The 72089-nt window shown below is 29.4% G+C and overlaps 5 protein-coding genes across 6 annotated transcripts in view; 1 reads left to right on the top strand and 4 right to left on the bottom strand.

The window, feature by feature from the left end:
- The first annotated feature begins 16447 nt into the window (after positions 1–16447).
- LOC136075976 (uncharacterized) lies at positions 16448–17749 on the top strand. The gene is made up of 3 exons (XM_065789430.1): positions 16448–16826; positions 16892–17017; positions 17178–17749. Exons 1-3 carry the CDS (start codon positions 16448–16450, stop codon positions 17747–17749), a joined length of 1077 nt encoding a protein of 358 aa, XP_065645502.1.
- Positions 17750–43043: 25294 nt separating this feature from the next.
- Positions 43044–44450, bottom strand: LOC136076852 (uncharacterized). Its single transcript, XM_065790458.1, has 2 exons — positions 43709–44450; positions 43044–43639 (listed from the first exon to the last, which is right to left on the bottom strand). The coding sequence occupies exons 1-2, from the start codon at positions 44430–44432 to the stop codon at positions 43110–43112; spliced, it is 1254 nt and encodes a 417-aa protein (XP_065646530.1). The 5' UTR covers positions 44433–44450; the 3' UTR covers positions 43044–43109.
- LOC136075977 (uncharacterized) lies at positions 44441–45638 on the bottom strand. The gene is made up of 2 exons (XM_065789431.1): positions 45523–45638; positions 44441–45165 (listed from the first exon to the last, which is right to left on the bottom strand). The coding sequence occupies exon 2, from the start codon at positions 45158–45160 to the stop codon at positions 44441–44443; it is 720 nt and encodes a 239-aa protein (XP_065645503.1). The 5' UTR covers positions 45161–45165; positions 45523–45638.
- Positions 45639–59994: 14356 nt separating this feature from the next.
- On the bottom strand, positions 59995–64572 carry LOC136075978 (zinc finger BED domain-containing protein 4-like). The gene is made up of 4 exons (XM_065789432.1): positions 64548–64572; positions 64317–64451; positions 64138–64208; positions 59995–61350 (listed from the first exon to the last, which is right to left on the bottom strand). The coding sequence occupies exons 1-4, from the start codon at positions 64570–64572 to the stop codon at positions 59995–59997; spliced, it is 1587 nt and encodes a 528-aa protein (XP_065645504.1).
- Positions 64573–66338: 1766 nt separating this feature from the next.
- LOC136076853 (disintegrin and metalloproteinase domain-containing protein unc-71-like) overlaps positions 66339–72089 on the bottom strand; it is a 162500-nt gene continuing 156749 nt past the window's right edge. Inside the window, exons 30-31 of one of the 2 annotated variants that reach the window (XM_065790460.1) lie at positions 67042–67345; positions 66339–66750 (exon numbers count right to left, since the gene is read on the bottom strand). In XM_065790460.1, coding sequence (XP_065646532.1) covers positions 66576–66750; positions 67042–67345 — 479 coding nt within the window. In that variant the 3' untranslated portion in view covers positions 66339–66575. The remainder of the gene's footprint in view (positions 66751–67041; positions 67346–72089) is intronic. The other variant, XM_065790459.1, reaches the window with a different exon arrangement.

A 72089-nucleotide genomic window follows, 5' to 3' on the forward strand; every position in this document is an offset into this window, starting at 1 on the left:
CCTTTTATTAGATTTGGATTTAAACTCTCCAACTTCATTTAACCCCCTTTCCTCACATTCCCTTATAAGAAAGTCTGGAGAGCACAATTAAGTTTGTTGTCAGTATAATTCTTCCTTTAATAAGGTACTAAATATATATATATATGTATAGATATATATAGATATGTATATATATGTATATATATATATATATATATATATTTATATACATATATATAAATATATATATATACATATATATATATAAACATCATAAAATGATAGTGATTGCTTGCAAAATTGTTGGAAGAAAATTATAAAAATGTAACGAAATATTAGGAACTACAAGTTTTTTTTCTTGCCCTAGCTATCAACTCCAGCTAAATCTTATAGTTTTGCCGGGGCTGCAAAAACTCTAATTTTTAGCCAGGGCGGTGGCCTCGCTCACCGATAACAAGTCATGGAAACCTACTGATCGTGCAACACTATTGAGTTTAACAGCAGATGTACCAATGTTTTTAGAACTATTAGTATCTTGTTTTGAAAAGCTACAGGCTCATTCTTTTTTTGCTCACTCTCAATTACAGTACCTTAACTAACTAAAACAAAATATGGATCAATCAAACATTATCATTATTGGCAACTCTGCTGAACACTATGCTTTTTGTGGTCCAAGACGAAATACAAAGCTATCATTAGAACACCCAACAATGTTCTTTACATCCATTAGTTTAATAATATAAAGATGATAAAGGTGTACTGAAAAGTCTTTTTCACTGTTTTATATTTGACGACATTACTCATGATGTAACTTATGCGTAAACAATATTCCAACAAACCATACCAATTTTAAAAACTTTTTCTAGCTGTCTAAATTACATTTATTCACTGATGGTTGCGCAAGACAGTACAAAATTTGTAAAAGCTTTCACTATCCATGCCAACTAGAAAGCGATTTGCCCTTAATGTTGAATGGAACTCTTTTGCCATGATCCACAGAAAGTAAACCATGCGATGGGATTGGCGATACTGTAAAAAGGTTAACACTGCAAGAAAGTTTAAAACGACCATACAGAAACCAAATTGTCACATCAGAAGCTATGAATTTTGTATTGTGATATTTAAGGTTGTTAACTTTATTTACATAAAGGGATTAGACTTACAATTGCAATGTGAAGAGCAAAAAGAATGATGCACTGGTGTTCACTCTACCTGGTACTCATAGCTTTTACCAGTTTATACATCTTGGAGATAATATATAATTATTATTATATAATGAGTGTCGGTACTACACCTCTTCAGATTATTATATAATTAGTGTCAATACTACACCTCTTTGCCCCAACTCAGTTGGGGCAAAGAAGTGTAGTACCGACACTAATTATATAATAATCTGTTGCACAAGCATGCTCTAATTTCAGTAGAAACTGTATTTGAAAATTTGAAATAGAAGAAGTACAAGTAAAATGGCAACAATGTTGTGAACTATTACGAACACACTCAAAATAACTTACACCTTATCTAATCTTTTATATTTAAGTAACTTTTGAAGTTATGATAACTTATTTTTATTTCATTTACAAATATTTTTTGGGAATTTCTTCAAAAAATTATACATCTTTGAAATTAAAATTCTATATGTTTCAGTATTTTTTTCCGATTAGATATTTTGTGCCTAATAAGATCATAAGCAGCTAAAAATATTACCAGCAAAAAAAAATATATATATATTTGACGAGGGTGTTTTGAAATATTGGGCCCCAAAGTGGGTTTATTGAAACTAGTTGTTTGATTAACTTTTAAGCATGTTCCTTTAATATTTCAGAATTTTAAGTACATTTATTGAATTCAGCATCAAAATTTTTTTTTTTTCAAATTTTTGCTATTTTTATTTCTTTATGAATTTTATGATAACCGGATGATTATGGGAAACCAGGGTAATGTTAAAGCTGCAGTATCTTATCAACCGCTCAACATTTTTAGCTTAAATTTGCACACAATATTTTTTTATAACTAGGAATGTGTAAAAACGTAACTCAAAAAGAAGACACATCGTTCAATGGACTGGGCGATTTGATGTGGAATTACCTTACTTTGTTTTCAACAACAGCTACCCAAGATACATCATTAGTGCCATCATTCTTTTAGGCTGAGGAGGCTGTCTGTGATAATATTAGCAATGTCATTACTTATGTATCATGTGTTGATATGCATGCGTGATTGGGTAGTTATCAGCCAATCAAAACAGTAAAACCATGGTTATATATACCATCGCATGCGTGGCTGTGAATTACTATATGCATTTGACTATGGCGACAACATCACCTGGAAAACGTGCTAAAAAACAACTTTTAATGGAAGACGAACTGTCTGAATGTGCGATTGTCGCACGTTTACAAATGCCTAAGACAACTGTTCACGACGTCATTCAGCACATCAATTCAACAGGCACCCGCGCTGCAGGAAGATCCAGTGGCAGAACGTGATGTACCCATCAAAAACTGACACTATAATCCGCCATGCAGCCACAAAACACCCACTGGCATCATCTTCACAAATTCTCAATGAACTGCCTCCTGATGCAAATGTGAGCTCTCGCAACGTTCGGCGACGTCTTGTGGACAAATTCAGTATTCGATCCTATCGCGCTGCATTAAAACCACGACTTCTCAGAAAAATATTCGTGACCGCCTCAAATTTTGTAAAGTACATAAAAATTAGACCGTGGCAATGTGGCGACGTGTCACGTTCTCAGACGAATTGCAGGTGAAATAATTTGCCATGCATAAAGTGAATGTTCGACGGCCACCAAACACACGCTACAATGTCCGTCATGTTGCTCCAGCGGTAAAGCATTGCCCTACAATTTTGATTTGGTAGCAATTACTGCCAGAGTTCGAGTGGGAATCCATTTCATGCTGCCAGGTGAAACTATCAAAGCTGTTAATTATTTGCAAATAATAAAGGAAAATGTTCCTATTTGGCTCAAAACTCGCAACTGTGACATCTTTATGCATGACGGCGCGCCATGTCATCAGGCAAAGATCGTCAAGACATGGTTTCAAGAGAACTCCATCAATGTTCTTGCTCTGTGGCCTGGCTCGTCATCAGATTTAAACCCAATTGAAAATTGCTGGTCAAAATTGAAAGCTGAAGTGGCAAACGCAAACTAGACGTCGGCGACAATTTTGAAGGAGGCTATACTGGAGGCGTGGTCCCAAAAAAAAAGGCCTGATTACTGTAACTCTCTCGTTGCCTCTCTGCCTCGAAGAATAGAAGGTGTCCTCAAAGCCGGACGAAGGCATTCGAGGTACTAGAAACTCTTTTCTGATGTGAACAACTTGTTGCTTTCTTCGAAAGTGTGTCATTGACTTAGGTGAATGTTGTTTGCTGCGTTTAATTCAATCATATTATTATTAAATTGAAGTAGTATTACGTTTCTGTCTAAAAACTTTAGTGATTGGATCTTTTTAACAAGCACTGTAATTGACAATGGCGCAGAAAACGTCCAGCAAAAAAATTGTGATTTTTCTAAATCTGCATAAACTGTCGGAAAGCAGATCACATGTTTTCAATCATCAACATTTTATCTTATTAAGCAAAATAAACAGAAGGTTATACAAAAATGGATGTGTTATTCCCCAGTGAAAGGATTAGTATATTGCATCCATTATGAGGTACTCGGCTTAGGACATTAATCTAACATTTTTTTTCTGTTTATATAGATTGAAAATATTAAGAGTGTGATTTCACCCATCACAAAAATTCTAAACGGGATAGTGAGACTGGGGAAGCAATTTTAGAAACACAGAAAAAACTTGTATCTTTATTTTTATCTGCTCGAAGGATGAAATAATTATTCGGAAAATGTACTATGAAGAGTAATTGAGATAATAAAATTTTAAGCATTCAGAGGACTTTCTTTAAGGCGTTCTATAGGGAAGTTTGGTTTCACTAAAAATGGTAATTATGTTGAATTTTTGGAATTGCTTTTTCTCAGTTTTGTGAATTCCTTAAAAATTATATTAAACAATACGGTAACAAAGGTGAAGGCTCGATTTGATACCTCGGAAAAAATGTTTGTGAAGAATTTATAAAAACTAAAGGGAAATCAAAGTTGAGCATAATTATTTCAGTGTTAAAGAAAGATAAGTTTTTCTATATATCATTACATTTATCCCCTGATATTGATCACATTGATCAATTAACTATTACCGTGAGATTTTTTGAAAGCAGCAATGTTTGGGAAATATTTTTGACATTCATTCCTATCCAGCAACACCATTGCACATACTTAGCCAATGTACTCTTTCATTTGTTAGATAGTCATGATTTAGACATCGGATTTGCATTGGACAGTAATATGACAATTGCTCCAATATGAAAGGAAAAAATAAAGGTCTGAAAACCTCCACTTTAGAAAAGAATCCATTAGCCCTATTCGTGCGATGTCATGGACATTCTTCAGTTTTAGTTGAACACTCCACTATTGAATTCTGCTTCCCAGAGGTAAACTTTTTTATGTTAGTTCAAAACTTTATCCATTCCTTTTGGCAGTTTCAAAAAGTTGGAATCAGTTGAAATTACTTTTGACATTGAAATCACTAAGCAATACTAGATAGAGTGCTTATGCTTAGGCACTAAATGCAATACTAAATGGATTTTAAAATATAACTGTTGTTTTAAATAATTCTGATTCTGATGAAAAACCTATAATAAAAGTAGGTGCAATTTCAATAAAGGATCATCTACTGACCTTGGAAACCGGTATCCTTATTTGTTTTTGGGATTCTGATTTGGAAAGATTTAACAAATGCATTAAATGTCTTCAAAAATTGTACCTTGGCTTAAAAAGCCGCTGCATTCTAAAAACTCTAAATGAATTTACTTCAAAACATCCATCAAAAAAAGAAATAAAAGAAGTAGAAAATACGATGACGGAGTTGGAGATGCCACTTATGAAATGTTTGATGAAGACTAGCATTTTAAAGTCAATGTGTCTCTTGTATTTGATGATAAATTAAAAGCACAACTAAAAAACAGAAAAAATGTTTATAATGAAACAATTTTTTACCTATAATGTGTCAGTCTGAGTAAAAAATGTGTTGATTGAATTACAGATGCTTAAATTAATTGAAAAGTTGAATTTACCATCAGTTTTTCCTAATATGGAATCTATCCTCCAAATATATTTATTGATTCAAATTGTTCAGGTAAAAGAAGTTTTTCTGTGCTAAAAAGAGTAAAAAGTGTTATCTAGAAGTTCAATGCAGTAAGAGAGGCAGCAAGCATCATCGATGAATATGCACACTCAAAACTACAAAAGTTACAAAAGAAAAATAAATTCTTTGCGAGTCGGATACGATATTGACACAATCGAGGAAAGACAAGTGCTGTATTGTTTAACACGCAGCTTCAAAAAAAAGGGAAGAAATGTTCATCAGTTTCTACACAAAAATACCTATAAAATTTTTTCTTTCTAAGGATTTAGCAGCAAATGATGTAAGACTAATGATCAGTGCCTAATATAACCTCTGGAGCTACTTTACATGTAATTCCAATAGATATCGAAAATATACTATTAGAAGTACACCGTCAGTTTGATATATTTACTGTTTAAACAGAAACATTGAAAGAGTCTTGCAACTTTGCAGGTTGCTAATTCAAAATTATTCTCTCACATTCAAAGACACTATGGCTCTCATTACCACCATGTATAGATAGAATACTTGTAATGTTTATGTCTTTAAAGTCTTATTTTTAAGGCGGAGAAAACTCTCCACTTGCATTTTTTTAACTCTGAATCCTTAGAATTTTGGTTGCTTTTTCTTCAACTCCAATTTCATTTATCTTGTGAGACCGTAAAAAAAAAATGGAAATGATATAAGTGCGTAAGTATCAAATAAGTTTTTGAAGTTAATAGCTAATTATAAAAATAGACTTGAATGAAGATTCATACCATTTATATCAGATAATCTTTTAAAAAAATAAAGGAATATGAAGTACCTTATGTTAAAGGAAATATTTTAATATGACGAATTTAATGAAGTTTACATATATTTCCTAAATTGAACTAAACCGTTGCCTATTCCTGTCGTTAGCGATTTTTGACTCTTAATGCTTTCTTGAAACTTTCTTAGATATAGATCTAGAAGACTGGTACGCCAAGTCTGTTCCAATAATATCGTGGTGGAAAACCATTTTAGAGGGTATAAACAATTCCAATTTAGTCATTAAATTTCTGTTTATGAAAACGCTTGCTGCATTTGTATATACTGACCAGGAACTCAGAAGTGAACGTTTGTTTAACGTAGTAGGTCAATACTCGACTGAAGACATAAGCCAATTAAAAACTTCAAAAAAATTTGTTTTTTAAAGCAATAAAATTTTAAAGAGTATGCCGAAATTAGTTTTATGTAAAATATTTTAGGATTTTTTGATGTGTTTCGATTATTGGAAAAAATATACTTTGACTGAAATTGTCTCAGTAAACACAAGTCGTGTTTAATGTGTATAAAATTATGTGTTTTAATTTGTATTTTCTAAAACGTCTAAAATACATTTCAGTTGTTTAATTATTTCATTTCAATTGTTTGATTAATGCCCTAAGCCGAGTACCTCATAATGGATGCAATATACTAATCCTTTCACTGGGGAATAACACATCCATTTTTGTATAACCTTCTGTTTATTTTGCTTAATAAGATAAAATGTTGATGATTGAAAACATGTGATCTGCTTTCCGACAGTTTATGCAGATTTAGAAAAATCACAATTTTTTTGCTGGACGTTTTCTGCGCCATTGTCAATTACAGTGCTTGTTAAAAAGATCCAATCACTAAAGTTTTTAGACAGAAACGTAATACTACTTCAATTTAATAATAATATGATTGAATTAAACGCAGCAAACAACATTCACCTAAGTCAATGACACACTTTCGAAGAAAGCAACAAGTTGTTCACATCAGAAAAGAGTTTCTAGTACCTCGAATGCCTTCGTCCGGCTTTGAGGACACCTTCTATTCTTCGAGGCAGAGAGGCAACGAGAGAGTTACAGTAATCAGGCCTTTTTTTTTGGGACCACGCCTCCAGTATAGCCTCCTTCAAAATTGTCGCCGACGTCTAGTTTGCGTTTGCCACTTCAGCTTTCAATTTTGACCAGCAATTTTCAATTGGGTTTAAATCTGATGACGAGCCAGGCCACAGAGCAAGAACATTGATGGAGTTCTCTTGAAACCATGTCTTGACGATCTTTGCCTGATGACATGGCGCGCCGTCATGCATAAAGATGTCACAGTTGCGAGTTTTGAGCCAAATAGGAACATTTTCCTTTATTATTTGCAAATAATTAACAGCTTTGATAGTTTCACCTGGCAGCATGAAATGGATTCCCACTCGAACTCTGGCAGTAATTGCTACCAAATCAAAATTGTAGGGCAATGCTTTACCGCTGGAGCAACATGACGGACATTGTAGCGTGTGTTTGGTGGCCGTCGAACATTCACTTTATGCATGGCAAATTATTTCACCTGCAATTCGTCTGAGAACGTGACACGTCGCCACATTGCCACGGTCTAATTTTTATGTACTTTACAAAATTTGAGGCGGTCACGAATATTTTTCTGAGAAGTCGTGGTTTTAATGCAGCGCGATAGGATCGAATACTGAATTTGTCCACAAGACGTCGCCGAACGTTGCGAGAGCTCACATTTGCATCAGGAGGCAGTTCATTGAGAATTTGTGAAGATGATGCCAGTGGGTGTTTTGTGGCTGCATGGCGGATTATAGTGTCAGTTTTTGATGGGTACATCACGTTCTGCCACTGGATCTTCCTGCAGCGCGGGTGCCTGTTGAATTGATGTGCTGAATGACGTCGTGAACAGTTGTCTTAGGCATTTGTAAACGTGCGACAATCGCACATTCAGACAGTTCGTCTTCCATTAAAAGTTGTTTTTTAGCACGTTTTCCAGGTGATGTTGTCGCCATAGTCAAATGCATATAGTAATTCACAGCCACGCATGCGATGGTATATATAACCATGGTTTTACTGTTTTGATTGGCTGATAACTACCCAATCACGCATGCATATCAACACATGATACATAAGTAATGACATTGCTAATATTATCACAGACAGCCTCCTCAGCCTAAAAGAATGATGGCACTAATGATGTATCTTGGGTAGCTGTTGTTGAAAACAAAGTAAGGTAATTCCACATCAAATCGCCCAGTCCATTGAACGATGTGTCTTCTTTTTGAGTTACGTTTTTACACATTCCTAGTTATAAAAAAATATTGTGTGCAAATTTAAGCTAAAAATGTTGAGCGGTTGATAAGATACTGCAGCTTTAACATTACCCTGGTTTCCCATAATCATCCGGTTATCATAAAATTCATAAATAAATAAAAATAGCAAAAATTTGAAAAAAAAAAAAATTTTGATGCTGAATTCAATAAATGTACTTAAAATTCTGAAATATTAAAGGAACATGCTTAAAAGTTAATCAAACAACTAGTTTCAATAAACCCACTTTGGGGCCCAATATTTCAAAACACCCTCGTCAAATATATATATATTTTTTTTTGCTGGTAATATTTTTAGCTGCTTATGATCTTATTAGGCACAAAATATCTAATCGGAAAAAAATACTGAAACATATAGAATTTTAATTTCAAAGATGTATAATTTTTTGAAGAAATTCCCAAAAAATATTTGTAAATGAAATAAAAATAAGTTATCATAACTTCAAAAGTTACTTAAATATAAAAGATTAGATAAGGTGTAAGTTATTTTGAGTGTGTTCGTAATAGTTCACAACATTGTTGCCATTTTACTTGTACTTCTTCTATTTCAAATTTTCAAATACAGTTTCTACTGAAATTAGAGCATGCTTGTGCAACAGATTATTATATAATTAGTGTCGGTACTACACTTCTTTGCCCCAACTGAGTTGGGGCAAAGAGGTGTAGTATTGACACTAATTATATAATAATCTGAAGAGGTGTAGTACCGACACTCATTATATAATAATAATTATATATTATCTCCAAGATGTATAAACTGGTAAAAGCTATGAGTACCAGGTAGAGTGAACACCAGTGCATCATTCTTTTTGCTCTTCACATTGCAATTGTAAGTCTAATCCCTTTATGTAAATAAAGTTAACAACCTTAAATATCACAATACAAAATTCATAGCTTCTGATGTGACAATTTGGTTTCTGTATGGTCGTTTTAAACTTTCTTGCAGTGTTAACCTTTTTACAGTATCGCCAATCCCATCGCATGGTTTACTTTCTGTGGATCATGGCAAAAGAGTTCCATTCAACATTAAGGGCAAATCGCTTTCTAGTTGGCATGGATAGTGAAAGCTTTTACAAATTTTGTACTGTCTTGCGCAACCATCAGTGAATAAATGTAATTTAGACAGCTAGAAAAAGTTTTTAAAATTGGTATGGTTTGTTGGAATATTGTTTACGCATAAGTTACATCATGAGTAATGTCGTCAAATATAAAACAGTGAAAAAGACTTTTCAGTACACCTTTATCATCTTTATATTATTAAACTAATGGATGTAAAGAACATTGTTGGGTGTTCTAATGATAGCTTTGTATTTCGTCTTGGACCACAAAAGCATAGTGTTCAGCAGAGTTGCCAATAATGATAATGTTTGATTGATCCATATTTTGTTTTAGTTAGTTAAGGTACTGTAATTGAGAGTGAGCAAAAAAAGAATGAGCCTGTAGCTTTTCAAAACAAGATACTAATAGTTCTAAAAACATTGGTACATCTGCTGTTAAACTCAATAGTGTTGCACGATCAGTAGGTTTCCATGACTTGTTATCGGTGAGCGAGGCCACCGCCCTGGCTAAAAATTAGAGTTTTTGCAGCCCCGGCAAAACTATAAGATTTAGCTGGAGTTGATAGCTAGGGCAAGAAAAAAAACTTGTAGTTCCTAATATTTCGTTACATTTTTATAATTTTCTTCCAACAATTTTGCAAGCAATCACTATCATTTTATGAGAACCTTTACAATAGAGAATAAGTTAAAATACTAGTAAACGGATAAATGACGGCCCAAAAAGTTGTATATCCTATAAAAAAGGAAACATGAAGATGCGTAAGAGTTACAAAGTTTTTTGATGTACAAGGAAAAAAAACTGGAATAATAAATGTTTTCATAACATAAAGTCACAGATACAGTAAAAGGATGCAACTTGCCGAATTAATAGCAAGAATGAGATTAGGTATATTCTTATACAGATACTCCTTTTAGCATTGACCATAATTGTTTTTATAGAAAAAGGAATTAAATGCAACCATGCATCAATGGGATGGAGGTTCAAGCTTGACGGATAAAGCAGGTCTAGTTACATTTACGATGTGCTTTTAGACTTTTAGACTTTGTCCTAGAGTAAGAGGGTTGTTATATGTCAATATAGGAACACTAACAATATTGCAATATTTTTTTGCAGTAAATAAATGAGTTTTGTTTTCTAACTAAATATATGGATTTTAAGTCCAGAATTTAAATTCATTAGCCAATGTAAGCCTTAGGCTGTTAAAGAAAAGAGATTAGATTTAAAATCGGCTGCTTGTTGTAAGCAAATGAAAAGTGACGATTTTTTTGTCAAGACATGAATATAAAGTTGAGTCGTCAGCAAAAAGAGCCACTCTAGATTTTATGAAGACTTCGTAGAGCTGGTAAGTACGCCATCATTAAATTTGATAAAATTTATTGCAGAGATTTTTAAAAATAAACAGCTGTTTTAAGCGAGCGCATTTTCTAAGTTTTTATTTTCTAAAAAATCATTATGGCTTATGAAACAATAGACTTTGAAAAGCTGCGTTTTAATATTTTTAAAATAGCTAATAAATTTTTACCACATAATCATTATGATGACTTTAGCTTTTTAAACGAAAAATACTCCTGTTCTGCATATTTTGACATACAAAATTTTAAATTTGAACTAAAAACCACTATAAATAACTTTACGGTAATACACATAAACATCAGAAGTTTACTTATTAATATAGACAAATTAAAAAACTTTCTCCTTGAATGCAAATATGCTTTCAGTACGATCTGCCTTACAGAGACTTGGTGCTCTGACGAAGCAGCAGAAACAAACTCTGACCTCCAAATTCCAAACTATAAATTATTTTTTAAAGCAAGATTAGTTTTCAAAAGAGGAGGAGAAATTGTGAATTATATAAGGAATGATCTTAACATTAAGATAAGAAATGGCCTTTCAAATTCTGATGGCAATAGTGAGGTCTTCACAATGGAAGTTATAAACACTGCCTCAAAGAACTTTCTAGTTTCTACGTGCTACAGACCACCTGATGGTGATACTTGTAAATTTTCAAATTATATGAAACATATAATTACAAAAACTAGAGAACAGAAAAAGTTATTCATAATCGGCGATATAAACATAAATATTTTAATGTACAACAAGCATGCTATTACTAAAAACTTTTTTGACGACATGTTTCAATTATTATTTTTCCCATTATCAACAAACCTACGAGGGTAACTTCCAAATCTATTACTGCTATTGGCAATATTTTAACAAACTCAATACAAGATCCTTCTTTAAAATCAGGAATAATAAAAACAGATATTTCAGATCACTTTCCAATATGCTTCTCTCTGTCACAAAATTCAACAAAAATTAATAATTCAAATATCTTATGTGATAAAAGAATTATCGATGAAACGTCTACTCAAAAATTTAAGGAATTGCTATCGGCAACAAATTGGCAAACTGTCTAACAAGAATGTGACCAAGGAAACACAAACTATGCGTACATTAACTTTATAAATTTACTTATCCTACAATATAATAAAAGTTTTCCAATTCAAGAAAAAAAAATATTTAAAAATATTTAAAATACAAAAAAAATATTTAAATTGCTCATGGATAACAAAAAAAATAAGAAAATCCTCAAAACTAAAACAAAAACTATGCGTAAAATACTTAAAAATTAGAAGCGAAGCAAATCTATCCCTTTACAAGCATTACAAAACCTTTTTGAAGCAATATAATACAAAAATCTATTTGACAAAATACAAAAACCTATTTGAAAAAAAGAAAAAAACACACAAAATTTCATACTATTCTAATCAAATACAAAAATTTAATGATGACTTAAAAAAGACATGGGACATTATGAAGGAGATTATTGGTAAATTTAAAAGTAAATTTAATGTTAACGAAATGCCTTCTAGAGTAATAATTAATGAATGTGAATCAAACAACAAGCGAGATATTTCCAATAAATTTAACAAATACTTTGCCAACATTGGTGCTGATCTTGTATCGAAAATTCAATGCCCAAATAATACATTTAAAAGTTACTTAACAGGCTCACACTGCTCTTAAATTTTAATGAAATAAATCAACACGAACTTGAAATAGCTATTAAATCACTTAAAATTAAGTCCCCAGGAATCGATGATATCTCTTTCAAAGTAGTGTCAGATGTTTTTGAGGAGATACATAATCCAATTTACCAAATATTTAGTTCATCAATTTCAACAGGCATTGTACCTGATAAATTAAAAATTTCTAAAACTATACCAATCTATAAATCAGGAGAAACCAATTCTTTAAACAATTATAGACCAATCTCTATCCTTTTGGTATTCTCAAAACTTCTAGAGCGAATAATCTATAATAAATTAAACGAATATTTAAAAACTAACAAATTTATCAATAAAGGTCAATATGGTTTTCAAAAGCTACACTCAACTGAGCATGCAATCTTTGACTTCTCAAATAGGATAAGTATATCATTTTTAAAAAAAAATTTACATTATGGATCTTTATTGATTTGTCAAAGGCATTTGACACCGTCAACCATGAGATTTTACTAACAAAAATGAAAAACTATGGTATAAAAAATCAAGCTTTAAATTGGTTTAAAAACTACCTTAATAACAGACAACAGTGTGTTATTAGAGATAGAAAAAGCAACTCAAATTTACTAAAAACAAAATGTGGTGTACCCCAAGGTTCCATTCTTGCTCCTCTTTTGTTTCTTATTTATATAAACGATCTTCCAAACGCCTCTAATATCTTTAAAACTATAATATTTGCCGACGATACAAACTTATTTTACTCGTCAAAGACAATCGAAGACTTCTATGAAAATACAAATGCTGAACTAAAAAAAGTTAACATATGGTTTAAATCAAATAAAATATCCCTCAATATTGAAAAAATATACTATTTCACTCTAATCAATATAGCATATACTATTTCACTCTAATCAACAAATTAAAAAAATACCCTTGAACCTACCAAACATAGAAACCAAAATATAGAAAATATAACCATCAAAAGAGCTCTGAATACAAAGTTTTTAGGAGTTCTAATTGATGAACACATCTCCTGGAAACCCCACATAAACTACATAAACAAAAAAAAATCAAAGAACATAGGTTTACTTGACAAGGCAAGACCATTTTTGTCACAAAAAAGTCTCAAACTTATCTACTTCTCATTCATACATAGTTATCTCATGTATGCCAATATAGCATGGGGCAGTACCCACATATCTAAATTACAACCATTTTACTTACGTCAAAAACACGCTTCAAGACTAGTATACAACTAAAGCAAATATACTCATGCTCAACCCTTACTGGAACAAATGAACGCGCTAAATATACTCGAAATAAATATTTTTCAAAATATACTTTTCATGTTTAAATATAAAGTCTGGTTCCAGAACATTTTACAGCACATTTTTTTTAAAACAATAAAAATAAATGCAATACAAGAGCAACAGGCAACTTTAAGATACCTTTTGAAACAACAAAACTCTCAAAACTCTCAATTACATATCGTGGTCCCTATTTATTTAACAAATTAGTTTCCAGAAACGAATCACTATTAAACTTGAACAACGAACACTCTCTGAAAAAAAAGCTAAAATCTAAAATAATCAAATTAAACAACTGTAAGAATTTTTTTTAAATTTGAATAAATAAAAAATAAATGTAACTTAACTTTATTACAAATCGATAATAAAAATAATATTAATAACAAGGAATATATGTAACACGTATATATATACCACGTATGCAACTGATTTTTTATGTGTATTACACGTCTAAGAAGTAGGTACTCGATGACAAGACTGACTTAAGTCTTCTGCGAGCTTTCTATGACTACAAATAAGTAGTTCTTTGTATCAATCTTACACAAATTTTGTTTTTATCATATTTATACACTAACATTGTCTTGTATGGTGATAAACGTGGTAAATTAACTTATAGTGAAACATCTAAACTCTCCTCCAAAAAATCAGCAGATTATTTTTAATTATTGTATTTTTTATTTTAATTGGAGTAATATAGTGATATATTTCTCGGATTATTTTTACTTATACGTTATTATATTGTTGTAATTGGTATTTATTTTATTCATGTCTCGGAGTTGTAAGCAAGTATATTTTTATTTACCTCATATATTTTGAACTATATAATTATGATTTAAATTTGTATATCTTTACTGCCAATCAGTGATTGGTAACTTGTAATTACTTTGTAGTTGTAAAATAAAACATGCATAAAAAAAATATATATATATATATCAGGCAACCAAAAAAGTTCATGCCGGTTTAACCACTAAGCGAACTAGGTGGCCGCCTAGGGCAGCAAGTTTTTTAGAGCGGCACTAAAATTATCTACATAAAAAATAAATATATTAAAAAGGTATTGCTAAAATCTTTTTAAATCTCTTTGAATTAAATTTAGGAGATTTGAAAAAGTGCTTTTTTAAATCGCGTCAAATAAAACAAAAGAATCAACTTTGATACTTTTGTTTCATTTGACGCGATTTCCTTTTTCTTTTTTTACTTCTTACGCAGAACGAAATTTTGTAGCAATTAATACAATGCAAAGTATATTTATATAAAATTTTAGCTCGTTCAACTTTATTGAGAAAATTGATTTTGCTGGCGTGTTTATTCAGAAATAATAAGAAACCAATTTTAATTAAATATTCTATGATAGCAATTACGAAGTAGTGTAGTAACGAAGTAGTATAGTAACAAATTACCTGATTTATATCGTGTTTTATACTAATAGAGTGTTATTATTTATATTTATGGAGCTTTAAAAGTTTTAAAATGTATCATTAAAATTTTTATAAAGAAGGAAAAATAATATTTTAATTTAAAGACATTAAAAATGCACGAGGTGATCATTTTTATTATTTTTAGCATTTTCCTTTGTTATTTCAATCCGCGATAGCAGTAAGAAAAAAATTTCTGGTGCGCAATATCGTAAACGGCGGGCTTCAAATGATGGGTTTATAACAAAACAGGCTGGTTCTTTGTTAAAGTATCTATGTTCACCGCAGAGAAATGAAAATGGCATGAATGGTAGATGAATTAAAAAATCAAGTTGAAGCAGACAGGGAAGCCGATGAGACGACAGTATCAGAAGAGTTTGAATTACATAACGTAATACACGTAGCACACAAACAATCTGAAGTGCATAAAAATAATAAATTTTCTTGTCTATACGCTAACTATAGCGATCTGGCTATTTAGATCGTATTTGATGATGCGACCACTTTTGATAGAACATGGACCAAAACAAGTGGATCAGTTTTACTTTCCTAAAGACAGTATGCAAAAAAAATTTTCAAAAAACCATCACAACTGCCGGCTTGTCAATGGAGATAAAGTTCGCAGACATTGGCTGCAGTATTCTGCAAGTAATGACTCTGTGTATTGCTTCTGCTGAAAACTGTTTAACAGTAGCACAACAACTGCGTCATCTCTTTTTTCAAATGGTTTACATGATTGGATAAACATGTCCGCAATTCTGTCAGGGCATAAGAAAAGCAGTGAACATCAAGCGAATTTTAGGTCATGGAAAGAGTTTGAGCTGCCACTGCCAAGCAATAAAACAACTGATGCCGAACATTTGCGTCTTGTTAAAAAAGAAGAACAATATTGGCAGCAAATCTTGAAACGGCTTATAGTTTTAGTTAGAGTTCTTGGTATGCAAAATCTTGCTTTTTGTGGAACACATGAGAAACTAAACACTGCTGATAACGGAAACTTTCTGAAATTTGTAGAACTTTTAGCTTTGTATGACCCACTTATGGATGAGCATCTTCGAAAGATTAAAGACAATGAAACACATGTACATTGCCTAGACAAAGACATACAAAATGAATTGATTCATCTTTTATCTAATGCAATCAAACAAAAAATTTTAACATCTGCTCGTGAGTCTTTTTCAATAATTATTGATTGCACACCTGATGCGGGTCATGTTGAACAAATGACTATGATCATTCGCTTTTTGGATGTGATTTCAAATCGAGAAAATGGCATTGCAGCAACAGCATCTATAAGGGAACATTTCTTAGATTTTGTGCCTCTAAAGGAGACAACTGGTGCTGTTAAACTGAAACTATCATTAAGCAGTTAGGCAAGATGTCTTTATCTATTAAAAACTTACGCAATCAAGGATATGACAATGGCAGAAATATGAGGACAAAAAATAAGGGTGTCCAACGAAGAATTTTAGATGTCAATCCCCGAGCTTTGTTTATTCCTTGCTGTGCACATACATTGAATTTTGCTGTTAATGATGCTGTTAAATGTTGCTTACGTGTATATGTAATCTTTTCTGTATCAACTCGTCGCTGGGAAGTTTTAACACGACATGTTTCTAATCTCTCTGTTAAACCACTGAGTGAAACAAGGTGGGAAAGCCGAATTGGTGCTTTAAAACCTCTCCGTTATCAACTTGGTGATATCTACGATGCTCTGGCAGAGATTGCGAACGACACAAATTTAACAGGAGCATCTGGTAATTCAATACGGATAGATCCACGGTTTATTACAAACGCTATTTCTAGTTTTAAATTTTTTAAGTCGTTTCTCTGGTTGTGTGGTACAACGTGTTATTTGAGATTAATATAACTAGTAAGCAACTTCAGCCAAAAGAAGTAGATATGCATGGCGCCATAAACTATCCTAATAAAAATAAAGAAGTTTCTTGTAAATCACAAAAATGAAATGGAGTTTAAAAAAATACTAGTAGATGCAGTTGAAATTGCTGTCAGTTTAGAGATAGCTGCACTTTTTGAACCCAAATCAAGCCGTATCAGGAGAAAAAATAAACAATTTACAAATGAAGGAGATGACAAACCTATTTAAGATCCAAAAGAAAAATTAAAAATAAACTTTTACTTTGCTATTCTTGACAAAGCAATACAATTGGTTGAAGAAAGATTTACTCTTATACAAACAATAAGTTTGTTGTTTGGTTTTCTCTATGATGTTCACAGTTTAAAGAGTGTAACAAGCAAAGAAGTTATGGAACATTGCTTGAATCCTGAGAAAGCTATGCAACATGTAAGCTCCAAAGATATCGATGCAGTTGATCTATGTAGTGAACTGAAATCAATTTCAAGACGAATTGTAAGGTGTAAAGTGTCATTAGATTTACAAAATTTTATATTAAACAATAATCTAACAGATTGTGTCCCCAACACTGTTATAGTTTTAAGAATCCTATTGACACTTCTAGCCTCTGTGGCTAGTGGTGAGCGAAGCTTCTCAAAACTCAAACTGATAAAAATATTTTTGAGAACGTTTATGCAGCAAGAAAGACTTGCTGGATTAGCTACTCTGTCAACATATAGTGAACATGATATTGCTAAAAACATTAGCCAGACGAAACTTGTTTCTACATTTGCAAAAACAAAAGCGCGAAAAGTAAAGTTTTAAAATTCTTTATTAATATATTATAAAGTTACATGAATATACGCTTCTTTATGATTATGGATGTATGTATTCTTCCAAATTTATATGCAAAATGTAATTAAAATAACTTAAGCATTCCATTGTGAAAGTAAGTTGGGAAGGGGTACGGGCGCAGTGTGTCAGATTCGCCTAGGGTGCCAAATACTTTAACGCCGGCCCTGTTTATATATATATATATATATATATATATATATATATATATATATATATATATATATATATACAAATATATAAATATATATATTTATATATATGTATATATATAAATATACATATATATATATATATATATATATATATATATATATATATTTCAATATGTATAAATATATATATATATATATATATATATATATAATTATGTATAAGTATATATATATATATATATATATATATATATATATATATTTACATATATGTATATGTATATATATATACATATATATACATATACATATATGTAAAAATATATATATTTTTATGTATATATAAATACATATATATATATATATATATATATTATATATATATATATATATATATATATATATATGCATATATATTTTTTTTAAATATGTATATATATATATATATATATATATATATATATGTATATATATATATATATAAACTTATATATATATATATATATATATATATATATATATATTTTTATTTACAAATATGTATATATATATATATATATATATATATATATATATATATATATATATATATATATATATATAGTGTTGTCACTGTACTAAAATATCAGTATTTAGTACCAATACCTGTCAAAATACTTGGTAATTGTTACCAAATTCGGTACCTTATTAAAGAAAGAATTAAACTGACCACAAACTAAATTATGCTCTCGAGTCTTAATTATAAGGGAAAGGAGGGGAGGGGGACAAATGGAGGGGGAGAGTTTAAACCCAGATCTAATAAACGGGGGAGGGATTTTATCATTTAAATAGGGTTTTTTATGCTGATGTAAATTTTATGCAGTGGCGAGAAATAAATCATAAGGTCATTTTTAACAAATCGCGATTTTAAAAGCATGTTTTATTTTTGTCATTGACTAAATAATAGGGTATATCATACTTTTGCATGTTTTAATTTTCATTCAGTATGTCACTTTTCCTATGTATTCATAAACTCTGAGTTGAATGGTATGATTTATTTTGGTGAAAAAACAAGTCTAGCTACTGGGAAAACGTTTTTTAATTTTTAAAAAAATTGTGTTTTTTTACTAAATGATGACTGTTTATGTTATAAATGTACATAATAATTATTTAAAATATTGTTTAACCTTATGCCTAATTTTTATAATATGCTTTGAGTTTTTAACAAAATTATTTTGTGTATAAGTATCAGTTAATATTCAAATATACTTTGAAAATATTATAATTACCATTTTAGATTTTATTTCAAATTAATTGCTATACTTGCTGTATTTATATCTTCCAGATTCATAATATATTAAAAAAAGAAAAATGGCATTATCAGTTAGCAAGAAAACCAGAAAATCGATTAACACCAAACCAAGTGAGTATCTTGGAGGTCCTAAAAAGTTTCTCCAAACTGAATTTCCAACATTACGTGATTGTTTGCAGCGATGTCTAGATCTGCAGCGAAACACAATACTAGTCTGTGAAAAAAATCCGCGTAACATATCAATGCAAGAAATTTTTTCTAATGTTGCTAATGAAGTTGCAGAACGGTGGCTTATTTCCAACACAGAATTTAAAGAACCCATAGTTTGTGGAACTAAAGCAATAGCACTAAGAATTAATAGAAGTTGGTCTGCATTCTCTAAGATAGCTCGACACAAATCTCAAAAGGCAAACAAAAAATGCTGGGAACCTAAACTTGATAAACTTTTAGATATTGCTTTTTGCAAATGCAGAATCGTTTACTGCAGTGATAATGATGCCCCTTGCAACGAATCTTGTGATGACGGTGCTCATTGCTTTTGCAAATGTGACTTAAATTTAAGAATTCCTAAAAAAGAACTTATTTGGATAAAAACCCAGCGAGAAAAACAAGGCAGTGTTTCATGTATGCAAGAATTTGGTCTTGATCTTAAAGAGACTGCCAAACTTAGGCTAAAATGCTTACGCAAGTCAACTGATCAAGCAAGACTCACGCGACAACGTGAAGAAGCTTCAAAGTATAAGTTAGAATCATCAGTCTCTATTTATCCAACCGATGTTAGATTTGATGATGAAAGTACGGGTGTTACAATAGAAATTAATAATAATTCCAATGATGTGATAGTCAGTGATAGCGATAAAGTCAGTGATAGCGAAGAGGACTCGACAATTGAAAATCAAGAGAGTTATGTTAAACTAAACTACCTTGATATTAGTAATGCTGTCGTTGCCTCTATCAGATTTGGTGTATCATCGACTGCTACTGCTGCTATCATTAATGGTCTACTGAAAGGTATTATGAAGGCAGGGAAACTTGTTGAAAATAAAAAAAATCTCATATGTGATAGTATGAAAGTTTTTCGTGCCAAAGAGTGTGCTATGAAGTATTCTAGAGTAGAAGAAAATTTCGACTGTGAAAGAAATATAATTACTGGAATTTTTGTAGATGGTAGAAAAGATAAAACTTTAGTTCTTATCCATGATAAACCACAGGCACCTTCAGAAAACAAATTATCAAAGAAAATCATATAACTGTGACAGAAGAGCCTAGAGGTCGCTACCTTACTCATTATACACCAAAACCTAAGTCAGAAATATCTAAACCAGCTAAGCAATGTGCTATTGGATTATTCGACTGGTTAATGGAAAGAGGTAAAGATCTTAATCTCCAACTAATTGGCAGTGATACAACAAATGAAATGTCTGGATGGAAAGGTGGAATGCTTCATTTTGTGGAAGAACTTCTCAATCGAAAACTTTTTAGATCTTTTTGCTGGCTTCACATTAATGAGCTTCCATTCCGTCATATTATGGAAAAACTTGATGGACCAACTTCTTCAGATAAAGGATGGAGTGAAGCAGTAGGTAAACTGTTTTCCAAAGTAGAAAATCTTGAAAGAATTACTAAATTTATGCCAATTCCGCTTCTGGAGCCTCTTGTTACTATAAGTGAAGATTTCTTAAAGCAAATGAGCACTGACAGTTTAGTCGCATGGAAGTATTTAAATGCAATATTGAAAGGAAAGCTCGATCCTGAAGTAGCAGCTCTTAAATGTGGTAGATTGTCTCACAGTCGATGGCTTACTTGTGGCATGAGATGCCTGCTTCTCTATATGAGTAAACATGATCTTGAACCTGCTAATGCAGAGATCTTAAGACTGCTTGCAACTTCGGTGACTCAGGTTTATTTTCCTATGTTCTTTGAGATTAAAGTTAAGCATGATATTAAATATGGTTCTTGTCATCTTTTAAAGTTGTTTCAACTTTGGCAGAAGCAAGATGATAGGATTAAAGAAGCATCTAAACTTTATCTCAAAAGTGAATCTTGGTGGGCTCATCCTGAGAATATACTTGTCTCACTTCTCTGTTCTGATAACTCAGAACAAAGGTTATTTGCCGTTGACATAATATTGGCAGTTAAGGCCGGAAGTGAACTTGGCTCAACTGATGTTAGACCATTTAAAGTTCCGCAAACAATAAACCTTGATGCTTGTGACATCAAAGAACTTATCGACTGGGAAAAAAGAGGTCATCACTGAACCAATTTTCACTGCAAATATGTCGTTAGTCCAACTCAATGCATTGATAGTTTCTCCCATGCAGCTACCTCTATACTCATTACATACCCAAAGTTGCGAGAGAGCAGTCAAATTAGTCACAGAAGCAGCTCAGTCAGTCTGTGGTTTGGATAAAAGAGATGGTTTTATAAGAACTCAATTGCGAAATCGTGAATTAATGCCTTTGTTTAAATCAAGAAAAGACTTTAAGTAATTTATGTAATTACTAATTTAGTATTTTTGATTTTTATTTATACTTTGTTGTGCATAACATTAAATGTTAAATAAATACTTGGTTTTAATGTTGATTTTATAAGAATTTTGGGGAGCTAAAACAAAAATTAAGGTGATATATCTTGATCTTATAATCATAATAAAACTAATATTGATAGAAGGGAGGGGGGGGGAACGCGGAAGCCCTAGCCGTGCATTCTGGCTCAAGAATTCTGGAAGCTAAATTATAATTTTGTGTTTTATAACAAATGGTTTATTTTTTACCTAATATATTTTAATTTTTATTATTAATTGACTAAAAACATTTAAAAAAACCGGTAGCTAGACATCAATATTTTGCAAAAATATTATTATATTTGAATTCCTCGTACCCAAATACATAGGAATCCAAGCGTGCTAGTCAAAATTCTGAAAATTTAATTTTTGGCTCAAGTATGATATACCCTACTAAATAATTATACTCTTTTTTTTGAGGCCAAATTTCACTGATCTTTTGTTAAGGATTCGAGAGTAATCATGCATAGTAGGCTGGGGTGAAAATAAAAGTTTGATTTCATAAATGGATTGGCAAATAGGTACGGTTTATTGTGATGAAGTTTACACTTTTTTTTATTTTCACCGCATCCTAATGTTTAGTGCAAAATGTCGTAAATTCCCATTTTTAGCAAATACTTGAATTTTTTTTCTCAAAACATTTTAAATAAAATAAATAAAAATTTTTTCTGACGTTTCTTTCAACTTTTTTTTTTTTTTTTTTATAGTTTATTTCGTCATTTTCATAATAAGTTATTTACAAAATATTTTGAGTTGAAGAAATGACCGGAGCAGGCAGAAGACAAAAGTTTTATCATCTAGCCCCGTTGTATCGTTTACATTATCATAAATCATAAATTTTTACAATATCAATAAAATAATATAAATACTTTTAAATAAACATTTTACATTTTCTTACATATATAAAAAAAAAACAAATTATACATTCATAAAAATATATATGTATAAAAAAAAAAAAGAATTAAATATAAATTTTGATAAATAAGCAAAAATTATATGTTTTACTTTTGAGCAAATGAAATAAAAGTTAAGAATTGAAAAAGAAGATTTTAAAAATAAAATAGAATTTGAGATATGTCATAATCAAGTAACTGTTTTTTTTTAAATAACTTTGAAAATTTGAAGTGAAATTAAAGTTTTACTTTCAATTGGAAGGAATGAGTTCCACAATTGTGGCCCTCGGTATGCTATTGAGAAATTAGACTGTTTTAATAAGGTTTTTGGTACCTGATAGTTATGCAATGAATGCTTTGTTTGATATTTATGATTTATAATAACAAAAAGGTCGTCAAAAATAATTGGCAGCATACGATGTTAAAATCTAAACATGAATAAAAGAATATTGTGGATATTTAATTGATAATCATTAAGCACTCCAAGCTTTTTAAGCAGTGGATTGGCACTGGTGTATTTATTAGCATTTAATATAAGGCGGCTTGCTTGTTTTTGTTTATTCAAGATACGCTTTAATATTGATGGATAAATGCTGGCCCACGCAATATTACAATAACTGATATAGCTATGGATAAACGAAAAGTAGATAAGTTTTAAGCAGTTTTTATCCAACATATGTCTTGTATTGTACATAATTCCAATACTCTTTAAAATTTTATTTTCTATTTAATTAATGTGGTCTTTCCAACTTACTTGTTCGTCAAGTAAAACGCCTGAAAATTTAATGCAGAATGTCCTTTGTAAATTAGTTTTTTCTATTGAAATATTTGGGAGTTTTAGGGGCAAAGTTTCAGATTTGGAGGGTTTAGAAAAAAGAATATATTTGCTTTTAGTTTTATTTAGAGAGAGTTTGTTGACCTTCAACCATTCATTGAGGTTGTCAAGCTCACGATTCATAGTGATAAAGATTGAGTCTATGTTTGAGTGGGTATAAAAAACCTGAGTGTCGTCAGCAAAAAGATTGAAACTTAATACACTAGAAGATAAGTAAATATCGTTTATATAGATAATAAATAATAAAGGCCCTAGAATAGATCCCTGTGGAACTCCGCAAGAAATGTTTTCTAGTTTCGTACAGGTTTTGTCATAAGATACACATTGTTTGCGATTATTAAAATAGGAAAAAAACCATTTATAATTATTATTTTTGACACCATAATTTCTGAGTTTGTAAACAAGAATAGTATGGTCCACAGTATCGAAGGCCTTTGAGAGGTCAATAAAAACCCCAAGAGTATATTGGTTGTTTTCAAATTCGTTTAAAATTTCTTTAACTAATTTAATTACCGCATGTTCTGTCGAGTGCCCTTTTCTAAACCCGTACTGTAACTTATAGACTCAAGTTTTTAAATTTTATTTTTGTTTTGGTGTATGTAAATTGTGTAAATATTTGCTATTTTGCAAAAAAAAAAAGAAATATTAGAAAAGAGAGTTTTTGAGAAACGACTTAATTCCTACTTATGATAGATTATTAGGAATTTCCAAATCATTCCAAATTAGGCTTTAACTGACGGTAATAATGCCATCAAAAAAGATATGAAGCGGTTTTTTCATTAAAAATTTTAGTTTTCATTTTCTTAGTACTATAACCGAAAAATCGTAAAACTGAATTATTCTTTTCAAAAAAAGGCTGTTGGCTAGTCGCTAATTTTAAACGCCTATGGGTTGAAATCGTTAATTTATCTTTATATACTATATTTAGTTTCAAGAAGAAAATTTAATTGGAAAAAAAATTTCATAAACTTAATACTTGTACAAGTTGTTTATGTTCAAAAAAGGAAAAAAGTCAACATGTTATAAACCAATCACTAAGAATCGAGTATGAAGCATTTAGACTTTTAAAAATATCAGAATTTTATTGGAGAATATCTATTCAAATATGACGGTTATGCTAAATTAATTGGGGTTGAGAAAATAATATAAGACAGATCATACAGAGCTTTTAAAATAATCTTATAAAAACAATTTTTATATATGTGTTTTATATATTATCTTTACTTTATATATTTTTTATATTATTTTATAAAAATAGTATCATTTTTTGATTTTTACAGATTTTCCAAAAAACATTTTTTTGACTCAATCTCGAACATCTTGGGTTTACAATAAATCCTTTAGAACTAAACATTCTTTCTGATGACAACTTAATGCCGCAATACAAAGATATTTTTTGGACAATTGTGATAATTGAGGTAGTGTAACATTATTCATTTTCCACCAAAATACTGGATCTTCCTCCACACTAATTTCATGCGTTTGATCATACACCAGCATCTCATTACTTAAATTGACGCTTTTAAAGAGATTTGTTTGGTCTGATGATAACGGTCCATCTTTTTCTTTCATTTTGCCTTTTAAAATGAAAAGCAGTTTTTTTAAGGTAGTTTTGGATTTTTTCAGAGGTTCAACTGCCTCAATCGGTTCTTCCTCAGGAACTCCTGTAAAACTTATAATTTTTTTGCATTTTTTCATTCCATTTATAATACACTGCTTTAAATAATTTATATATGAAATTTAGGCAAAAGTTTTCTTAAATCTTGGATCAAAATAAGTTGCAGTATTCAAATTTGCTTACAGCTGCAAATCATCATCGTGGTAAAAAAGATAATTTTTCTTTTTTTTTTTTTTCATCTCACGAGCTAATAAATAATCGATTACTTTTGGACTAGTACATTAGGGTACATTTTAAACTTTTTATTGAAATTTTAGTCGGGGTTTTTACCAGTAATAAAATTTGATCTAAAAACCCTAAATCAAAAATTTTGAATTTAGGACAATTTTTGAATCCCCCAGAAAACATTGGAAGTTTGAATAACGGATTGCGCAATTGTTGTGCAACTTTTTTATCCTCTAATTGTTATAGTTACTTATTGGGGTTTACATAAGTTCATTATTAACGATTAGAAAACATTTATACAAAACTTTATTAATTTACGACTATTAGTACTTATCCCACAAAAGATTTATTGAAATATTAATAAATATACAATTAATAACGTCACTGAAATTTTATTTGTTTGTATGTTGAAAATTAATTTTAATTGATTTCTTTAAGACATATGCAACTTTAAAGCTTTTTCGATGCTTTTTTACAACTTAAGCATGTTTCTCTCTCTCTCTACTGGATCAAAACATTTGTCTTTGATGTCTCCTATACGCTTGATACCTCGCTCTGCAATATTGTTGACACAGGTATGATTGCATACAAATTTTTGCGACGTTAAAGTCTTGGAACTTGTTCCAATGTTCTTATGAAACGTTTTTCCATTCTTGGGGTCTGCCTAATTTTAACAAATGAAAAAACAATCATGACTTTTTGGCAATAAAAGACAATAAAAAAGGTTTTTCTTCGTCGAGCCAAATAATAATCGGAGTCTTCGGTGTATATGGAGTAAATACTATAGGTCTTGGTAAGTTTAATAGTTTCTGACCCATCATAGTCTTTTCTGCATAACTCACAGAGTCGCCCAAAAAGAAAAAGAATACTAGCTACTCAGATAAGTATCCAAGGTATCTTTCAAAAGACTTGATAGTTTCCTCTGCATTTTTAAGGTCTATTGATTTAAACTTCCTCAATAAATAAAAGAAATGCAGATCATTAGCTGAAGCAGCAGAAGTAATAGCAAATTGAAGAAAGTACTTTGTGTAAAAAAGACAAAGGTACTGAGCCATCCTCTCAACCTTTCTTGCTTCTTCATCAGTAAGTTCAAAAGTACGAGGTGGCAGGAATATTTTTGTAAAATAAATGGCTTTCGACATCTACCTTGCATGATGATCAAAACAAGCAAGCGAATGTGGAAACCTCTTTTAATATGGCCTCCGAAAAAAATAGAGTAAGCTCCACTAGTTCGCGATAATCCTCACGAGAAAATGTTTTTCTCTCCAAGCAATCCATTGCACATTTCTTAACTTCAAGTGCTTGTTGAAATAAAAAAACAATTTTGATCATGAGGCCAGTCCCACACTCTTTTATATTCTTGTAAAGATCATGAAATTTTTCTTTGAACCATTCAAAAAACTGAACTCTTAGAGATTTATTTGACCAGTTCCGTCAATAATTTGAGGAGTACCTAGCAATTTAGAAGGTGGCCCTGCATACACAGCAAGTCGCTCTTCCTTTTTTCCAGTAGCTTGCCCAATAAATTTCCAAACACTCAGGTGGAATCCAAATTTCATCAATTAATTTAGCTTCTTCAATTCTGTTAACTGATTTTGCTCTATGAACTGATGATTTAGAAAGTGTAACATCATTTAAAGCTGCTCCACCTAATGCTATAGTCTTTCCCGAAATAAGTAGCTGTTGTCTTTCAGTAATATCGGATCCATCAGCAATAGCACACGTTGCTTTTAATAGTTCTCTTTTTGAAATTTTCATCGTTATCCCTGATTTGCAATAATGTTTTTTTTTTCTCTTTCACTGAAAAATTTTTGTCTCCTTCACCTTCTTCCGAAATATCTGAAGAAAATTCATCAACCTCGTTGACTTAATTATTATCAGTAATGGTTAAAAATTTGAGTTGCTGTTTCTTAATATGAATCAATTCCTTTCTTTTTTTTCTTTCCTGATACTGTAGTTTGATGTAGCATTGTCACTATTTTTCAGCAAGTATTTTTTCAACTCCAGCCATTGAGCCCACTTGAGAAAACTTTCGGTGGCATTTTAGAAACTCCCAGTCTATAAGCCACTCGTCGTTACCAGAGTGTTTCAGCAATGTGTAATGCATACAGACAGTATGTGATATATCAAACAGACTGTCCAGTTTAATCGTAAAAGATGTAGCTTTTTGCTTAACTTTTCTTTCTTGTCTCCTGCTTTCAGGAATTTTTTTCAGTGTCTCATATTCTTTTACCAAATGGACAATCTGATCAGCACAGTCCTTCTTGTTATGCTTCATTGGAATACGAGCAAGTAACCTCTACAATTTCGCTAACTAGATAATTTGCAATGAGTCTTGATTCTTTTCTAGGATTGCTTTCTCTCTCAAAAAGATATTTTTGAAATATAGCTCGATCCAATGATAGCTTTTCTTTTTTAAAGTTTTCTAAGGAAAAACCAACAATTCAATGATTTAAAAGAGAAGACGTCAGCTTTTTTATCGGCAATATTTTTGTTAATAGCAACAGTCTTGTTTATAACCATTTCCTGATGAGAATCTGGTATTTACACTACATAATTTGTTTGCTTTTTTCTCAAAAATTAATGTATTTTTATGCGCATCTTTTTTGAGTTTTTTGCGCGCAAATTCTAATACTTTTTAACAATAATTTAAGTGTTCTTTTTTCCTTTTTTAGTTTATATGGTGCTTTGGTTTATTGCTCTTGGTTACTATGTTTTTTTTTCATAATTTATTATATATTATTTCATTATGTTGTTAGTTAGCATTAACTGTTTGTTTGATTGCAATAAATTTTCTAATACTAAGTTTTATTAAATGGATAATAAATTTTTAAAGGTTAAGATAATAAATTTGCTAAGTAAGGCATACACACATTTTCAAACATTTTCTCGAGCTTTAATTTCGCCAAGTTGTACACACATTTTCCGAACGACCTTTCTTATTTGTGCGTTTTTTATCCCTCATTTTTAAGCATTTTTTAGCGCCTTAGTAAAACATACGTATACAATACTCATTTTGCTAAAAAATATTGTGTGTTTGATACTAGAAGTCTGTTCAACACCTTTTAATAATTTTTAATTAATGGTATCTTCTCTCCTTCTCGCCTGAGTTTTTATTACTTTTTTCCTTTATTTTTTTTTCCTTTTTTGATATTTTACTCTCTTTGTTTTCTCTTGATCTTAAGATTTACTTCAAAATTATCTCACGTATATTTCTCGTGCACGCGCGCTCACTCCTATCACATTTATATGTTTTTCTTTTTTTGATAAAAAATAATTATTTTTTATGAATAAGTTTTATATGTTCTTGTATTGAGGCAGTAGGCTTAAACCAGTTATCCTTTTGGACTGCTTGCCCGACTCAAAAAAACCTTTGCACTTGCAAGTATGCTCCACTGTGCCTGTACCTATTACAGTTAGTCGATGAGTAACACTCCACTGTGTCTATCCCCATTTTAGTTAGTCGATGTATAGACACTCCAATGCGCCTGTCTCTATTTTATTTAGTCAATTTGTACTCCTGCTGTGGACATCCCTCTTTGAACCAGTCGATTTAATAACATTCCATTGCGCATTTCCCGATTTTTTATCTATAAGTTAAGCATGAATATAGATTAAGATTAACATTCACGCTACCTAATTATTTGATCATGTATTCATACGCATCCACATCATAAGACTTCATCATTTTCTACGTCAGATTTATTATAATAATTGACTTTTTTGTTTTATTCAGTATTCGCACGTTTAGCTGATATCGTTAATACTAATAGATCCGGGTTCGTATCCCACCACAGCACATAATTTTTCTTTTTTTTAATTTTTATCTTTGCATGGTTTTATACCTGTTTTTAGATGCCATTTACTTTTATTCTTTTGTTAATAAATCTTTTGTCTGGTTTTAACACAACACGATTCCTTATAAGTTAGATCTACACTGATGACTAAACATGTCGGCGTTGACATGTTTAGTCGTGCAAGCTCTCTCTTCTCTTTTTGTGCATCCAGCGTGCTAATAAAGATATATACGTAAACAATGAATATAAGTAACTTTTATTTTTTGGTTTAATTTTTTGCTTTTATATCGGACATTTGTCCTAAACCTTTTTAAAAATCTTTAGCTAAATCTTACTCTAATATAACCCTTGCTCTTTCTTCACTGAGGCTTCCACAACTGCATGTGTTTCATTAAAGTAACTGGTTTAGTCCGGTTAAAAAATATTTACATTTATCAGTCAGCATCTTTTTAAAACATCTTAGTTTGAATAAGATGCAAACTGATTTGTATTTAATAAATAAAATATTTCAGATCTCCTAATTTACAGACTTTTGGCCTATTTATAATAAAATTAATATTTTCCGATTCCAATATTTAAAAAGTAGTTCTTAAATTAAACAAATTATCCAACTTTGATAAAACAATAAATAAATAAAAAAAAATCATTAAACTTAAATCAAGAATTGATTTTTTTACTTTTTTAAATATAATATTTCTCTATCCGTCCGTCAAAAGGCTTTCTTGTGGAAATTTCTGTTAATATAAGAATATATACATCATTTAAGAATGTTATACATAATATAAGATGTTATACATCATGTTAAACATCAAAGAATGTTATACATCATGTTAAACATCAAAGAATGTTATACATCATGTTAAACATCAAAGAATGTTATACATCATGTTAAACATCAAAGAATGTTATACATCATGTTAAACATCAAAGAATGTTATACATCATATAATAATTTTTTACATCATATTCCCTTTTTTGTTATACATCATATAAGAATTTCCAAAGATATATACGATGTGCCAAAGTCAAATGCAAGCCACATGGTGGCATTAAGTAAATAATCAATCCTTTAATTTACAATGCTCCCTGAAATAATAAAGAATGTTTTTTTCAATTTTTCAAACTTCCAAAAGGCCTAAGTTAAAAAAGTTAAAAAATTCAAACAATTTCGCACCCATTGTATACAATTAGAAACAATAGAGTATTTACGTTGTGTGAATCTTTGTCAGGCTTAGGTCTTAGTTCAACTTTTGCATGTTCTCCATGTTCTTGCATATCAGTAATTGATTGAAAACAAATCTTTCTATAATGGGGGTTTAGTCTGAAAAACTTGCAATTAAGAAAAACTCAAAATTTTTGTAAAGTGGGTAGATAGAAAACTCTGTAGTTTTTCATCAATATTACAAGACTGTTCATAATACTCACAGCTGAAACTAGTACCATCATTGTGATTTTCTTAAATTAGACCTACATCTGTATTAAAACAGTATTTTCTGAGTTTTGGAATTTTTACATTAGTTTTCTTGAGAATATTTTTTGAGACTTTAGATATCTGCGAAATTTGGACTTTACCCATTATTATTGAAGCAATATAACGACAAGATTTTTTACAGCTTTTGCAAACCGTAAACTTTCAATTATATGAAGTAAAAAATCAGTGCTTTTATCTATTGCCTTGTCAACAATTTCTGAACATTTATTGGTTATATAATTCACAAAACTTTTAAAAAAAATTTAATTTTACTAGTTTTAATAATTTAGTCAATAGTTTAATATAACTAAAAGCAAAATGTAGAACATCAGAAGTAGTATTTACAACTTACTTTTTACATCTTGCTTACTATTTTAATGAATGAAGTGTCTCATTCCGAGATTTAATATCTTCCGAGATTTAATATCACTGAGAATAGAACTACTTTTTCCAACAACGCATTTTCTTATACTCGTTAAGTCAATTATTACTATGTTATTATTTTGGTTGTTTATATTTGTATCAAAACATTGTTTATCAAATTTTATTTTCGGACAAGATTTCTTATAAGTGGTAAATAAAATATCAATCAAATGATACTTCACCTCTTCACTTTTATACAAGCCAAAAAACTGAAAACCAGACCATTTTTTAGAACTAATGTAGTTTAATTTCCTAAAAGCTTCTTTCACAACAGAGAAGAAATGTAATGATTTGCAATCAATTGATAATTCAGGGGCAACAACTTGATAAGCAGGACCATTATCTGACGTGAAGCACAAACCTTTGGGATTGGATGGATTTTTTTTTTCTAATTTCTTCAGATTCAGATAAACTTAAACGTAACGTAAAATCTTTAGAGTCAAATCCATAAAATCATTTTCCATTTAGGCTGCCATTTATTTTATCACTAAAAAAAACCAAACAACTTCAAGACAAAATGTTGGATTAATGCAGATATATCTTTTTTGTATATTGTTATCACGCATAATTCTAACCAATCTAATGGAAAATCTTTATACGAAGGAATCTTCGTATAAAGATTTTCCATTAGATTGGTTAATATTTTAAAATATGGTACATAAAAATGTATACAAAAAATGTATACATAAAACACCCAAAATTTTATCACAGTTAGGTGTAATTCGAATGTTTCATTTAATATGTTTTTAAATATTTATAAAGGTAGAATATCTTTACAAATGTTTCATTTCCTATGTTTTCAAATATTTATAAAGGTAGAATATCTTTACAAGTAATTAAAATATAAAATTAATTATTGACTTTTCACCCATAACTCTTTTTGCATGAATTCCTAATGAAACATAAAAAGTTTCACTTTATTGAAAAAACGGGTTTTTTTCTTAGTAAAAGAAGTATAAATAACTTCCGAACCTTTTGAACACATCTTTTGATATGAGTTAATAAAATTATAAATTATAAATCACCACCAATTAAGTTCTCTGGTTGCAAGCATCAGAACACTGTTCATATTATATTTTTTGAAAATCTAAAGCACACACTATTTTTCACTATGACAGACGCTTATCCATCTCAAAATTTTAATATAAAATCAACTGAGAATTAGTTAATGTGTATATATTCATGTATATAAATAAAATTATATTTTCATAATAATTTTTTCAAAATCTATTTGAAAAGGTTTTGATCACATATTATTTATCTTAATTTAACTATGTCATAATCTTTAACAAGCTGAACACACAACTGAACACAAAAAAACGCTGATTTAGTTGCAACAATATTTTTGCCACTTTTCAGGCTGTTCATTCAACTATAAAAATATTCGCTTTCATAAGCAAGAAGTGTTGATTCATAAGTTATAATTTCATCAAAACATCAAAATTCTCATTTACTTCTGTTTGTTTAACAAAGAAGTCGCTGACTTTTTTTTTTAACTATAACATTTATTTTCCAGTTTAATTAACAACAAATAAATACAAATAAAAAAAAATGTGTATATTCTTGGAACGCAAATGACACTATAATCTTACCCAGTGGGCAAAAGTACGTTTTTCAAACGTTTGGTAAATTTTTGTTGGTCGCTTAAACGACGATTGTGTAAGTAAAACGCTCGAACAACGTTCAAACAACGTTTTAATAGGAATCTTTATATCATTTGATTAAATATTTTACGGGACCTTAAAAAAACGTTTCAAAACGATTTTTCCAAGTAACAAACTCATACGACAGTAAAGAAACTTTTTTTTAAATTATACATTCATAAGTTCATTGATGACTCCTACTAAGATATATGGTCATACATAAATACAGTATATATAATATATATATATATATATATATATATATATATATATATATATATATATATATATATATATATATATATATATAAAATATAATATAATATATAACATATATTTATATATAAAATATAATATATATATATAATATATATATATATATATATATATTCTATTTATATATATATATAGTATATATATATATATATATGAATATATATATAATATATATATATAATATATATATATAGAGAGAGAGAGAGAGAGAGAGAGAGAGAGAGAGAGAGAGAGAGAGAGAGAGAGAAAGAGGGAGAGGGAGAGAGAGAGAGCTACAGTTTACCAAAATTATATTTATTGCACTCTTCTCATTGAAGACTTTTCAAACGTAATAAATATTTGTTGACTTCAGTACATACATAATGCTAAGACTTAGTATTATGTATGCACTTAGTCTAAGTATGGTTGAGTTAAAAACTAAATTTTTTTATAATCAATGATTTTTACTACTTAATTCAGTTGATTATAAAACTTGTAGAATGTATCTGTATATTAGGTTGACGATTACAGAAATATTTACTTAATATTAACACTTTATTTTGTCAATAAAAATGTGTGATACATGCATAAAGGTTGTTTCAAAACATTAGAAACTTCAAGTTCTAAAATTCAAGAAACATTTTTTTTTAATAATTAGTTCACATATATGCAAACTTTTTGAAAGATTATAAAAATGTTTGTGTGGATATATATATATATATATATATATATATATATATATATATATATATATATATATATATATATATATATATATATATATATATATCAGTGGCGGATCCAGCATTTTTTGATCTTTGAGATAGCTAACTTCCAGACATGGAGCTAACTCCAAACATTTATATGTTTATACTTATGTCAAATAATGAGTTTGCAAAAATTTGCGATGATTCGACGCTGGGAACAAAAAAGCCCCAAAATTTTTGCTACATCTTCCCCAAACGTGAGAGCAACAAGTTAATAAAATATTTTTTGTACTATTCTCAACTAGACTTATATTTATCGATAATTTTTAAGTTTCATAGTATTATCTCTCAGCGTTCAAAAATTATGACCATATAAAAGTTAAACCCCCTCAAATTGAGGGGGGTTTAAACTTTATATGGTCCTTATTTTTGAACGCTTAAAGATAATACTATGAAACTTAAAAATTATCGATGAATATATGTCTAGTTGAGAATAGTACAAAAAATATTTTATCAACTTGTTGCTCTCACGTTTGGGGCAGGTATAGCAAAAATATTGGGGTTTTTTTGTTCCCAGCCTCCAATCATCGCAATTTTTTGCAAACTCTCATTATTTGACATAAGTATAAACACATAAATGTTTGGAGTTAGCTGTATATATATTTATATATATATATATATATATATATATATATATATATATATATATATATATATATATATATATATATATATATATATATATATATATATATATATTGTTTATAATTAATTTTTTTATGTATTTAAAATTTTTTTTTCAAATATAATAATAAAGTTAAGCTACCATTTTCAATTTTGAGTAACAAAGGTACAAATAAAGTTACAATGAAATGATCATAATCTAAAGCAACGTAAGCTTACGATCATAATCTAAAACAAAGTAAGTCTTTTAATGAATGCATAAAGCTATTTCCATCTAGATTATTTCACTCCAACTAGCAATTGCTCTACCATATTTATTCGAGTAGAACTTCTAGTAGAAATAACTTTGTATACATAATATTGAGCAATGATTTTTTTTTATTAGTAACAATCATCGATTATAAAAAAATTGAGAAACTGTACATTAGGTAAAAAAATACAAAATTATTTATTTCACCTTTTAAAGAATGACAATTGCAAATATTGACAAGCGTAAATTTTGACTACAGAACTAAAAAGATGTAAGATACACACATAAAGTGATTTAGAGACTTCAAGAATCAGGTTGCTATTATAAATTTATCTCATGCGTGCAAACTTTTTAATAATTTTACAAAATTGGTTTTATATCTAATATTCTTAACTAAATACTTCAATGTAAGTCTATTTAAAAGAGTGTGAAATCTTTTGTATTGTTTTTTAATATCAATTTAGAGCGAAAAGTGGTACGTATCGCAATTATTTGCACATTAGAGAAGCTAGTCCTGATATTATACTGCAAAAAGTTGCCAAAAGTAAGTTCATCTGTTTTTATGCTAAATAAAACTAGATAATTTTTTTTCAAAAAGTTAAAAATGTGTATTTATTTTTAACAAGTTAATAAATAATACATGAAACATTTCTTCAACCAGTTTTTTTTTTTTTTTTTTTTCATGTGCCCCAAGAAGTCCTTACGGTCTTATCACAGAGGATTGCGGATGAGCGTTTAATTGGAAGTTCACGCCTCCATCCAATATGATATTGCAAAACTTGCCTAGAGGTGGGGTTCAAACCACCATACCATGCCTAATGTCTGAAATCAAAAAGTCCTTATCTGCAGTGAATATCCTGGAGGAAAAGACTGAGTGCGAAGATTCATTATTTTTTTATTATAAAATAAATGATACAACAAGGTTTGATGAAAATTAAATAGTTTTAAATAAAAAAGTAAAGTTGTATCTGTTACTATATTCTTGTTTACATTTATGTATAAAGTTTTCCTAAATAAAATAAAATGTGATCAAACTAAATATATTCTATGATTTTTGAAGGTCTTTTTCTGATTTTGCTATTAATGTATTGGATGAAATGTCAAAATCTGTAATAGCATTGCTTAAGAATACTGGAAATTATGGAAATCGATAATTTAAAATAAAAACTTTATTGTTTAGAGTAATAATAGATAACTTTTTAATAAATATGATGTAGATGTCGTTTATATTGTTCTTTTTACATACTGTATGAAATTTTAAATTACTTATTTCTTATTATTATTATTTATATTTTGATTTATTTTTTTACCTTCTAGTGAAATGCATGAAAGATTTCTATGTTTTTTTTCTTTTTAGGAGCATGTGTGCCACATGCTGCAAAATTCGATTTGGTCGATAAGTTGAGAGGCAATCTTTTGAAGAGAACTCTTAATAGAATAGCATAAAAATTACTTTATTATGTTTTTGAATGCTTAAATTGTAAATAAACACAAAATGTTTAAACTCTTAGTTATTTATCCGGATCTCGGCTGTTTGACCTAAGTTTTCATTTGTGAAAAGGTATTTTTTCTCTATAACATAAGTTATTTATCTAAATAACTTTTACTTAAAAAAAAGGTTTTTCGGAAAACGTTTTATCGTTAAAAACGATAAAATGTTTTATTTTGGAATTAATAAAAACCAATAAATAACGTTTTCAGAAAAACGTTCGGTCACTGCTTCATATGGACGTTCAAAAAACCAATAAAAAACGTTTTTTGAAGGACCCTTAAAAAAAAGTTCAAAAAACGCTTTTAAAAAACGTCCGGTCACCGTTTCATATGGATGTTTAAAAGACCAATAAAAAACGTTTCTACGGGACCATTAAAAAACTTTCGCAAAACGTTCTTGTGCCCACTGGCATGTCACCAAGCATTGCTTTTGTTTAAAAAACAGAAGTTAAGAAGTCTTAAATTTTTTTTTTTTTTTCTAAAGATTTTCCGAAGACAAAATATATTTATTATTCTTACCATATACTTATTATAAATAATCAATTTGTTATAATAAGTATTTTTAATTATTTATTATGTCGTTTTAACTATTATGCTTAAAAGTGTACTATGAACTATTTCTAATAATCGCAAAAGACGCCTACCTAAACCCTTAAACTTACATTTAAAACCAATTTTTATTGTTATCAAAAACGTTGTTTAGGTTCTTTCATATAAATTTGCATTTTGTTATGAATTTACTGTAGATCACTTTGTTTTTTCTATGGATTTGTTGATCATTTTTGTTGCAAGTGCAGGAAATTCTCATAAGAAAAGTTTAGCAGTTTTGCTCTTTTTTACTATTTACAGTTACTCATTAGATCTTTAACTTAAGGAGTTTAAAAAAATAGATTTAAATGACACAAAATAAAACATCTAATTGATTTCCTTGCATTTAAGCTAAATATCGAAGAGCTGCAGCTAATTTTACAACTGTATTTTATTCCAATAAAATATAGTTGTAGAATCAGAATTAAGGAGTTAAAACTGTTTCGATATCAAATTTTAGCGGAGAGAATAGTTTTATGACATGATCATTGAAAAGATAATAATTGAATTTGAAACATTTTTTAATCATGGTCTACATTTAAGACGAATTAGTTTTGATATAAAGGTTTTAATCATAATTTATATTTTTTGGTTTTAATTTTAACTTTTATATTACCATTTAGTTATAAAATTTAATTTAAAATTATAAAAATTATAAAAGCTTTTATTCTACCAAGTTGTCTTGCCTACTATAGTTGTCTTTCATGTTCCTGAATTTTTTCAAATAATATATTTCCATTCAAATAATAATAAGATTTATACCAATATCAACTAAAAATTTTAAGCCAAAGATTTATTTTGTAAACAGTAATATAAATAGTTTTTGTATCAAATAAACAATTTAATTTTTTGTAGTTTGTAGTGATTGAAAGTTTGTAGTGATTATAAAAGTAAATAATATTAATATGTTCAAAAAAAAAGTAATTTTACTTGTTTTTATCAATCACGAAAAAATTTTATTTTTTTGTATATTATTATTGTATTGTACAATACACTAAAAACAAATGTTGCTGTAGTATATGTACAAATGAATATAAGAATTTTGATACAAAGCATTGTAAATGTATAAGGAAGTAATGGATAAATACTTAAAAAAAAGTAAATGTAATACTTTTATTAATATTAAAATTCAAAATCTGAAACTAGTAGAGGTAAACTCAAAGATTTTTATTCTCGGCTGTGCAAATTCAGTGTAAAGAAATATTGTAATAATTCAAAAATAAATAATAATAAAAAATCATAATAAAAATCTTTATGAATATTAAAAATAGACATACTAACATCACAATAATATCAGTTGAGGACATGATATCAGTTAAGAAGCACGACATCAATTGAGGTGAAACTCAAAAAATTTTATACTTGGCCACTTTTATCCCAATTTAATTTAGGAGTCACATCAATCTGTCAATATCTATGTATATTTAAAATATACATAGATATATAATATCTATGTAAATTTTAAATTATGGAATTAGTCATTGCACTTTCTTATTTAAATTGAATTGTATCTTTCAGGTTTGCACATATAACGGTACATGTGTTTGTAACAACGATTAAAGTCAAATAGACAACTGTTTAACAAGTTAACTAAATTTTTTTGATTTTTTACAACTAGAAAGTTCTTAAAACATTTTTTACTAATTTTATCTCTTAATTAGTTTTACCAAGAATATAAACCAACTGACGGTAAATGAAATGAGTGGTCAAATTATACAAAGTGCCCAAAAGATTGCAATGGGGGCATCCAAAATAGATTTCGCTTTTGTTCTAATCCTATTCCAAAGTATGGTGGTAAAAAGTGCAATGTTGATTCTAGTTCCAAGGAAGCATGCAATATATGCCTTGCCCAAGTAAATTAGTACCCAATATAAGAATGCTTAGTAAAAGTTTTAAAATTTTAATCAACTTCAAACTTGATTAAAAGGATTTTCTTCAAATGAAACTGATTGAAAGTTTTATATTATTTACTTATGTTAGATCTATTTACTGGTTATAAATGTCCTCTTAACTTTTTTATTATTCATATTTATTTACAATTTAAAGTAATCTAATGCCACCACTCTAATGTATAAGTATATCACATTTTGCGGTTTATTGCAACTGGAGTTTTAGTTAATAAGCACTGATGATACGAGGACAATTGGGAATTAGGGTCGGCATTCGGCAATGCCAACTTAAAGTATTAAAGGTGATCTAAAAATTGCTGAACTTGTTTCTATATTTTATAGTAAAACATTTGGATCAAATTTTATTTTCTGACCGTAAGCCGATCTCTAACTGATTAAGGTCGGCAAAATATTACAGTCCTTATTTTTTCCTAATTTTAAGGGCTGAGTATGTTAGGGGTTGGTTTGAATGTTTTTAGCATAAGTGAACTTTCATTACTGCAAACTTCAACTGATTAATTGCGAAATCTTCTTACATATACTAATTAAGTGTATAGCAAGATATTTAAGGTGATGATTAGTCAAAGTTAGTAAGTTTTAAATTAGTTACTAGATCTTTAGTTATTTGGGGTTAACTGTTTTATTTTTTTAAACGTCTTAAAAGAATTTGTTTTGGTTGAAATAAAAAATCAGAATAAAAAAAATTAATTTAATCCATTTAATCCTCAAATTTTTATCTAAGGAGCAATAGATTTTAGTACTTTTTTGAAAACTTACTATAAAGTATTTTTCCTTGGCGACATACTGCAAAAAACTACATAACCCCTTACAAAGAAACGTTAGGCAAAAGCTAAGGCTAAATCCAAATAAACATCTTGTACTTATGATAATAAATATGATGTGGCATGTATCAATTGTCAGGAACATACTAGTGAAATAACACCAAGCGGCAGAAGTTCAGTACTTTTTCATGAAATCATATTTCCTTCGGGCTGATAAAGCCCAATGGAAACATAATATGTTCAGATCTAAACTAAGTTTTAAATTAGTCATAAGATCTTTAGCTATTTGGGATTTACTGTTTTATTTTTTTAAACACCTTAAAAGAATTTGTCTTATTTGAAATAAAAAATCAGAATAAAAAAAAATATGTAATCCATTTAATGCTCAAATTTTTATCTAAGGAGCAATAGATATTAGTACATTTTTGAAAACTTACTATATTGAGATATTATGTTGGATGCAGCGTTTTTCATACCATACTCAAGGAGAAGAGAGATACATCAAACTTGTAACCGAAGCTTCAGATCAAGTTTGCGGTTTGGCTAATAGAGACGGCTTCATTCGTGCAAGACTTGCATCGCAAAAAATAATGCCTTTATTTAACACAAAAAGACAGTTTGAGACAGATCCAAATGGATCAGATAGTTGAACTTTATTACAGCTAAACTTTAACCATTTTTCAAAAATATTTTCCACATAACTTTAATTGTACATTAAGGACCGCAGAGCTTGTTTGCCAGAAACTCATGAAACAGTGTTTTTTGTTAAAAACTTAGCCCTCTAACTGAAAGCCCAATCGAAACATGATGTGTTCAGATCCAAATGATACAAACTTTGTGACCTGTGTATTGATAAAAAAAGACTTCTAAGTTGTTTACATCTTATGAAATAATTAGTATTTTTAGCTTAGAAAAATGGTGGTACCAGCTAAATTTGTTTAATAAGTGCAATTGTTATCATTAAATGCGTTGTTTTAGAACTTTTTTTTTTAACTAACCTTATTATTTGTTCTAACTAGCCCCTATGATAGGGTTTTTTAAAAAGTTTTTTTATAAAGTTAAAGATATGTAACTTTATTCAAACACTTTTTAAAAAACTCCTATTTAAAAAAAGTTACATACTTGATACTTTTTATAAGTAAATATGTAACTTTATTTATTATCATTAAATATAATATTTCTCCAGTGTCTCTGTTCTTCATTTCCTGTAACTTCTAGTGTACCTTAAGATTCTTTGCTTGGTCCTAAATTGTTTCTTATCGTCATTAGTAATCTTCCTTACAATCTTATATCTAGAGTGGCCATATTTGCTGACAAATTGAATTTATTTTATGTCTTTACAATTGCTTAGAACAGGCAGCATATCTTGAATATGATTTCACTTTTGTATTGGGTTCGGGTTTGGAGTGGCTAGTGATTTTTAATTTAAACAACAAAAACTTTTTTACAAAAAATTATTTTCTACAGACTGTTACAGTACCATTAAGCTGGCTAACAACCTGATTAATGAGTGGTAACTTTCTCGCTGAGTCCTCTTTTTTATGTCATTTGGATTATCATCTATCATTGACCTATTATGAAAACCACATATACAATCAATTGCATAGTTTACATTTGTTAAGGTTGGTTCTCCTTATTTTCCATGCCATTATCTTACTCCTGATTCCATTCTCTACCTCTACAAATCTCTTATTTACCCTTGTATAGTAAACTGTTATCATATTTAGGTTGGTCTTTTTAAGGATATTCTTTTTCTTAACTGTAGTTAGATCTACTTTATCTGCCACGCTTGAGCCTTTCTGTTAACTTCTTTAGATTGCATCTCTTTTTCTCTTTTACAAATACTACCATAATTCCCGCTCAAAAGAGTTATTATCTCTAAGACCATTTGAGCAAAACTCATTTTTACTTGACTCGTCATTTAGCAAGTTGCATTCTTTTACTCCATCTGTCTCTGCATGCTCTTAAACCTTTTATCCATCTCCTTTTTTTTCCTCCACTTGAATGCTTTTGAAATTACTTCCATCTTCATAAATTTCTGAATCATTCTACAATTTTTCAAGTCTTCTGTTAACCGTTTCCTTGTTCTTTAGTTCTATTCTTTGTCTCTAGCTATTACAGGTATTGAAGATCAAGCAATATCATCAAGCCGCATTCAGAATTCAAGTTTTTATTCTATATCTCAAGATTCTGACTCTGATGAAACTGTGATTTGGAATACTGACTCAGAATCAGATGCTGATTATTTCAACATTGCTGAAGGACGCAAGCAAAAATGGAACGAAAAAGATAAAACTGAACAAATGAGATCACCGTTACTATCCTTAGCACAAGCTTGCGATAGAGTAGATGTTTCAAGCAGAGGTGCTGCATTTATAGCGTGTGCTGTGCTGAAAGACATGAACATAATTTCAAAAGGAGACCATTCTAAATTAATTGATAAAAACAAGATTGAAAGAGAAAGAAAAATAGGCTTAAAATGCAACATTTAGACCACGAAAATATTCAAATGTTAGAAGGTATGTATATTAATGGAAGAAAAGATACAACATTAGTTATTGATACAAACATGGAGAAAAATATATGAATAACTGTCAAAGAAGAACATGTAGTATTAGTACAAGAACCAGGTTCAAAGTATCTAGGGCATGCAGAGACTGCATAAAGGCATGGATACGGCATTAAGACAAGTATAAAAAAATTTTAAGCTCAAAACAACATTGATACATCTAAGCTAGTTGCCATGGGTTGTGACGGGAAAAATACTTACTTGATATTTGAAAAGTAATATCTACAGGTTATTGTCCAAATGCTTTGGCTAACCGAAATCCTGGAAAACTTAACCATGCCAGGTGGGTGACCACTGCAAACAGAATATTGAGGTATTATGTTGGATGTTGCAAACCATCACACAGGCTGAGAGAAATAGTTGAGTTTGTTATTAAAGTTTAATGCCAAATTTGGTTCAATATAAGATGTATTCCCTTATGCACGCCAGGTGTTAGACATTTATGGCTAACCATCAATTTATCCAGGTATGCCAGTAGTGAAATAAAAAGTCTCGATCCAGTTATACAAAGGAATGGTTTTTTTGCGCATCCAGAAAACATGCTTCATGCTACAAAATTGGATACTCGCCTAAATGTAAGGAAATTGGCATTACAACAAATAATGAAAGCAAGATCAATGAAACAAAGTCAAAATATGAGGTGTTCACTTTTATAGCTAAACACACTCATTTTAAAACTACATCATTTATGCTATAAATAGAAAGTATATCTTCAACTTGAGACACTTTAAGTTTATTTAACAATTTTGAGTCTAAAGGATATTCATAAAGGTTTGCGCTGCAAAATAATTTTATAACTATATATATACATATATCTAAATCTTCCTTAATGATTTTTTGAGGAATTCCAAATTTGGAAATATTCAAAAGTACTCAGTTATTATTTTGTGTTAATGAAAACATATATGATTGAAGTTTGATAATCTTGTACTGAATGACATTAAACAACTAAGATCATATTATTGAACCATTGCACAGTGGGCCAGGTATATGGGAAGTGGTGGACAAAACCTAATTATTACCCAATTGGTCCACAAACCTATTTAGATATATAAATAATCATTATATATGAAATAATATTTATTTTTAACAAGAATATTTTAATTTTTAATAAAATAAAAGACATTTAATTGGCTTAGGTAGAAAAAAAATATTTTTTTCAATATCAACCTTTTTTAAAAATCAAACAACAAATTGTGTTTAGCTACAAAGAAAAAGAAGAAGGTGGAGCTGATTCCCTCAGCAAAGCCAAAACTTCACTGGGGTATTTTTTTAAACTCTTACCATTTTTTTTATGACACTTTCTTAATGATGTTATGACAGGATCACTAGATACAAGTAGCCTGTTAACTAGGTCACGATTTGTGTCAATTCTGGAAGTCTTTCTACTGAAATCTTCCCTAAACTTTTTAAAATCCTTGTTACAGGCCTCTTGGGCCTCCTCTGACATCAGTCCAATTGGCAAGTACTGTCTAGCAATGATGGCATGGCCATGAACTAAAATTTTGTGTACTGATTGTGCCATGTAATACCAGGAATACTTAGATATGTAAAGTTTAAGAGCAGTAATACAGAACTCTTTAAATTTGACAGTGTCAATTTTAAATCCAGATGATAAAGTGACTAGTATGATGTAAAAATAAAATAAAAGAGTTTCATCTACTTTCAAAATTTTGGCAGTTGATTGATAGTTTGCAAAGGCTCGTCGGGCAGTGTTACCATCATTACTGGTACCTACAAATTGTATATATGTGATAGTTAACCTGATGATTTATATAAAAGTATTTATGTAATTTCACTTACCAGATCCTCCACTTTTTGGGAAATCCACAACTAGTCCCATTTGGTTCATAAATTCTGTCTGTATACGTTTCTTCACTTGCATAACATTTTCTTTATCTTCTATAGCTCTAGACTGCCACTTTTGAGTTTCTAGTTTATATCCAATATGCAATACCATCTCAAAAAACCTAATCCAGGCATGCAGGCTAGAAAGACCATATTTCAATTCTAAATTATTAGAATTGTCCAATTTCAGCACCATTTCTAAGTTATTCATGTTTTTTGGAGACACACCACACACAGAGCAACATTGAGTTGAGTTAGTCACATGAGACAGAATAGTTTGAATTTTGCCATCAATCATGGTCAGTTCAATAATACTTTTGACAACCAGTTCCTTTCCATTAAAAGTAAAATTAAAAACACCACATTTTTTGATTTCAGATTCTAAATATTTTGCTTCTTCTATAACAACTGCTTTGCTTTCATTTTGAAAAGAAAATCTTATTGGACGACAATATGCAGTAGATGATGGCTTTTCATTTCGCCATAATAGTACTTTTTTGTTATTACAGAACCCACTGAGTTCTAGTGGTGCTAAGCAGGTAATGAACAGAGATTCTTCTTTTTTTAAGTTACGATCTCCAGCTTCCTCACTACTAATTTGCTTGTACATGCTTTGCCCAGTAGCCCCATCAAACCCAGCCTTGCAACGCAAAGTCAACCGGGTCAAACCATCTAGCATTGTGCTGATCACAGGAGCTTGCACACTTCACAAAGTCTTTTTACTGTATGTTTTAATAATTCTTGTAGTGGTACATGTGCTGAATAATCATCAAAAAAGATGTTCTCTGGATAGCACTTAGCTTTGGACAATCTTATGTTGTTGTATGAAGGATATATATGGCAGTCACGTTCTTCAGCTCCATTTCTCATAAGTTGGTAGGTTGATTTTGACATGCCACCATCTATAATTAATGCCAGACCTTCATCAGGTGTATACTTTTTAAATTGACTAGAAGGTTCTGATATCTCAGCAACTTGCTTGGCAGCCTCATAATTATACTCATTTCTTAATTTAAGCCTTGCTGAGTGGAGCAACTCATCACTAGAAAAATTATTTATAATATCATTAAGTCTTCTCCTTTTGGTTTTGTCAGAAGCAACTTTAAAGGAACAACTTGGTCTTCCACCAATCTTATGTAATTGACTAGAATTATCAGGCTTAGATATATTATTACTGTATGTAGATTTAAAGTCCTGAGTCAACCAATTTTTATTTTTACTCTCAAACTTTATGTTTCCTCGGTTTGCATCCTTCCATTTCTTTTGATAAACTTTTAAAAATGCAGCACACCCAGTAGAACCCAAATTCATAGAGACTAAAATAGCTTCTACAGACAAAGAAAATGATTTATCACTCGGATTTAGTTGGTCATGCCGTATACGGTTATGGACATCACTTATCTTCATATCAACTACAAAAAAATTAATTTAAAATTATTAGTGCAACCACTATAAACTAATATAACATGAATATGGCCATTATTTTTATTTCAGATATATTTAATTAGGCCAGTACAATAAGCACAACACCTAATAATGACAACAAACCGAAAAATAGGTTTGTCGCGAATAGCATTTTACAACAATATATATTTTTTTAAATGTTTACCAAACCTAAAGGGACAGCTATGAGCAGAATAAAACAGCACCAACAGGCTGTACATATATTGTATTAACTTATTCTAACATTAATATGCTGTTCCAGCAGGTTCTAAACTATATGAGCCACTTTTAACATAATATTTTTATACTATAAACAAGAATCTTACCTTTATATTTCAAAATAAAACTGTGACTTTAATACAAGACCTTGGAATTTGTTATGGTATTTTTTGAAAAGCTATCAAATTAAATTTTAATAATATGTCAATTAATTTCGCATATGTTAAATAAGTTATTTGTTGTTATAGTTATGTTGTTATGGTATATTAAAAAAAAAAAAAAATTAATTCATCATTATATTCAATTGTAAATAATAATTGTACATTTATGATGTACAATTAAACTACAAATAATGTTTTAAACCATACATTATGCTCTTATAAATATAATGTACTAAGTAGTTGGAAGTATTTCGAAATTTTTTTTTGAGGTTTTGTCTACCACCTGGCCCACTGTGCATTGTTAAGCTCATATTTACACATAGGGCAATCATTTTTTTGTATGATTATCTTAAAACAGAAATTTTTTCTAAAACTTGTTTTAAAACTTGTTTAAGTGGTAATGATGGTATTTAGTTTGATGGTTTTCGCATTTGGTTTGATGGTTTTCGTATAAGTTTTTAACACAAGTAATTTTCAATAAGAAAACCGCTTACTTCATCTAATGCACCGAAGCAACGAACAACATCTGGTAAATGAACCAGGCAGTGAATATTGAAAGTAATAAATGGTTCATATAACTTCTGTGAATGCTTTACAAAAATTGTCAACAACTTTTGAGCAAAGTTGCACACATTTTGACAAAGCATACTGCTAACATGACATGAAATGACTACATATCGAAGCAAAAAATGTTTAAACAAAAAAGGATGCAACGTGTATATAAGAACTAATGGACCAGAATACACCAAAAACAAATAAAATTCAGTTACCTTCCAACGATCTAGTTCATGTGAGGGAAAATGGTTTACGCATAAATTCATTTGGTATAGAACTATGTAACAACTTCTAGTGTTTACTTATTTGCATAACTTGTTGTGCAGATAATATAGTTTTTAAAGGACCTTTAGACCAAAGCTGTAAAAACTTTCTCATGACACTTAAACAGACAAGATGAATGTAATCTAACACAAAGTCAGTTACCATACCAATAGATAACAGTGTTAGAGGTGATTTAATGTTGTTTTTATGATGATCATACAACATATTCTTAAATGCTTCATTAGTTCGAAGAGGGTTATTTACTTTTGGAAATATTCTTCTTCTTATATGCTTTCCCAATTGAATGCAACATTCACAGATATAATATCCATTATATAGCTTTGTATTTTTAAAAAATGATCATGCAGGAGCATTGCACACAAAACTATGAATGCGGAATTGATAACGTTTGTCTTTCAGTATTATTCCATTATTTTCTAATCGAGATGATTTGACTACAAATGAGTTGAAAAATTAAATAAGGTTAGAAGGTTTGTTTTATTCAGCATAGAATTTAATTAAAAAAGGTCTACTTGTGTAACTTGGTTGTTTTAATAAACCAAGAATTGGCAAAAGCTGTAAATCAATGCTTTTAAATATAGGCAAACCAATAAAATTGAATTGCATTGACAATCGAGAACAGTCTGATAGATTTACAAAACTTTGTTCATTATTAAACAATTTTTTAAAGCATGATGCAATTCCGAAATGATGATAGATATCACCATTATCATAATTTTTCATAACTCGCGTATCTTGGTGTTGGCAATAAAGTCCTGGTATTAAAGGGCAAAAAATAATGATGTGGTTGAAGTAGTTAAGAGAGAGGTTTTAATGATTTGTGAGAAATTTTTTTTTCAACAGCCCATTGAGCAAGGTCATTATCAAGCAGTCCTTCGTTACCATCACTGTCATTTTTATCAGTATCTAGAATATTGTCAGATTCAGATTTCCATTCCACGCTATTCCTTATTTATATCTGTATGTAAAATATAAGTGAGTTTACTATTGCATTGTTCAACTGATACAGTATTATGCATTAGGCCATCATCTTCTCTTTTGGCACTTGAACTTTGAATTTCTTCGAAGTGTGCTTGAACTTTGGCACGAATACGACGCCTTATGGAAGAATATGACTTTAATTTGATAAAATTAAATAATTCAATTTCAAAAATCTAATAGATTTTTATTTAATAATAAATACAATTACCATTTTATCTAAGGAATACATACAACAACAATTTTAACTACTTTTTATATCATTAAAGTTCAGTTTAAACTAAATGAACATATTACTAGTATACTATAGTATACTAACAATATATTCATTTAGTATAAACTGACCTTTAATTCATTAAATCAAAAACTGATTATAATCAGTCTTTGATTTAATGAATCTAAAGATTTTACTAGTTTATTATTCAATTAACAAATTGATTCATGATTTTATCAAAATAAATTTACCAAGTAATGTAGTAAAGAATTTTGACAATATAGAACTTGCTCCTCGCGAGTCACAACACAAGCGGTTAAATACAGGAAAGTCTCCCTACTTAAATTGGACAACGCTTTGATGCCTTTTTTTAAATTAAAAAAATTATACGTTCGGTTTTTTTATTTAGATCCTACAATAAAAAACCGAACAATATCGGATGAGCGTCAGCTAAATATTTGTTAATCAAAAAATATACTTATTTGGTTGCCAATAAACACTAAGTCAATGTTTAGCCGATATTATAAATCGAGCCGACGTTTAACCGATGTAACGATGACACCTTAACACAGGGTATGAGAAAAACTGCTTCAAAATTTTTGAAGTTCAAGGTTTTATCTTTTATCATTAGATCTTTATAATTGTTTATTAATGTTTTTTTAATTAGTATTATCTAATTAATATTTTTACATTTATATTTTTGGCTTGTGTTTTTTTCTAAGTTTTATTTTGTACTCATGCATATCAAAGTTACGTTTTCAATAAATTTTCGAATTGTATGCAAAGATCTTGATTTTAAACTGCGTTTTTTGTTGGTAAACTTGTGTAGCAACTTCATTAAATATTTTTATGAAGGATGAGTTTTTTACTTGCTTACTTATTATTAACCATGAAATAGCTTGTGGATTTATTCAACATTAAAAAATAATCAACTTATTAAATAGTGAACATTTATTTTGTAAAAGTTACATAACTAGCATCAAGTTGCTAAATAAATAAATAAAACTTATTATTAGGTTATTATTAAATTTAAAAAAAAATTTATTATTGAGTTTTATTATTATTTACAACAGTTTTATTACGGGGTCCATAAATTACATCACGCTATAAGGGAAGAGGGGGGAAGGGGAGTGGTTTTGTGACGACTCATACAAAACTTTCTTCCTTAATGTAACAACTTTGTGACGAGGGAGGGGGTGGGAGGAAGGTAAAAACGGTCAAAAATTGCGTGACGTAATTTATGGACGACCCCTATTGAAAGACTTCAAGAAATGTAAAGGCTGGTATTACTGTGAATAAAAAGTATAAACAGCTACAAAAAAGTATTTCAGGAATTATAATTAGTATATTTAAACCGGATATTTCAATAGAACTGTGACAACATTTTGGTTACGAACCGACGTGTTAACAGAATTTTCTCTTTTTACAGATTTAAATGTTTTCTATTAATAATTATTCATACATATGTTGTAGTATATCTTAAAAAACTGTGTTTCTATAATATACATTTAATAATATTAACTTATGTGTTGCATGTTCAAATACAAAAGCATTTTGTAGTTTGTTTTACAAAGTTGCTTAACTTTTGATACAAGGTATTAGATATTCCTTGCATCAGGTTATAATAACCTGATACAAGATATCAGATTATTATAAACCTTGATGTTTTGGATTTTTCTTTAACCTTGATAAAAAAGATAGCATATATAAAAATATAATACAGTCGTCCCCCGGTTAACGAACCCCCCTGTTAGCGAACTTTCGGTTAACGAACCAAAAGTTTGCCCAAAATCCTCCCCCGGTTAACGAACCGGAACTCGGTTAACGAACCGGAAATTCCGAAAAAATCGAAAATTTGACAAGGATTTTTCATGTTCAATTTTCAATTTTTTCGTAAAATTTTGACAAGCATTTTTCAAGTTCAATTCTCAATTTTTTGGTAAAAATTTGACAAGCAATTTTCTTGTTGAATTTTCATTTTTTGATAAGCAATGTTCATGTTCAATTTTTAGTTTTTTCTAAAACTTTGACAAGCAATTTTCATGCACAATTTCAATTTGTTTCAATTTTTAAAAGTGCATAAATCTCAGGTTTCAATCATTTCACCTTTGCCTATTTTATTTATCAAGTTGGACAATTTTTTGAATTTTTTCCCCCATTATTTCGGCAAAATCCATCAATTAAAAATTTTTTAATGGCGGCCTATGGGAAAACGCGTTTCGGTTAACGAACTTTTCGGATAACGAACTAGTTCGTACTCCGAATTAAGTTCGTTAACCGGGGGACGACTGTAATAATTTATTTTTGCTTGTTTTTATAAGTATTACCTGTAATAAAAGTATTGATAAGATGGTACCTTTCCTAATGTTAGGCTGCTTGTTTATTTTGAATAAATTAAGGTGTAAATCTAAATAGTAGTTCTATTGGTTTAGGGTTGAATTATTATATTGGTTTAAGATGAAGTTAAGTTTAAGGTAAGCTATTTAACCCACAACATATCTTAAACTAGGCTGTTCAACACGCTATGTAAATTGCAGTATGTGTATATTTATGAAATAGATTTTACAAATTGAATGACAATAAAACATGTATGATAGATTGATGGGACAGTTGTAGCTTTATTTTCTTTTTTTTTAGGTATTGGCAGGATCTACTAAACAAATTACCTTCCGGCAACGAGGTTAAAAGAACCTCCAACTACAAACCAATTTAAACTATTTTTGATAGCAGGATGTTTTAAGAAGATTTGCCTTTTATTTTATTTACTAATTAGAATACTTAATTTCATAATTTCTTTAAATTATTTTTGAAGATTGTTTTGTACTGGCTTTTTTTACAAAATAAGTTTAAAAAACAATTTCACATATAGATTTTTAGATTTTAATAAATAATTTTATTAAGGAGTATAATTATAATTTGTTAGTCAATTTTTTGTATTATTTTTTTGCAAATATCAATTTGATATTATGTTACTAATGTGAGAGTTTAATCTCAAGATATATTTAAAAAAATGGCAGGATGTAGGGGAGGCCGGGGCTAGTTTGCTCAGTTTTTACTCTCTGATCTCTGTAGCCCTAACAGGACATTTTTTTTGAAAATTTTAAAGTGTAGTCTCAAAGAGTATGAATTTGGGTAACTTATAAAATTTGCATTCATTTACAAAAAAAAATTCTTGGGGCCTTCCCGGGCCCTCAAAAAAAATAAAAATGATGCCAACTTACCCCACCCCAGGGTAAGTTGGCGCAAACTATAAAAGTGATTTATAATGTAATATTATGTGCAAAATTAATAGAAATTTTTTTACTATTAATTTTGTCAACAAATTTAAGCCAAAATTTAATATTACCTTTAAATGGTACCAAATCTTAGTATAGTATCCCACTTTTTATCTGTGAAAAAAAACCTTTTTTTGTAAAGAGTAAATTTTTTCAATATTGTTAAAAATTTTAAAAAAAAAAAAAATTAATTTTATAAAAATTTATATTTTTTTCCATAGTAAATGCTATGGAAAAAAACTTACCCCGTGAAAATTTTGTCAACTTACCCGAAAGCCTTTTTTTCAATAAACAGTCTGTAGATCCTGAAAAACGGCAACTTTGAAAAAAAGTCTGATCGGATATAGTAAACCAATTGTGACGGGATTTTAACCGATTTTGCATTGATGATCGTGCACCCTATTTTTAAAATAAAATTATTTTGCTTAATTCTAAATTTGATCAACCTACTTCTTTGCGTCTTTTTAAAATCAAATCTTTTACTCTCCCTTATAATCAAAATTTGACAACAAAATTTATATTATTGAAATATTTATTAAACTTTATTATCTATTCTACAAAGTGATATGTGTATGTGTATTTTATTTTATTATGTTGTAATTATAATTACTTTATAACCTAATATTTTGTTTACACTAAGTGTAACTAAAAGTGTAACTTAACCTAATATTTTGTTTACACCAGCATAAGGCTCTGACGATAAGATCTTACTGATCTACTTTCAGATACCTAGGTTTTCAAATGTTAGTAGTATTTGCATACTTTATAATTTGCAGTAACTTTTATCTATTCTCATTGTATTGAAAAAACGAACTAACAAATGTAACCTAAAATGTTTTAAAAAAAAAAAACGCTCAGTGTGATACAAAAATATTCTTTAAAAAAGTGTAATGTTGTGTTTTAAATAATACTTGTACACGTGTGATATGCTGTACTTTTCTTTGTGTTTTTGAATTTGTTCCGCAAAAGTATTTTTTTCTCATTGGACAATTTATAAAAATGCTTCATTATTTGATTTCTTTTTTTATCTGAAAAATAATTACTGCATTTATGACCGCATTTTAATTTACAGCCTTTAACTTTTTTTGCAGAAAGTAGTTGTCCTCTGATATCAACATACTCTTCCACTCCACCCCACTCTTTCCCTCTCTCTCTCTCTCTCTCTTTTGCTTTTCTTACAATTTTTCCCAATTATCTGGTATCCTTTTTAGTTTTTTAGTTTATGTTATACGCTCCGTTGTTGAAATATTATTGTTAGATTTATTTAAACAGTCTTCGTTTTTTACTGTAGATGTGCTATTACTTTGTTCGACAAAAACACAGTTCGTTTATTGATATTTAGAAAGGGCCTCTATTAAAATAAATAAAAAAAAATTTTTATACTGACCAGAATTCAAAGTTTTACATAGCTGATGGATCATATTTTATGATTATTAAAGCTTAATATTTGCCATTTTACTTTAGCTCAAAATTTTTGAAAAATTTTACTCGATCAACCATTTAGCTATAGGTTTTTAAAGTTTAAGGCTTTTAACGCACATATTACTCAAGTTATTTTTGTTCTTGTAAATCCATTTTTTTGCTTTTTTTGCTGACTCGGCAGGAAAAAGGAAAAAAATCATGTTTTTGACAAAAAGCAAAAGTCACTTTTTGTGACAAATAAATGAAAAAGATGTTTTTTATATTCAGTTTGTTAACTACTATCAAAAAAAATTTTTAATTTAAGAAAAAGATCACATTGTAGAAAATAAAATTTATAGAGCAGTTCTACCCTAATATTGTAAGTTCTCTGTCAAACTTATAGTGTAAATTTTATTTATTTTAATAATATTATTTTGTATAACTATATTACTATTTTGATAAAAATTACTTTGGTTTATCCTGCTTAACATGCTTAGTATAATATAAAAAATGTCTTTCTTTGTAACCTACATAAAGCAAACTATTACTCTGTTCAAATTAACTTCTCTCAGATTAAACATACTTGAGCTTCTGTCAGTAAGAGACCTTTTCACAGTACTGATCAATTAGTGCACGCGCATATTTACTTGTACATCACGGTTCCCTATGCGCAGCAGTAGTATTCATATCCCCCCAATAGACTCTGAGATAAGCTATCAGCAGGTTAAAAATAAGTCAGCATTTTTAAACGCTTTTAATTATGTATAAAAGCAAATAAACATGTACTTCGATTCATAACTTCGATTCATAAATCAGCAAGTACATGAACATATACACAAAAATATAAACATATGGTTTCTTTAGGAAATCCTAAAACAGCACCTCTATTCAAATTAAAAATATGAACTTTTTAGTTACTAATTTGATATCATTCAAGCTTATAGCTATCAAATATAAATGTAAGTTGACAAAAATGTAACCTTTTCAAAAAAAATAATATTAGTGGGATCAAAAAAAACTTTAAATGGCGGATTTTAGCCAACTTTGCCTAAATTAGACTTTTTACATACTAAATGTTATTAATGACTGTTATTAATCTATCTTCGTCTGATTTTTAATGAATAAAAGAAAAGTGAACCTAAGCAATCAAATTTAGAACTGTTATGTATTTTCAGGGGGTAAAAACATTTAAAAATGGTGGATTTTTAGTCATTTTTGCACAAGTTAGGCTGTAAAATATTAATAATAACTGTCATTGGGTTGTCTTAATCTAATTTTTCATGAATAAAGGAAAGGTTCAACGACCAAATTTAAAACTGTTTTGTATTTTCAGGGGATCAAAATAATTTAAAATTGTGAATTTTCAGCCAATATTGCATAAATTAGGCCTTTTATGAGCTGTAAAATGTTATTAATGACTGTTATTTGTCTATCATGTTTTGTTTTGTAATGACTTAAAGAAAAGTGAACCTAAACGATTGAATTTAAAACTTTTATGTATTTTGAGTAATTTTTATATCAATAAAAAAAAGTCAATATTATATTAATATGAGTGAGTTTTTATAGACTATATCGAATATGTTTCCGTCATCGAGTGACTCGTCATCAGAAATATCGTCAGATTCATCTTGAATTGTGTTTTCACAACCAACACCTTTGCAATCACCACATGCCAAAACACAAAAAAGTCCATTTCTTTGACACAAACATAGCTTAGATCCACAAGGCCAGTTCGACAAAAATTTGCAGTGAAATCTTATAACGTGAAGAATTTCCTGTGGTCAATGTTTTAAAAAATTACATTTTTGTATATTTGCTCTAAGTATAGAATAAGAGTACCATAAGAAAAAAAAAAGATACTTGGTTGGTCATTATGGGTACTATTTTTTCACTTATTATCTTCCAACCCCATTCAAACGAATTCAAGCTACACTTCATCACCGTTTTCCACTGCCAAACCTGAAGGTATGCTCTTAAACTGTGATACCATACTGCCCTTTTTGTAGGTGGTAGCTTTGATGTTACGATGTTGAGGCAGATGCAGCCATTTGCTTATATGTGTTGAATCTTATCTCTGAAAGTGTGTCATCAGCTTTTCCGTTGTACAGTATGATAAATAACTTGATACCTGCCTTCCCAACTTCCTCTCGCACACTAGACGAGTTTATGAAGCAGTGGAAAAGTTTTTGTCTTTTGCATTACATCCACCAAACGCATGAATGAGAAGCAAGTATGGTATAACTTAACAGCCGGACTTCTACCATTTTTAACTAAGTTTGAACTTATGATAACCTGACCCATTTCCCAACAATTTCGATAAGAGATGCTTTGCTCCACTTTCTCATCTTATTGTCTAAAAAAAATGCTGATGGAACTGGAGTCAATTCGTAGTTGAAGTGACTCTTAATATCGTCACAACGTTCTGCAATCATTATCAATCGCGTGAAGCAGGATAGATGGTGATCTTTTGATTGTTGATACGAACGATACAAAATTCTTCAGATCAGACAGTCGTTTCACTTACTGCTTTTGTTTTATTGAAGCTTCAACTACAGCTACACCATCCAACATTAATTGTAAATTCAACCCAACTTTTTCACATATGTCACAGTTTACTGTTTCATCTGCAATCAAACCAGTAGATAGAGACTGGAGCTCTGACCTTTTTGATTCAAATGGGTTATTTGATTCAAAAAGCTGAAATATTTTATCTAAGTCATCATAGTCTTTTTTACTCCAACTCTTTCCCATTTCTTCATGCTAATCGCTACTGTTGTGTTTGTTGCCGGTCAAATCAGACAAAGCATTGTGAATGCAGTGCGCACTGTGGAAGTAAATCCTTTACCTCTAGTCAGGCTGCCTCAATTTTTCAATGAACGCATCAGTACCTAGTAGAGTAAAGATTACAAACTAAAGTATATATAACTATATAAAATATATATAACTAGTTCCATGAAGCTAATAATATTCTAAAGCCTGACCAATAAGCAGTACTTACCAAATCTATCAATACTTACTTGAGCATAACCAACTATAAATTTTAAATCGAAAAGAAAGAACTTTAACATATGCATGCAAATACCTGTTCAACGACAAGATAAGGCCACAACCCACCCCAAAAGCACTCTGATCTTCAAATTACATAAAAACCATTAGATGCCAACTTTTGATACAACCAAGCTGAGTCTGAGGAAGTTCAAGCATATGTTGTAGGTAAATGTTGCGGATTTTGCGCAGTGGATGTGCCCTGTTCCTGAAAAAAGGTTAGGCATTTGATTCAACGTGATTAAATGAAGATTCCAATCCCTTTTATGCAAAGAACAGATGAATCGAGGTATAATATCAATGTATTCCATATAATTAAGCCATAACTTTGCTGTTTGGGACTTGGAAGCTAATACAGTTTTCAACAATTCAATGATCGAATCAAGCTTTTTAATAGCTGCACAACAAACATCAAAGTAGTTAATCTCTTTTTCTGAAATTTGCATGTAGATTTTTTTAGTTCAATCAATTCTTTAGGTGTTAATTTTTTATTCATCAAATCCGTATTTGCATATTGTTAGAGCTTTAGAGTGAGAGCAGCATTAATAAGCATGTGCCTTCTTGTTGCACTAGCAATCGCTTTGCCGTTGAGCATATGTTTCACACTTTTCTCCCTACAATAGCTCAAATCTTAGTTTAAAGATAATTTTTTTATACAATCTAAGTTTTAAATGTGTGTAAACGAAGATCGGTACTTTACTTCCTTTTCTCGTCACTTTGTCTTTTAAAAGAAGTCTACTGGGTCTAAGCAATTTTATATTTTCGATTGGGTTATCTCTCCTAGGTATGGTAGATGCGATAAAACCCATCCCATGGAATGTCCCAAGCCCGTCTAATGTGCAAACATTATGATCAAGATTGTCCGGTATAAAATAGGTAAACATATCCTCAGAACTAAATTGTTTTAACTCTTGATCTACTGGTTTTGACAGTGAGGCCTGTTTAAATTTTGTAACCTCGCTGTACGATATTCCAAACCTTAATTTAAACAAATCGTCATTTAACCACCAAGAACAGCATAGATTATCTACTTCAACTGCAAGTGCAAACAGAATTGGCGGAATTTTTATAAGAGCAAAAACTTTAACAATACATTGCCCAAAACTTTCTTTTTGAATTCTTGAGTTTGTGAACTCTCCAAGAAGTAAACTTAAACATTCATGAGTTCAATCACCTTTTATTTCATCACTTATTGGGTAGTACTCAGTGCTGTACACCTTTACTCGGATTTCGGCTCTTATCAAATTAGCTGCCGACTTTATAATTCAGGTTTTTTCACATACGATATCTTTTTCTATCACTTTGAACCTTTTGTTTATAATAAAATTTACAAAATCTTTAAAACATGTTGCAAGCACCTTTTGAATTATCCACAAATAATATATGAGATCCAAATTTATCTTTTAACAACCACTTTAAGTAACGTTTATCATACACTTCTTCACACTCGGCCCTAAGTTTTTTTAATTTATTACGAAACTGGCTGAGCGTTTTAATTTCTGCAGTTGCTTTGAGCCATTCACATGCTTGGTTAAATGTATATATCATATTCTCATTTTGCTGCCTTCCTGTTTTAGTGGATTTTGCTAATTCTTTTTTTGTTTGGAAATTTAAACTACAGCTCTGATGATATCTAGCTTCCGCAGCAACAAGGTCAATGCAACTTAGTAATTGAGCTTCAATCTGAGATGCCGATGAGTCATTTGCATTTTCCTCCTGATTTAACGTGCAAATGCAAAGCAGTCTTTGTTTAATATCTAATGTTGATACAATATGCCAATCTTTTCGATTTAGGTTTTTAAATGCTGGATACACTGTTTAGCACAACAAAAACAGTTTATCTTCAAAGCAAAGGCGTCAATATATTTTCGAGTGTTTTTTTCTTGAAGGTTCTTGAACAGCAATACGCCGTTTTTTTTAAAAAAATTTTCTAAAGCTATCGTGTACAAACACTATAGTTTTACTCGATTTCGATAAACATAACTCTCTGTATAACGAATCTTCATTTCGTACTTTGCTGAGTTGTCTTTCGGTCACTTGAATAAAATTCTCTTTTGTTGGTTCTTTACAAATAGCGCACTCCATAATTTATTTTATATAAGCAAAACTAAAAACAAAAGAATATAGTAAATTGTGAAAATAATAAACCACAGTTTATTTTAAATTCTCATATGAAAGCAAATAAACTCACCAATGATAAAATGCATTAACTTCTGAAGAAAAAAAGAAATCAAAATTTGCATTATTTGGGCAAAATTAGCCAAATACCCACCATTTTTAAATATTTTTACCCCCTGAAAATATTTATTAACTTAGGTTCACATTTCTTTTATTCATCAAAAATGAGAACAAGATAGACAAGCAACATTAATAACGTTTTACAGCATGAAAAAAATTTTGGGGTAAAAATACACCATTTTTAATTATTTTTACCCCCTGAAAACAGACAGATAATAGTCATTAATAACATTTTACAACCTATAAAAGGCCTAATTTAGGCAAATTTGGCTAAAAATCCGCCATTTAGAATTTTTTTAGTTTATATACTTGAAATTTCATGCTATATTTTTCTATACAATGTTATATCCGAAGATATTGTTGGCTTAGCTTAGGAACATCCACAAATAGTCATTAAGACTAAATAGCGTCCAGACTCCAAAATAGCGTCCGTTATTGAGCAACATTTTTGCGCACAGTAGTACTACTCAAGGGCTGAGTCCACTCAAAGTTAAAACAGTCCGGGTTTTAACTTTTCGTTTTACACTCTAACCAACTGAGCTATCCAGCCTCGACCCCACTGATATTATTTTTTCTAAAAAGGTTGCATTTTTGTTAACTTACATTTATATTTGATAGCAATAAACTTAATTCAAATTATTAACTGAGATCAAATTAGTAACTGAAAAGTTCATATTTTTAATTTGAATAGAGGTGCTGTTTTAGGATTTCCTTTGGAAACCATATGTTTTTAAAATTTATTGTATTAGGTACCTCATTTTGACATCAGATTGTGAAAAACGCTCAAGGAGTATGTCGGTGAGGTTTTGAATTTGAACAATTGAAGGGTAGTAGAGACTTTTATGCTAAAAACTGCTTCTGCACTACTTAGTTTCCATTTGTTCAATTTCAAGGTCTCTATTTGCTTATAACTTTACAAACAAGATTTAAAAACTGACGTAATATTCTTGACTGAAATTGGTTTGTTACCAGAGATTTACCGAGTTCTCTTAAAAACAATCTTCTGTGATGCGTCTTCTGTTTATTCCATGCAGGATTTAAATGCATCCAAATTACGTAAGCATTTGCGGCGGAAATGTCTAGGATGTTGTAAAAGATTACAATAGGTCATCTGAATTATAAAACATAGACGAAAAACAATAGATTTCATAAACTTTCATAGAGTATTGCTATATTTATAATTACTAGGGATGTACCGAAGCTGATACTTGGCCGAAGCCGAAGCTTTGGCCGAAGCTACTTTGCCGAAGCCGAAGCTTCGGCAAAAGTCATGTGTACTTTAAAGCACAATACACTTCACCACCACGATTTGAATAATCAAACTGTTTTTGAAATCATATATCAATGTTTTAGGCTTGTATGCTTTGGCCCACAAGCCCATTTTAGGAAAATTATAAAACAAAAGCACAATTATAAAAAATTAAAACAATTTTAGCGAGTGAAATTTAAATTCCTTACTTTATATCTAGAAGGTATAGACTACAAATCACTCTGCAGTCTGCAATAAATGACTTAGACAGTTACTGATTCTTAAGATAATCTAGGGTCAATACTTTGAAAGAGTTCACAAAAATGTAAACATATGTAAAAATAGTTATTATTTTAATTTGAACATAAAATTTGGTATTTGTGTTAAACTTTGTTAAAAAAGATGAATCAGTCGAACTACGAAGTCTATTATTTACTTAATAATAATTTATTCAATGAAAGTAGGCATATTATAGTTTAAAAACGCAATCAGTTCTCCATGCTCTGGTAATAGTCTGTTTCTTTTTGCTTCAAATATGTTTCCAGTTGTTTCTAAAGGCGTTTACTTTTTACGGATGAAGGAGGCGCACACAAAACTTTCTTTAAAAACTTTGACAAATCCAACTTGTAAGTATCTTTATCAGAGCAACTATTACGGTATGCATCCCACCACTTATAAGGGCATTCATTCTTTGGCAGTATTGGAAGGCTAAAGTAGAAGTTGACTTCATCGGTGCTGATACATAAAATATAAGTGATAATGTTAGGTTTATATTTTACAAGTATTAATCTTTAAACAACTAAACAAATTAAAAGAGGACTCTTATCCGTCTTTTGAACTATAAAGAATAAAGAATGGAGATAAAAAAAATTGCTTATTGGTAAATTATAAATAATTTTGGGCATAGGCAATCAAAAATATTTCATAGAATTAAAAGAAGTAACATGAAATATAGAAATTGAAATATAATTCCATTTAATTTATATATTTAATGTATAAGCAACACGTAAATCATAAATAGATTCTTTTTTCTTACCATTTTTCTTTGACTGTTTGAGTTTTTCCCATTGAACTATTGCTTCTTTTTCTTTTTCCCCGTCCGTCAGAACTTTCTGAATTTTGTAGGGCATACTCATTTGCACCGAATTGGTGGAAGAAGCTATATATGTCCATGCTCATTAGTTTGTTTTTTTTAATGGAGAACCATGGTCATCAAAATCTGAGTCGGACTCATGAAGTTTAGATTCTGAAAATGAATTTAATGATCCTTCTGAGTCTGATCCACTACCTCTTGCTACACTGAAGTCAATTTCTTTTGCTTGTTGTAAATGAGACTCAGAACAAAATTGGGAGAACTCTAGATAGAGTATTTCTTTAAACCTATTATTATTCGTTTCTTCAACAAACTTTAACTTGAAACGAGAACCAAGCATCATTGCAACTTTCAAATCAACATTATCCTTGTATTTTTGAAAACGACAGTTAAAATCTTTCTTAAGTTCATAAACAACAGTTTTGATTTCAGTTGCCGTGTCACAAGCATAGTCAAGAAACTTTTCCATTGCATAGATAAATGGTATAATCTCTGATGTACATGCAGTTTCTTTACTCATTTCTTTTGTAGCACTTTCGAAGTGTTTTAATATGCATACAAGCATTTTAGCAAGTTGCCATTGATTTTCCGTAGGATTCTTTGCATTTGTTTGAGTTCTGGTAATGCAATACAATGTAATAGCTTTTTTCTGCTCAATGAATCTCTCAAGCATATAGTATGTTGAATTCCATCTTGTGGACACATCTTGAAATATTTTGTGCTCTGGCAATTTTAATTGACTTTGAATTTCCTTTAGTTTAGTCACAGCACTGGATGAGTGATGGAAATGTCCTGCTAATGCTCGAAAAACAGCAATTGCATCACTTGTTGTTTCTTGTTCTCTAAAGATCTTTTTCTGAACACAAAGTTGTAAAGTATGTATCAGACATGGCAGATGCTTATCGCCCATATTTGACTCTTTAATGGCAGCCATTACATTGGCTGCATTATCAGTTAAAACTGCATGAATCTTTTCATGGGAAATTTCCCATGTTTGTAGCGCTTCATTTATGAATTTGCTTATATTGTGCCCTGTGTGCGACTCAGGGAAATGTGTAACTTGTAAGATGATATGGTTAACTATAAATTCGTGGGTCACAAACCTAGCTGTTAAACTGTAATACGATTGAATTGTGTGCTGACAGGTCCAATCATCACAAGTTAAACTTAAAAAATCTGCTTGATCCAGCTCATATTTTACTTTGGCTTTTATGGTTTCATACATCAGCGGAATGACTTTCGCGGAGAAATACTTTCGACTAGGTATTGTATATTTTGGAGCTAAATTCTTTAAAAGTCTGGTAAAACCTTTATCTTCAACAATGCTGTATGGTTGCAAGTCCAAACATATCATTTCTCCAATAAGTTTGGTAATAACTTGAGCCTTTGGATTGTCAAGTTGCCACAATTCTTTTTTTTGCAAAATTTCCCGCAGAGAGACCTGAAACAAATTCAACGAATAAAAATTATTATTTAGTAACTAACAATGACCAGTGACGGATCTAAGTGATAGAAGTATGTATTATTCCCCCCTCATTTTGACAAGACTTGCCCCCATCCCGTCACAACATCTTGAATTCTGAATAGTAAATGAATTTAGTTACAGTTATCTGAGTTACCTGTTTGGATGCTCTTTGAAAAGAAAGTATTGAGTTATTAGACACATGCGAGCATCCCTGCGTTTCATATGTGGCTGTGCTGGTAATGATTTGCACTGATTCAACAGAGCTTGTTTTATCATAGCATATTGTTTGAGTAGTGCAAAATTGTTTTACAGACTTTTTGATTTGGATCTGGTGAAGATTCGTGGTTAACAGTCTTCGTCTGAGAAAGCATCATGCTATGTATATTGTAATGCATTTTTTTCAGATAGTTTTGTAAATTTGTTGTTGACATGTTGTGTGCGTCTTTACTTCCTCTAGACAAAATCATCTTGCAAAGTATGCAGATTGCTTTGCCAACATCCTCATCACTTACTTTGAAATAATTCTATAAGGGATTTTTCGTCGCGATGAGGTAGCCATAATGCGCTAATGGATAACTAAAAGTTATAATAGCAATTCTGAAAATTGAAATATGAATTTTAATCAGTTTCTTACCTTTAATAATATTTACTGAAATAAACAATATTCATATTCAAATTAAAAAATAATTTGAAATAGTAAATAGCCAATTAACCTATATTTGTAAGGAAGGTATATTTACTTTTCATGATCCAGCGTAAAAAATCAAACGCAATTGATTTAAATTTCAATTGAGTTTTTCTGCGTATTATTTTTTAACATAATCGTTGTAAAACAAACTTTCATTTGCACGAAAAAATTTTAAATAAAAGTTATTTCGTGCTTTAAAATTAACTTATTTGTATAGTTTTTTTAAAAATTTTAAGAATCTCTCAACTTTCGTGCGCTATGTTTTTTATGACATAAAATCCGGAGGTTTTAGTAACAGCTAAGTAATTTCAAATGCTAGGTTTTTTTCCAAATTTAATTTTAAATTTTAAATTAATATTTAAAAATATATAATTTAATATAACTCGGTTTTTAGAAATTATTAACTAAATGTTAGAAAAAGTTAATTTAAATTATTTTTCAATATTTTACGACTACCTAATGCATTAATAGTTTTTATTACTAAGGTCGAGTGATCATAACTTTATTTGATTTAAATTAGCAACAAATTTTAGCTGAAAAAAATAGTAGGGTTATTAAATTTAATGAAATAAAGTTTACTATAACGTAACAGTTTAAATCATTTTTTATTTAGTAATATAAAAATCAAAATCAAAAATCTATGTGTTTCAACTAAAGTAACTTTTTTTTCTTACTGTTCTCGTTCCGTTTTTTGCCACCCTAAACAACTTGTCGCCCTTGTGTTGCGCACAACTTTGCCATAACCCAAGACCCGGAGCTGGTTTCATTTTTATCATATTTGGTTTGTCACAGTATACTGTGACATACCAAAAAATATTTTTACGTAATTAAAGATTCTAGGCTATAGCTTAGAAACTTAAAAAATTTCGTCGAAGCCAATGATTCGGCAAAAAAAACCCTAGCTTCGGCCGCAGCCGAAGCTTCGGCGTGCAGAGACCGAAGCTTCGGTCCATCCCTAATTATTAATTACATGTCCAAAATAGTCCAAAATATTCTATATTATAGTCTAAAATTATCTGTAGTTTTTTTTTCAGGACAGTTCCATTACTCTGCATCACGATGATTACTACTCAGCAGAATGACTGACTTTCTTTTCTTTGGGACATATGAAGCTAAAGTTAATTGTTCTTGATGACCAATTACTAAGGAGTAGATTTCTCGAGTTCAAGCTGGTAAAAATTCTCTAGGAATTACTTTTTTTTATTGCACATTGTTCCAACTAGACTTAATTTTTTATCCAAAAGTTCTTATGTAAATGCTACTGATGTAAAAAAGTTGACCATTGTCACATTTTTTCCAGATCGTTATATAACTTTAACTAAATCATGAACTACTCGTTGCTCTTGATTTCTTTCTGGGCTCGTCCCAGGAACACAACCAGTATAAATTTGTGCAATCAAGACGTAGTTGGTACAAGAATCACACAATGAACATAGCTTTAACCCATATTTAGCTGGTTTGGATTTTAAATATTGTTTAAAGGAACAACATCCACGTAATGGAATCAGCTGGTCATCAACAGTAACAGTTTCAAACGATCTAAAACTATTTGAAAGTATTTGAAAATGTCAAAAGCCTCACGAGTAGGTGCAAATTTATCAATGCTGCGTCTTAATAATCAAGTTGCTTTGGCTTCAAATCTCAAAACTCTTGAAATGGTATGAAAACGCTTACGACTCATTACAGAACAAAAAATCTGCCGGCCATCACTAATGTCTCGTAGCTCCTCTGTAGCTTCAACTGATGATAGATTACAACACTAATTAGAACACTTGCAAAAAATAAACGGATTAGAACACTTGCGAAAAATAAGCGTCCAAGAAACCCATTTAGTTCATGTTCAGATATTGTTTTCCACTTTTCTTTAAAAATAATTTCACCTTTTATTTAGAACTTTATTGAAGATTTTAGGTGTTGAAAAAAAGTTGTATAGCAGCATTCATCGAATCTGTCATACATATTGCATATGGTGTTAATCCTGGCTTTAATTTCATGAAATTTTGTGCAAAAAACTTTTTAGAATTGTTTAGTCTTTGTTTTTGCCATATTTTATTACTTTTTGGGCACTCAAAAACATTTGTTGTATTGTAAACTTCCACTTTAATTTCAACTTTTTCATTAATTTTACCAGGACTTATTTCCTCAGCTATATCATTATTTTTATTTTCTCTTCCTAACACTTATTTTGCTTAACTTATTCTCCTATTTGTGCCATAAATGCCGCTAGTGCCTCTAACTCCACCACGGGTTTTACATCTAGCTCCTAATACTGGTGTTGATTTATTCTCTACTTTTAAAATTGCAGGAGTATCGACTTGAAAATCAACATTGTCTGATGACTCAGTATTTTCACAGCTGTCTGTTGTTACATCAACAACGTCTTCTTCCTCTTATTAGATGTTAACTCATATTTACTTGATGGATCTCTATCAAGCGATGCAAACAATAGTTCCTGAGCTCCTGAGTTCAGCAGTGTATTTAATACTAACTCTTTTTTTATTTTCAGTCATAAGTTCTTATATTTGTTTTGAAATCTAAATTTATTTAATTTATCTAAATGTATCGAGGAAAAAGATTGAGTAAGTTGCAAATAAAAAAAATAAATAAATTTTTCAAAAGCAAAAGTTATGAAAAACCATTAGGTTTATAAGAAAAAAGTGATGTTAAAGTCTATATAGACCCCAACATCATATTTTTATAAGTTTATTTATTTTTATATGTATATTTTAGATGTACATTTTTAAAATAGCTAAAAAAAAGAAGCAATGTTCAAAAAATATTTTTTGGGTCTTTGTACACCTTGTGATATTTAACAGATACATAAAATTTTGAAAAAAAAAAAATAACTACATAAAAATATAATGCAAAAACAAATTACTCGTGGGGTCCGTTTGGAACCCGACATAATAGTAGTATTGAATGTAAACGTTCACAACGAAGAAGTTTATGCTAAACTAGGATAAAGACATAAACGAGAATTTGGGTCCAGTGCTATCTTTTGAGCAAATCAGTCATTGTAAATACTATTGCCTGACTGAATGATCGGCTCAATCAGAAAGCGTGTAATCCACATCCTTCCACCAGCGTTTCTTTTGATAATGGTTCTGTTGACAACACTGTAAACTTTTCATTGAAAATGAAGCTGGATTTTGCAATTTCGAAAAATAAGAAATGTAACTAAAAGGGAAGATTGAATGTTTCGAATAATTTATCAAAAATTGTATGTAATGAGATGGCAGTTTTCGTATAAGGAGAAAATTGTGGCATATATTTGAAAAACTACTACGAATACTTAAAAATTGTGAAGCCAACAGTGTCAAGTCAGAGCGTGGACTTTCTGCAAGTCGGATCATTGTCACAAAATTACGATCTTCTTTTGAGGATGATACTCTGAACGTCCTATGTTTTTAAGGACTCATTTTTCAAGGTAGAAAAATGCGAAAAATAAGTAAACTTGATATAAAATAAATAAACTTATTGAATAAATGAAATTTTTACCATTAACTTGAGATTTTATTGATATTATAATAAATTTAAAAAAAAGTTTAATACCTATTATATTTAAGACGTTGAAATTATTTTGTACCGAAATACTGGTATTGAAAAAGGGTATCGCATTTGAAAGCGCTAATGCTATTTCATTTCATAAAATTGTTTTACCGTCTTTTACCAACAATATGTGAACTCGTAGAAAAATAAAAAAAATTATTGGGTGACGAAACGAGTCTTCCGTTATAGCATAATAAATTTTTTTAGCGATAATTATAAATAACGAGGCCTTTAAGTTTCAAGAAATTTTTCAGTTCATTTTACATGGTTGATAAAATCAATTTACTTTGTATTTAATAAGTGTATGCAATATTCCACTATTTCTTTTCTCCACTATTTCTTGTTCAAATGTTTAAGAACTTGCATTTCATATATTTTACTGAACAACAAAATCATCTAAAAACAAATGTATTGGTTATATATATCTAGGAGATAAGTCAAAGGTAAGATAACGCGCAGAAACGAAAATAAAAAAATTATATTGCTGAGCATTATAATTTATAAAATTATATTGCTGAGCAATATAATTTTCTTTTTTCATTTTTTGTGTGTAGTCTCGAATATTTTCTAACGTAAATTTATTTTGAAATGAGACTTGATTCGCAATCAGTTAACGCATTATTCCGAGAAAATGCAAATGTATAATGCAGTTGCATAGCTTCAAATGAAAAAAATTAAAAAATATAAATTGAAAAAATAATTTAAATAAATTGAAGAAATAATTTCATTAATTGAGGATACATTTATTTAAAAAAGCTAATACATGTTTTATTTATTATACTTCATATAAAATTATAAAGTACTTAAAATATTAAAATGTTAAAATAAAAAAAAACTTAAAAAATATAAATAACTTTTAATAATATAAATAAAATATATAAAATAAGAACAGCAAAAAAATAAATAAACAAATTTTTTTAAATTTTATCCAGAATTAAACAACATTAAAATATCATAAACAAAATTAGTTTTTTCTTGAAAGGTACTCGTAGCTTATTGGTGCCACAGAACTACCACTGGGTAATACAACAGCAGCCGAAGCGTGTGGTAAGATAAATACGTGATTTACCAAGATGATTTCCAAATAATATAGATTGGCAATCTTTAAATTGATTATGTTCGAAACTTGTTCTTTGTACCTAGTAACAAAATAAACTAAAGAAAACACACACAAATCTATTTATTTTAGACACATTTTTTTTTTCGTATTTATAAAGAAATTTGCAGTGTGTCGAGTACCACAACCGGAGCAAGAAAATATTATTTGATTGAATATTCTAATAAACACGGACATGATGAAACATGTAAGTCTCATCAAATTACGATAACATTTATAAAAAATAAACTTTTAAAACCGAATTTTAAAACAAAAACAGGCCCGACACATCACTTATTTCAATCTACATTATACACAATAAAGTGATACTTACGCATCATACTCATATCTATAAACCGGTTTAGGACAGCCAGCTATCTTTTTAGCAGATTCTGAGTCTGATATATCGTCTGTAAATAATAACTCACAGATACCACTACAAGCGACTTGAAAAATATAGTACCCAGATTCTGGAACTCTGAAGTATGCATACATGCGAATATTAGCGTGGTCAATGTAATAAGATGAGAAATCAAAGTTATCAACAAAACCTTTGTATGTGGGAATGTTTAGGTCTTGTTTTAAAGCCCTCATGTCTTCAACATTTTTATAAAACAAAACGGTAACATCACCCATATCTAAATTATTTTTATTTAACTTATATTGCAAATTTATTACGTATTATTTATAATTATATTACAAAGTAAATTGATAATATTTAATAAAATAAATAAATCTTTTTTGCAATGACATCCTCAATGGTGGAAAACATGAAAAGTATTTTTATTTTTAACAGCGAAAAGAAGGAAAATAGATAAACGAGAAAAGAGAAAATAAAAAAAATTGTTTAGAATAGAAGATTTAAAAAAACTAATAAAGTATTTCACTTTATTACTTTTTTTAAAAGTAAAAATATTGAATAATAAAAAATAAAAAAAAATGAAGAGAAACATTAAAAAAATCGAAGCAACTTAAAGTTAAAAAAAAAATGTTCGTGACGAACTCGAAATTAGAAAACTTTAATAAGTTATTGAAGGAAAATAAAATGAACAATTTTTTAAGTTTTAATTATCAATGTTGTTTGCATTGTTTATACTGTCGTTATTTCTGTGTGTTATATTGTTTTTATTTCTGTTTATCAGGTCGGTCCAAAAAACTGTCTGTTTTTCCAACTAATATTTTTCGTAGGGGGTTGGTGGGGGGAGGATGAGGACTAGCGTAGGGGATGGTGGGGGGAGGATGAAGGCTACGTCCCCCTATCCTCTCTCGGGACGCCTATGTTGTTTATACAGTCGTGTATTTTTGTGCATTGGTTTTATTGTCGTGTACTTTTATGTATTGTTTGTATTGTCTTGTTTTTTTGTGTTGTTGCCAATTAAATTTATTGTTCTTGCTTTTTACTTTTGTTGCTCCTGTTCAAGTGATTCAATATTTTCGCTTCACCTTGATATATAAATATATCTTTCTTTTTCTTTCTTTTTTTTCATCACCTTTCTGAAATTTAAACATTGCGTTATCTTATTTATTCAATATCTCTTATGTCCTCTAATTCACTATTTCCATGTTTTTTGTTATTAGTCTTGCTTTTTTATAATATTATCATTATTTTTATTGAATTTTTAGTTCAATATCTTTATTATTACTTTTTGCTGCTTGCTTTGTTTTATTAAATAGGTGTCACTCGAATGACTGTATTTGAGTGAGTGACACGGAACCTGATTTCGTAAAACTATAAATAATTTTGTACTTTATTCAATTTTATAGTTAAAAAATGCATTAAAAAAATATAATAAATAAATTTATACTATCCTAAACAATTATTATATAATATCATAAAAAATACCTTTTTTCTAATTATTTTTTTTAATTCGCTACCGTAATTTTAGCATAGCTTTTTTTTTTTATTCGGTACCATAATTTAACCAATTTTATTTTCTCGGCTTTTAAACTTATAAAAATTATTTACTACACACAATATACAAATAAATAAAAATAAAAAATTAATCATTTTTTAAAGCATATCAAACCACGCACTGTTTAAATTTATTCGATGGATTTCTAACGAAATTTGTCTGATATTACAACCATTTCCATTTTTTTCAGCAATATGTCGTACTTTTTAAGTTGAGGAAATTAGTACCAAAATAATAAAATACTAAATCGTCACTAACCAAAATGGCATCTAATGCAATAGCTCTTTTTCCAACATAAAACTTGTTTTGTTAGTTAACAGTAAATTAAAAAATTTAAATATAAAATAAATAATTTGTTACTAAACGAACCTTGTGTTGATGTTTTTCGGTCCTAAAAGCTTGATTTGAGAAAGCTTGCACATTTACCCTAAGTAGGTTTTACTTTAACACAGAAACCATGTTTGGAAACAACATACAAAGTTGCATATTGTATTGCTCAACAAAAAGCCACACACTATTGCAAAAACTCTTCATAAATCTTGTTTATTAGGCGTAATAGAACTCGCGTGTGGTAGAGATCAAAGCTTATTCGAGAAAGATAAAGAAAGGACTTTGCATCAAGTTCTGGAGACAGAAAACGTTTTGAAAGAACTAGCTTACTTAGCTAACAATTTTAACTATTTCAAACTGTCTTTTCAGTGTCCTTTTCTTGGTTAGCTGCCCCCAGAGTTGTTAGACCTAGGCCTTGGGATTGCCTTAAGACCAAATATTAAGGCCTTGAATCTGTTGGCTTTGGCCTTAAATATTTTGGCCTTGACCTTTCACCTTTAATTTAAAAATTCAGAACTTTGCATTAAAAAAAATTTTTTTAAATGCAAAGTTCTGAATTATTTTTGTTTAACTGAAAGCTTTAAAACTTAATTTTTTGTTTTATGCCACGGTTTAAGATGCCATTTTTGACTAGCTATTTAAAGCAGCAATCAATGACATGATTGTTTAATGGGAATCAATTATATCTATACGTCATGTTTTAACTAATAAAAAACGTTAAAATTTGATACAAAGGACTTAGTATCAAATTTTAACGTTTTTTATTAGTTAAAACATTAAAAAATTAAAAAAATGATTTTAACACATGATTTTGTTTTAAAAATAAAAACAGAATTTTAAAGGTTTTTTGAACTAAAATAGTTTTTATTATATTTAAATTATAATTTATTATAATTTATTATTTTTATTTATTTATACTGCTTTCATTCAACATATCTAAACCTGTTTAAATTAGTTATTAGTTATGTATACTCAATAAAGATTTTCTTAATAATTTTATTTATAAAATTCAACTCAAACCAATAAGCAATAATCACCGAGCTATCAAAGATTTGCTCTAAAAATAGTGTTACACTTCAGATTCACAAACCCTATACCAAAATACAAAAAAAAAAAATGCTGTTTTGCAAATAATAGAAAAAAGAAGATAGTTCTGATCTTGAATCTTGAACAAATAAAATATAGACATTTAAAAAAAAAATCTATATTTGACAAGTATTTCTGTGTTCCTGCAAAGTCAGCTCCTGTTGAGTGTATCTTTTATCAGAGTGGGTTGATAATGTGCCCTCATAGAGCTCGTATGTCTTATTCGTTGCAACTTTGATGTTTCTTAAATGTAATAAAAACTTATAGGCCATATAGTGATAGTAAATGATTATGACTTATAGTTAATACAAACAACTAATATCAACATATTTTTAATTAAAAGATGTCAGTATTAGTTGTTAGAAATAAGCACAAAATTACATAAAAATAAAGAATTAAAAATTTGAAGTCTTTTTTTTTATGCATTTTTGTTTTCCACTTTTATATATATCTTCAAATATATTTTCTTATTGACTTTGTCAAATTCACGACATGTGTTTCTATTGTCACAGCACTTGCTACCTGCAGTTACGGCTATAATTGATACTAATGTAAGGACAAAACTTAAGTGTTTGGCCTTTAAAATGTTTGCGTAGGCCTTGACTTTGAAGCTCTTGTCCTTGGCCGTGTCTTTCAAACTCTTGACCTTGGCCTTGAAACTTTAGGCCTTGGTCTTGGCCTTGGAACATGTGGCCTTCGCCTTGTAACAACTCTTGCTGCTTAAGAAAATTAGAGTCTATTTAGGTGTTGCCAATAATTTTTTGTATGTTGGAAGAGCTGCAGTTGCACAGTGATATGGCAAGAAGTTTAAATAAAGAGATAAAAAAGGAAATCTGAGATTATCTTGAGACACTACAGAACTCTTTTGAAAGGTACTTTTGCTGTAAAATAATCACGAAACTTGTATACGTAACCCATTTATTGTTGATATCAATGATATCAATGATGAAGATTTTTTTAAAGATGAATTATTTGGCATGAGATCCAAATCAGTATTGCAAATTGAATTACATGCAAAGGATGTTTATTATTTCTGGTGTAATTTAGGACAAGATTAACTTCTCCTTGTTAAATGAGTAATATTCATATTATTGCAGCTTGCTACTATGTACCATTTTAAATCCGAGTTCTCAGCGTTAGTGTAAATAAAAACAATAAATTGTAACCAGTTAGATGTCAAAGAAGATATACATCTTATGTTGTTCAAAAACAACTTCTCAATTTAGTCGGATTATTGAAAAGAAACAGCAACAGCCATCTCATTAAACAACTTCCATGTGCTAAATTTTACATTATACTATTAAATAAAGATGCTTTTTCCAATACTATTGTTTATTTCTATTTGAAAAGATACGTTTAAAAAAGTTTAAAAGGAGCCTGTCAGAATTTATAAAAAGATAAACATCTTTTTTATTCTTTTATTAGAAAACTAAAATTGTGAAAAAATTTGTTAGTTAACAAATTATTTTAATCTTTGCCTGTTAAAAGGTCTCCAATGTAGATATTGTATTAAACTATGGTGGAAAATTGCTGAAACTTTGTGTGACTAAGTACTAATGATAATAGCGATGATGTTCTTTTTAGTATAACTTGCATTCTATTTTTTAACAACTATTAATGTGTTATTTTAGATTAAATTTTGTCATTAATTGATAAATTATTTAGTTCAGTATTGTTATTTAGATTAAAATAACAATAAACAAAATTTTATTAGGTTTTTTTTAAATAAATAGTTTACATTGTTTATATTGTTTATATTTAACCAAACAATTGTTAATTTAAAACATAAGAAATTTAAGTTTTTAATACTTGAAGAAAAAAATACGGTTATATAATTAGGGAGTTAATAACAATGTTTAATCTGAATTAATAATTTTATAATAATAATAATATAAATTTTAATAATATATCTTGCAGTGTCGCGGTTAGTGAGTCTAAGGTCAGTTTTTTAAAGATGTTTTTAATGAAACTTTTACACTGGTCGTTTAAAGTTACGAAGTTTATTTAATGTCAAAATTTTTAGAAAAACTCTTTAACTACAAACTTCTTTAAC

The sequence above is a fragment of the Hydra vulgaris genome, chromosome 02 (assembly GCF_038396675.1).
Source record: "Hydra vulgaris chromosome 02, alternate assembly HydraT2T_AEP".
Taxonomy (NCBI): domain Eukaryota; kingdom Metazoa; phylum Cnidaria; class Hydrozoa; order Anthoathecata; family Hydridae; genus Hydra; species Hydra vulgaris.

Bases quoted from the DNA above. Each gene is read 5' to 3' on its own strand.
- LOC136075977 (XM_065789431.1), bottom strand. From the start codon at position 45,160: ATGAAGATAAGTGATGTCCATAACCGTATACGGCATGACCAACTAAAT.
- LOC136075976 (XM_065789430.1), top strand. From the start codon at position 16,448: ATGTCTTTATCTATTAAAAACTTACGCAATCAAGGATATGACAATGGC. The intron at 16,827-16,891 runs GTAATTCAATAC...AAATTTTTTAAG, and splicing joins AAATTTAACAGGAGCATCTG to TCGTTTCTCTGGTTGTGTGG. The intron at 17,018-17,177 runs GTAAATCACAAA...AACCTATTTAAG, and splicing joins TAAAAATAAAGAAGTTTCTT to ATCCAAAAGAAAAATTAAAA.
- LOC136076852 (XM_065790458.1), bottom strand. From the start codon at position 44,432: ATGCTAGATGGTTTGACCCGGTTGACTTTGCGTTGCAAGGCTGGGTTT. The intron at 43,640-43,708 runs GTAAGTGAAATT...TACAATTTGTAG, and splicing joins CCCAAAAAGTGGAGGATCTG to GTACCAGTAATGATGGTAAC.
- LOC136075978 (XM_065789432.1), bottom strand. From the start codon at position 64,572: ATGACTGAAAATAAAAAAAGAGTTA. The intron at 64,452-64,547 runs GTATTAAATACA...ACATCTAATAAG, and splicing joins TGAAAATAAAAAAAGAGTTA to AGGAAGAAGACGTTGTTGAT. The intron at 61,351-64,137 runs GTTTTTGAGTGC...AATTTGTTTCAG, and splicing joins AAGTTTACAATACAACAAAT to GTCTCTCTGCGGGAAATTTT.